The 67133-nt window shown below is 43.6% G+C and overlaps 1 protein-coding gene across 3 annotated transcripts; it reads right to left on the bottom strand.

The window, feature by feature from the left end:
* Positions 1-15670: 15670 nt before the first annotated feature.
* LOC126980505 (multiple epidermal growth factor-like domains protein 6) lies at positions 15671-66624 on the bottom strand. 3 transcript variants are annotated; one of them, XM_050830473.1, is made up of 29 exons: positions 66008-66624; positions 62308-62425; positions 59433-59492; positions 59041-59178; positions 57640-57768; positions 57404-57529; positions 56886-57011; positions 56073-56195; positions 53785-53910; positions 53430-53555; positions 53098-53223; positions 52837-52962; positions 52473-52604; positions 51523-51648; positions 47402-47527; positions 47063-47188; positions 46164-46292; positions 45425-45556; positions 44929-45057; positions 39454-39582; positions 39066-39191; positions 38368-38493; positions 36371-36502; positions 35471-35593; positions 31102-31230; positions 30306-30434; positions 19519-19656; positions 18502-18627; positions 15671-16087 (listed from the first exon to the last, which is right to left on the bottom strand). In XM_050830473.1, exons 1-29 carry the CDS (start codon positions 66176-66178, stop codon positions 16083-16085), a joined length of 3558 nt encoding a protein of 1185 aa, XP_050686430.1. In that variant the 5' UTR covers positions 66179-66624; the 3' UTR covers positions 15671-16082. The 3 variants fall into 3 exon arrangements, with proteins under 3 accessions (XP_050686430.1, XP_050686431.1, XP_050686432.1); XM_050830474.1 differs by having other exon boundaries at positions 62308-62422; positions 66008-66622; XM_050830475.1 differs by lacking the exon at positions 62308-62425 and having other exon boundaries at positions 66008-66616.
* Between the last annotated feature and the right edge of the window lie 509 nt (positions 66625-67133).

Below are 67133 nucleotides of genomic sequence, written 5' to 3'. Positions count from 1 at the left end.
TTCCTCCATCATCCCTGAGGTGAACTGAGTACCTCGATCACTCGGTATTTGTCTGGGTATACCTTCTCGGCAAAATATAGTCATGAGAGCTTCAGCCACAGTTTGCGTTTCAATATTCTTCAGCGGCACTGCTTCTGCCCAACGCGTGGCAAAATCTACAAGCGTAAGAGTATACCGGGAGCCATCGCTGGCTCGGGGCTCTATTGGCCCCATCAAATCTACCGCTACTCTTTCAAAGGGAGAGTCAATAATGGGCAGTGGCTGTAAGGGAGCAGGCTTTACCCTACCCCTATATATAGTCTTTTGACACACATCGCACGACCTCACGAATCTAGCTACCTCCTGGCCTATCTCTGGCCAATAAAAATGTGCTTGTACGCGAGCGAGTGTCTTGGTTCTTCCCATGTGACCGCCTAGAGTAGTACTGTGACCTAACTTGAGAACAGCCCCTCTGTATCTCATAGGCACAACTAACTGCAATTTCCTTTCACCCGAGGGAGAGATAATCTGCCTATATATCAAGCCACGCTGCTTGATAAAACTGACGCGGATGTCGTTCAGCTGAATGACACTGTTTTCCTGCAAACGTTTGCGTACGCCGTGCAGGGTGTCGTCTCTCTACACCTCCTTCCTTACGTCCTCGTTGTTAGTTAGATCTCCAAGAGATGTAACCATGAGAGGCCTAACAGTACTCTTACGCTTAGCAGCTGCTCGGGTCACTACTTGCACCCATCTGAGGCTCACCTTCTCCTTGTACCCTTTCACTTTCCCCAAAAAACTCTGGCTCCAACACCGCGTTAGGTGTTTGAGTGACTGCATTTTTACCTACCCCGTTAGTAGCTCCGGGAATGTTGCCAATCACTAAACCATAGAGCGGAGTTTCGAGTGTCACCGCCATGATCCAACCTGTGTAATAGGGTGATTTGACTTTTATCTTGACTTTAGGAGCTATCATTGGCGCGCTATTCAACAGCCATATTTTTCTACGTTTGCCTGTGAATTCATGGCTCCTAACTAAGCTGTGCCTCAGTGTACAAATGGTAGAACCACTTTCCCTCATCACCGCAACCTCTCGATCTCCTACCCAACCTTTACTCAAATTCAACCGCTCAACGTACTGATTTGTGGCGATTCCGGCCACTAGTCACGGATTCTGCGCCTTATCGCGAGACTGGTTGTTCACGGAAGGCACAGGTGGTGGCGAACCCTGATTTCTACCATAATTACCATGCTGAGTTGCACTTTCTTGTCTTACTGCAGCATTTTTGTGCCACTTATTACCCTGATACGGTCGCGACACATAACTTCCAGTCTTCGGACGCGGTGCATAATGTGCTCAGTGCATAATGTGCATAATGTGCTCAGTGGGACCGACCTGAGGATGTACTTTTCCGATTTCCCGAGATCCTTCTGTGTGTGCCCAGCGCATCACAGAGCTGATTGCCTCTGGAATGGAGGCATACATTCCACGTACTTTCTCTACTCCCCATGCTAAATAGCCTTGCTTTAATTACGCTTGTTCTCGTGCTGTCAAAGATAGAGAGGCAGCTCACAAAAGGTACCTGAGCTTTCGAACTCCCGCTAACCATGATCTTTATATTTACGCACGGAATCGTGCCAAATCTATTCTTCGACTTACCAAAAACTCCTCTATCCATAGCAAATGTCAACACCTTGTTTTCCCTAATTGTTCCAGAGACTTCTGGCACTTAGCCAAAAATATCTCCTCCAATTTCACTTCTTCCTCTTTCACGCCTCTTCTTAACCCTGACAGCAGCACTACCGTCTCATCTATCTCTAAGGCTGAACTCTTCATTCAAACTTTCTGTAACAACTCCACTCTGGACGATTCTGGGCATATTCCTCCTACTCATCCCCCCTCTGACTCCTTCATGCCTGTTATTAAGATTCTTAAGAATGATGTTTTCTATGCCCTCTCTGGCCTCAACTCTCAGAAGGCTTATGGACCTGATGGAGTGCCTCCTATTGTCCTTAAAAACTGTGCTTCCGTGCTGACACCCTGCCTGGTCAAACTCTTTCGTCTCTGCCTGTCAACATCTACCTTTCTTTCCTGCTGGAAGTACGCCTTCGTACAGCCTGTGCCTAAGAAGTGGTTCCCAACCTTCTTTTCAGGCGACCCCAATCATGCACCTCTAAACATGACCGCGACCCTACTAGTTCAGTTGTATATGTGTTATTATAATATAATAACAATGTTTTTTTTTTTTAACGTCGTGGCTTACTGCGCCGGTAGGCTTCTTCCCGGTGGGTCCTGATGGTCGGCCCAATGCTTCTTCCCGGTGGGGCCTGATAGTCGGCCCAGCCCGTTCTGGCGCAGGTGAGTGTTTTTATAGTGGCGCCATCTTGCATTGGCTCATGCTGCCTTCCCGGAGCTCATCTTTAATTCTAGAAGCTAGAGTCCGGAATGATAGGTGGTCTTCTGGACAGCATGTGGGTAGTTTTAAGCCACTCGGCGGCGGCTGAAAAATCCCAGCTTGGTGGGACCGGGCGGGGATTGAACTCGCGTCATCCTGAACGCGGCGCCGTCACGCTGTCGACTCAGCTACCGCCTCCCCAAATATTAATATTATATTAATATTAATATTATATTAATATTAATATAAATATTAATATTAATATTTTGAGGTCTTGGCGACCCCAGGAAAAACGCTTGGCAACCCCACGATACCATGACGGGCTTGGGCCGATCACCAGGCCCCTGAAGAAAGCCTACCGGCGCTATAGGCTAGCCGCTAACACATAAAAATAAAAGTATTATCGTTCTAAGAACGAGGGTTTCAAATGGCGCGACCTTCCTCATTGTAGCCAAGTTTTATCAATAGTATCTGTAGCAGTAACCGCTCAAGTCGCGTGATCCTCCTCCACGGTGACTCATAAGAAAATGGGCGCTGCAGCGCATACTCGTTAAGTGTATTTTCATTGTCTCCCTGTCTGTCTTGTGCGTCTTCAGTGTTTGTCTCTCTTGTTACTCGTTTATCTTCCACTGTCTGTCCTTGTCCTCCTATTATTAACTCATACACATTGTTCCACACACACATCAACACGTAAATGTTATTGACGCCAAACAACATTCACACAGACGCATACACACACAAACACCTTTTCTATGTGCTGTGCTTATCCTAATGACTTGTGTATGTTTTGTCAATAAAGTAACCCTGGCGGATATGAGTTACTCTATCCGTGAACCAGTTAGCACTCAGAACACTCGTTACCACCAACAGAACCTAGGTGTGAAGTACAGGTCTCTCTCTCTCTCTCTCTCTCTCTCTCTCTCTCTCTCTCTCTCTCTCTCTCTCTCTCTCTGCTTATAAGAAAACGTTATACATTGTGTATATCTATTTTCAGAATAAGGGTCAAATTCAGAGATTCTTATTAACAATATAAAAAAAATGAGGAATAAGTGGCTCAGCTGTCACTGTGTAGCACACGAGAGCGCGGGGCGAATGGGAGAGTGACAGCCAAGTCAGCTTCCATCCTGGCCGTGACCTTGAGGGAATTGACCTAGGTCAGGGCATCAACACACTGACAGCATCGCGAAACAACGTTGTCAAGTGTTAGGGTATTTATACAAAATCATTGTTATTATCCTAAAACTACATGGCCTTATTGGATTATCCAATTATTTAATTAAATTCATCAAGAGGTAGTAAATAGCTGACATATGAGAGGAAGCGAGAGGTGTTAGGAATGTGTGGCAGAGCTGCGGGGCGGGGCTGACCCGCACTGGCCGACGCCCCATTGAACTCATTCAAATGGTAGTCTAAGTCTATATATACCAAGTCAAGCCACTCTGCTTCAAAACTGCGACAGGTACGCGCAGGGGGTGGTTTGGGGGCGGAGCAGCGGGATGACGTCACTTGAAGGTAAAAAAAAATACCTGCCAGTTCAGGGGTGACTAAAGTTGCGGCCGTGTGTGCACTTTGGATGTGCATGCTTGCTTGCTTTCACAGCGCGTTCAGGCAAGCCACTGATGAAAAAAATATGCCTTTTTATTGTGCTATTGCGTGACTGTAATTCCAATGCCTACAAACGGTGGTGTGGGGTGTGAGGGAGCCTTTCTTCGTTTTCTCTAAATCCCTGTTTCTGCATTCTCTAGTTTGGCTCCAAGCAACGTCACGCATAAGCCACGCCTCTGCCGTGTCTCCTCCAAGAAACCTGCATATGACTTGACTTGATATATATAGACTTAGATGGTAGTAATATACCTTCCTTCCCGCAAAACACTTCCTCCCTCCTTTCCTTCCTTCCTTTCTTCCATCCACTCCCTTTTTTCCTTCCTTCCTTCCTTTCTTCCACTCCCTTCCCTCCTCTCTCTCCCTTTCTCCCTTCCTCCCTTCCACTCCCTCGAGTCCTTCCCTCCTACTTTCCCACTTCACCTTCCTTGTTGAAAACGTTTCGCTGGCATCTTCAAAGCCTGTGGATGCCACCTCTCGCCACAAGAGACTGTTGTTATCTCGGAGATTATTTTATGGTAAATTTCGTATCGCAGAAGGCTTACACCACCTTAGAATGATTTTGGAAAACGGTTAGCAAAAAGAAACAATGCTTATTACATCCTATAAGCCTCCCTTTTGCTAAATTAAGTAGCTAAAGGCTGGGGACGACCACCCTTTCAATCCTAAGCCATCCAAAGCGCTTGGTGGGAACCTTACGCGTTTGAGCATCGCCCCTCAGTAGTCTGGGGGCCGTTAGCCAGTGTGATGGAACCTTTGGCTTTCGAGCATACGGCCCTAGAGTCGGCATAGTGTGAAGGGGGCTTTAGTGTTGGGACAGTTTCTTTCATGTTGCTAAACGCCCTAAAATGCTTCTTGATACATTTCGTCGAAGGCGAGACTGATACACAAAAAAGCAGGTACTGAGCAAATATTGCAATAAAAATACGATTTTTTAAAGATTCAATTCTGCTTGATTTTGCAGGGCTTTCATACAAGAATTTTTTAATGAAGATAAATTTCCAATAGTCATTTATTTTGTCTCGTTTACCAATAAATAAAACACCGAGAATAATCAACATTTGTATTAACAATACTACCACTCATTGTATTGAAGTCTAATTGTTACAGGTCCTAGAGAAACACAGGTAATTTACGATAATAGGCGCACCAAACATCACCATAGCCGATCCAGGATTCAGGACGTTTCCTAACTTACAGGCGGTAATGTTATAATTGTATTTCGTAAAGAATCCTTATAACCAAAAACTAACTAAATTATGAGTATTCTTTTTTCTTGATCAGAACATTGACTAAACAACAGAACAATAACATGCAAATACGTATAGCGACCGTTGCCAGATTGTCGTCCTCAGAGCATAGTATTTACCGGGTTCTGACGCCTAACTATTGCCAAGACACTTCAGGATCTAACTCTTTTAATAACTATAAATGAGTTTCGTTATTGGAGCCCAGAAGACAGTTTTGGGGTAGGAAGACGGGAAATATAAGCGGCTGAGTACGACAATCTCGCAACAGTCTGTGGCCCGAGGCAGTAGCACACGCCATTTTGCCGGTATCAGATACCTTATATAAGCATATTTTTACTGCGCAAAGCAGGTGATGTCACTTATTGTGACTTCGTGAGGTTTCATATATATATCTATTTGTGTATATTTCATGGAGGCAAAAGTTACATTACTAGTTTCATTTTTACTAGTGACACGAATGACTGTTTATCACAATAGAATTTCACTCAAATAAGTGAATCAGACACCACAGAAACATTACCAGTGTGAGTATGAATGAATACAAAGATAGGCACATACTTTGATTTAACACTAGAATGTCTCGTGGATCATTAATCAGTAACAAAAAAAAAAAAAATATCCGGATAGGCTACTCTTTAGCCCATTACCGCCTACTGGCGGCATTAAATAGTCCCTCCGCCAAGTTAGTACTCCACATAGGTGCACCTATTGATAAAATAGTTCAAGCTTCGTGGGCACATAATCGTAGTCGATGGTGACATCTGATAAGGATGAATATACCCCATTGAAAAGTGGAAAACGTTAGGAAAGGTCTCTCCTACAGTGGACTATCATAAGTAATGTCAGAAAGTGTGTGTGTGTGTGTGTGTGTGTGTGTGTGTGTGTGTATGTGTGTGTGTGTGTGTGTGTGTGTGTGTGTGTGTGTGTGTGTGTGTGTGTGTGTGTGTGTGTGTGTGTGTAATGAGGTAATAAAGACGTTAAGAAACTCAGCATGGCAAGTAAAACTGTCATGATTTCATTATTCAAGGAACAGCCCGTGGAAAAATACCGCGGAAGTGACCGCCATTTTGATTGAGAGAGCGGGAAACCAGGCAGGCGGGAAACAGCACCTATTTCAAATCATATTCGTTATTGCTGCCAAAGCTGAATTATGAGTGGGATGCATGACCCACTATTACCTAGTGCATGTGTTAGGTTATTAATGAATAATAAGCCATAGCCGTAAGGCGTTTAGCGTAAGTGTTACACAGAAAACGAGATGTCAGTATGGCGAGAGCTGGCATCTTGACAGCAGCTGAGGCTTGTGGGTCTCGCCGGGCCGCTCGCAGCCATCTTCCTCCGAGACTCCAACGCGACAAGACGTTCTCACCATCCTTCCGTGCCACGTGTCCATCGTGGTGGTTTACCTGCCTTTTTTAGTATCCACAAGTCCAGAGTGACTGTGTGCTGCAGGCGAGGGAAGCCATTGGAAGGTCGAGAGGCGGCGTGTTGCAGAGAGGAACGAAAGAGAATTGAAGAAGGACTCCAGGGCTTCAGACCACGAGGTAGATCAGGTGTGGCTCCCGCTTCGCCCATCTCCAGTTAAGTAATCTATTTGCATAGGATGTTTTAAGATAGATAACTAGGTTGCAGTGTGCTGGGATTAATTAATTATTTCTTAATTTCCAGCGAGTTTCTTTGTTGCTTTAAATAAACTTAAGAGCAGGCTCATCTGGTCTTTGCTTAACCTATGGAAGTGTGACTGGTCTTATATATATATATATATATATATATATATATATATATATATATATATATATATATATATATATATATATATATATATATATATATATATATATATATATATATATATATATATATATATATATATATATCTATATATATAATAAGTGACTAGAAGGGGCTGTGAGTCTGAGACCTCAATTTTCAGATATTTTTTTTTATTTTTTTTTATTGCTGAAAATTTACGTGATTTTCGGAAGTCCAGACCTTTCAAGAACCCCACAAAAACCATCAACTAGATAAAGGGTATGTTCAATGGGGTCGTGTATGTCTTATTATAGGCAACTTCAAGATATATAAGATGTTCATGTTTTAAGGAACTGCAGTGTAGTTTTATGCGAAAAATCGACCAAAATGATAAACTGAGTTATGCACACCGAAAAATGAAGGTAGGCCGCGGCAACATTTGCACGAAGTTTCAGCGCGTTACAGCCATTTTCTTAAGTTTAAAGAGCAGGGGGGGTGGGGGGAGGTGTTCATGCTAGGTCATTTAAATATCTTCCTGGACACCTCCCAGTCATCTGTCAAATTACAATTTTTTCCCCGAATTTCTTCGAGATTTTTACAGATTATTTTCAAGAGGCGTTAGGCAACCAGCCCATCCCAGAGCGTAGGGAGTTTGTGAAGTTGAGAAGACAGAGTGCATAAACCATGGCGCCAAACGACTTGGCACAGGACTACGACAATTAAAGAAGAAACAAGGTGTTGGAGAAGTAAAGGTCACCACGTGGAAGAAAATAGGTTCACAGACACGGTCATCAATCATTTGAAGTCATACTTTCAAGCTAGTCTGTATAGAAAGGTTGGCACATCTGCCAGTAAGAATCGGGATGAAATTTTGTCATCATACTATCATAGTACTTCTACAGAAAATAAGCCACAACATGATACTTGTCCAACAGGAAGTAATTCATGGCGTTTTTATAACGGGTTTTTAACTCAGGATGGGAAGGGAGCCTGCATGGAGCCTCGCCCAGAGGTACCCCAGGACTAGGCGTCGTAGGGTGGGCGAGGCGATGCGCCCCACGGCGTATGCCCCCATTGATTGACTGATATATGACAGACTAACTACAAATGAAATGATCAACAACTGCCTCCGAGGAATGACTCAGAACCGAAATGAACATTTATAATCGATAGAATTTTTATTTTTTATTTTTTTTTTAATATGCCCAAACCAGCGCAGTACCTTTACGACAATCGCTGATTTCGTCACTTCCACAGGCTGTCGCCTGTGGAAGTGACGATTTTTTTTTTTTCAATGTAAAAGCGCATTCGCGATAAAAATCGAAGTATAAGTTGTTTAGTTATAGTTCACTTAATCACTAATAATTTCCAAATTTATTATCGATCAGCAGTCATTTGAAGTTGGGTTGAAATATTTTTTTACGCAATATATTTTTCTCAATTTTTTTCATATATCGTGTTAGGATTATCTACACGCGAAAGTGGGTGTCCTAGCTGTTAGTCATTAACATTTAATTGAAATTGATGCATAATTTTATGAAACCTCGAAAATATACACAGCCGTTTCTTAAACTCATTTGATAAGAGCAGTTAGATATGAACATTATACTTTAATTCTAAATTAAGAGAAAAGTTTGCTTAAAACAATGGACCTGCACTTTCTTGTCCTCTCTCTCTCTCTCTCTCTCTCTCTCTCTCTCTCTCTCTCTCTCTCTCTCTCCACCAACGTTGTAACACGAGAATGGAATAAGCTTTCACCTACATTGGTACAGTGCAACGCGATTGATTTAAAAGAAATATGACCACCGCTCTTTCACCATAAAATCCGCCAAAGCAGATATTATGTAAAGTCTTGGTGTCCCCCCCCCCCTACACACACACACACACACACACAGACTTTTTTTCATGAAATCTGTCTGCTCATCGAGGGAATTCAGTTTGGCTCTATTTCATTTTCCCCTTGAGGGTCCTCATGGATCTCAATAATCTCAATAATAATAAATAATAACTATAGTAATAATAATAATAATAATAATAATAATAACTAATAGTATAATAATTCTCTCCGAAGTAAAACGATTTATAAATATTTGATTTGAAGACACACACACACACACAGGAAGCTGCATCGTCTGTTCGACGAGAGCGTACACGAGAAAACAATCCGTTGAGACAGGCGAGTACACAACACTGTGGATGAGACATACTCATGGGGGGAGGGAGGGAGCCCTGGGGAAGAACCCTTCTGGACCATCCCTCTCCTCCTTTAGTTTCCTCCCTCCCTGCCTCCTTCCCTCCCTTCAGGCGTATTGAGACAAGGAGAGGCCAGTCTGAGGTGGGAAGGGAGTGGAAGCGGAAGGCCAGTCTATTAATCTCTCCATGAGTCAGATCCAAGTGATGAGTTACGCGGGAAGGGGGAGAGGGGTTAGTGCAGACAGTTAGTTGAGGGCACTGTGGATGTAGGGACGTGGAAGGGACTTGTAGGGGGTTGAACATACTGGGGGAGACAATGGGCCTTAGCGATAGACAGCTGGAAAGGGGGCTCTTCTGACAAGGCAAGGCAGCTAGGGGAAGGGTGTAAAGGAGCAGCTGGGCAGGGAGGCAGCACGCTGCTTGGCGCCCGGTGTCTGCTGGCGTGTTGATGAAATTGGTGTGTTAAGGGAACACATGGATTTGATGGCACAGGTAGAGCAGGGAAAAGAGGAAGAGACGTGGGATCTGGGAAGGCGGGAGGGAGGGTGGCCGCTCCGCTCAGACCGTAGTACCGGCGGCCAACTTGGCGCGGCTGCCACGTCTAGTATTGATTTCCTCCCTGTGGTGCTGGGCGGGCAGGAACACCACTGCACCATGAATATGTGATGACTGTCTGGGCGTAGTGGGCGGGGCGGGCATCAATGGTGGTGGGCGTGAGGGCATGGGCGTGGGAGCCTCACATAGATTGTGTTTCGTCACGTCCTGCCACGGCTGTGTGTATCACCGTCACACCGTGTTGCCGCCTCTATACTCTTCAACACGCAGATCATAACTACGGTATCTCGAGAAAAGTTTCCAGAACCAACAGTAGCATGTCCATCAACATAGTTACGATGCATGAATCCAATACTGGTTGTGGTGGTTCCTTTGTTGGGGGCCCTTCCTCCCCCTCTTGCAAGATACGCCATTAATCCCTCCTTCCACCCCCACCAGCCGCTCAGCAGTTCCGGTGGAGAGCGTCTAGTTGGTTGTGAGGGCTACTTGTTGCACAGCAATGCACTCACTCGCCTGATTGTTATTTTGGCAAATGTAAGGAAGGCGTGAGTGATGGAGCAAAGAGGCACAGTGGCAACACTGCACCAGCCCTCCACCACACAACCGCCAAACTTTTGAAGCTAACGCCATTTTTGTCACAAGCATGTTTTCCACATTCACAACGTCTCTAACTTGGCATTTTCCCGACAAACAAATTAATTGACAGCAACAAACTACATGTGGTGGCATCGAGATTTCCTCTTGCATCATTTGAGTGAAGATAAGCCTCGCGAACATAAGAGCCTGTATCTCGTGCATCCCTAAGGTCGTTTTCACGTAGGGTTTCGCGCTTTCCATCGACCTTGTGTCCACGTCACCCACCTCGCCCCGCCAACGTTATGCTCGGTCAAACTCTCCCCCTCTAGTAAGACGCCTTTATGGCTATGTAATTCCACTATTATATAATCAGTTGACAGAGGTTGGCCTGAAAGGTGAAGGTGATGTCAGAGACCTTATAGTCGTTTAAAACAAAAGCATGTTGGGTCACTCACATTTTTGTAATGTGTCTGTCACTTTTTTTTCAAATGTCTATCGTTTGATGGCCATTGTGGATGCAGCACATGGTTTAGCAGGCATCATTCATGTTCGAGGTAACATCTGTAATAGATGAGCATGTTACCGTGTGTAACAGACAGCCCATGCCGCCCACACCCTGGCTCTCTCTTCTCCCCCCCTTCACCAGAGAGGAGGTACCTCCGGCCAAGGAGCGCTTCCTTGTTTGCCAAACGAGATTGAAAATGTGTGTAAGGTCAGGTGAGGTCACAGTGGTTAATGAAAACGGTGGTGACCTTGATGGATGATTTAGAGAAGTAGTGGTGGTTCTAGGAAGGAAGAAGAGGGATGATAGGGCGTGCAGGCGTGACGTCACAACTCATAAATTATACGGAAAACTAACACCTAACAGCAAAATACTGCTCTAGTCGTGTCAAGAAATGTTTCAACCTCACGCTGAAGTATTGATAAAAATCTACATATACATTCATCGGCTCCATAACTGATTAGAGCTGATGAATAATGAGTTCTGGCAACTCTACTGTTACCATCCACTATATTGGCTTAGAAACACCTATGATTTGGATGTGGAGGCCTATATAAATATGTCAGAAAGCTGAAGCGTTGCACTACCCCGGCAGGGCTAGCTCGGGTGAGCGTTTGGGTACATTGGTTGTGAAAGTTGAGACTTGGAGCATTGTGACCCGTGTGCTCTCTCCCTGCCTCCCTCCCTCACAGCTCTCACTGCAACACCACCGCACCACTACCTCGACAACTCACCCACCCCCCAGCTTAGCTTCATATAATTCTCACATACGCCAGGAAGGACCTGTCGCCTAGTGTTTACTTTTTTGTTTATAACTTTGTTATACTGAATATATATCGTACAGACGGGAAGAATTCCTTGTTTGTACCTCGCCTCAAGTGGTGTTAGGGATGCAAACCTACATTGTACCATCCTCTGACTGTCTGAATTAACTGTTATTTTACGCCATAAAGAATATATATATATATATATATATATATATATATATAGATATATATATATATACATATATATATATATATATATATATATATATATATATATATATATATATATATATATATATAAACACAGACACACACACACACACATATATATATATATATATATATATATATATATATATATATATATATATATATATATATATATATATATCACACACACACACACACACACAGTGGTGAGTGGTCTCAGCCCTACCCAAAGATCGGTACTATGAGCTCTGTGCTCTTCCGTAGGGGAACGGCTGGCTGTCTCAAAAGAGACCCGCAGCAGATCAAGAGGTAAATTACACACACACACACACACACACACACACACACACACACACCGAGATAGTTCAAGTATTCTTCTATGTGATATGCTATTAAAAATTAGTAAATATTGCAACATATTGATCGCGGAGAGCTATCGTTGAAGGGCGGTCATGTCTAGCGAAAAGTCTCTCTCTCTCTCTCTCTCCAACTCAACAAAATAATACACTGAACCTTTCAATAATGACTGGATGATATTGTCAGTAATGTTATTGTATGAGAACATCTACTGATTTCTAATATTACTGGATTGGCTTTCTCTGTACTATATAAATCCATCTTTGGCCATGGGCCTATAGATATTTATATAAAAGTTCGGGCATCAGCGCTCGCTGAGTGGCAGTAGTACATGATAAAAAACACTTCATTACGAATGTATTGAATTTTTCAATGCCCCAGTTAATAGCTTTTCATTCATTTATGTAAGAAAAACGCGCGTTACCTGTCTCCATATGTCGCTCTAAACAGCACTTTTTTTCATTATTTGACCATTTCATCCTAAACATAGCAGATATGATATGTGTTTTGTTTCAAAGAACTATTTCATTGGATTGGGAAAGAACAAATACTACATTTTACTAAAAAGGAAACGAAAATAATCTTCGTGTGATATTTCCTTTCAGTTACCCATTAAAATTATTATCCATATTCTAAATTTAAGATTCAAAACAGAAAATGAATCAGTTTAATAAGTGTCTAAAGCATAGGTAGTTGAGACTGAGTTAAATGAAAAAATCTCTGTTGGCCGCCGCCACATTGAGGTCTTGTGTGTGAATGACAAATGCAGTCCGCCTTGTTTTCATTGGATTGGAGACTTATGAATGTTGTAATTTACAAGAAAACCAATAATAATTTCACTACGTGTAATTATATATAGCTAGTTAGTGTAACATGCTCTTAGTTACCCATTAAACTGATTCGTTTTCTGTTTTGAATCTTAGATTTAGAATATGGATAATCTTTTTAATGGGCAACTAAAAGAAACATCACACGCATATATTATTTTCGTTTTCTGTTTCAGTGCACTGCAGTATTTGTTTCCCAATCTAGTGAAATAGTACTTTGAAATAAATCACATATCATACATGCTATAAAGAGGATGAAACGGTTAAATAATGCTATATAAAGTGTTGTTTTGTGTAACATTTTTTTTCCTTTTTTTACTAAAACGAATGATGAGCTAGTACTTGGGGCATTGAAAATAAAGTTGTAATGAAATTCTTTTTCACATGCTACTGCCACTCATCGAACGCTGATGCCGGAACTTTTACATAGGCTACCTCGGCCGGGCCCATATACATAAACAGCCGTAGCAACCGCCCTCCATATCCCCCATCTGGGGGGGGGCCCGAATGACAGGGGGGCCCCCAACTATAAGAGAGAGAGAGAGAGAGAGAGAGAGAGAGAGAGAGAGAGAGAGAGAGAGAGAGAGAGAGAGAGACGGACTGATGTGACATATGACATAACCACCACCACCACCATCATCATCATCACCACCACCACCACCACCATCATCACCACCACCACCACCATCACCACCTTCACCACCACCATCACCACCAATACCACCACCACCATCACCACCACTATCACCACCACCACCACCACCACCACAGAGTGAGGGAAAGTGGGCTCCCCAAGATGGCTGCCGCGCCAGGGTAGCTTGCCTCACCCGCCGCCAACCCCACAACACGCTCTAGGTATATAACTGTGGTGGCGTCCCCACGCGTCCACTCATGTTTACCGTCGACCATGGCCACGATGCCACACGCTTCGTGCCGTTTTCACTGATCGGGACGGAACGGGGCCGAACGGGACGGCAAGCGGAGCCGAACGGGACGCCAAGCAGGGTTGAACGGGAAGCCAAGTCGGCTATGTGTCAACTCAACTTTAAGCTGGGTTCAAACATAGCCGATTTGGCATCCCGTTCGGCGCCGTTCCGTCCCGATCAGTGAAAACGGCACGAAACATATGGCATCGTGGCCATGGTCGGCGGTAAACGTGGGTGGGCGCGTGGGGTCGCCACCGAACGGCGGGAAATTGGAAGCGGGCCTTTTTTTTCTAGCATGTTCAGAAAATTCGGGCCCGGTCGGGGCCGGACGAGACGGTTGTCACTAATCGGTATAGAACGGAATTAGAACGCCGTCAGGCGGGGTCAGACGCCGCCAGGCGGGAGTGAGCCTCGTCTGGTGGTGTCAGGCGGGATGAAAAGAGCATGAAATTGCGTTTCCCGTGTGGCAACGTCGTATTGGCCATGGTAGAAGGAACACCAGGTAGTCTCGATCCCCCCTTCCCCACCACTCTGTGCGCATTCTAAGTGACGTCACTACCTAGACGAGAGAGAGATAGATAGATAGAGAGAAAGAGTGTGTGAGAATTTAAAGGTATCCTAATGTAATATAGTCCGTTGCACGTCAAAGTAGGTTCTGATCCTGAAATGCATTTTAAGTACTATTTTAGTGCCCTCTGCATTAATTTTCCCTGGAGTGTTAGGACAATTCACTCATATAATAATAATAATAACTATAGGGCATGTGCATTCACATATAATCCAGGGTTCCCATTCCTCATAAAGTATTTGTTCACCAAAGTCTTGGATATAGACCATGGTGCACAGTGCAGCTAAACTCATTGAAGTCCTTCCCTCTACAGCTTGGCAGCTTCCGTTGTGCTATGCAATGAGGCTACAGCCTTATGATTTATATATACAGTATATGCCTGATCAAATTATACACAGTACTATAGTGTTAAATTAGCTTAGGATCCAATAAAAAAACCTAAGCCAAAAAGGGTATTATTTGTAACTTCATCTTTTGGGAGACTATGAAAAAGCAGTGTGGTCCCTTTGGAATGCAGGGATCTGCACACACGAACAATGCAACACGAAGGCATACTATACAAGAGTTTCCCATGTCACAGAAAACGGACCGCTGAGATAGACCTCCAGCAGGTAGCTAGGTCAAGACTTATGTCCCCGGGGCCCCCGCAGCAATCATACCTCTTCCTCGTCTAGATTGTGACGTCACGGTCTGCCTGCGCAGTCCACAGAAATTCTGGTCCAGCACCCCCCCACCGTGGGAATACCTGGCTTGCCTCCCTTTACCTTGGTATTGGCAGCAGTCCCCACCAGGACGGCGTCCTGACGGGCTTCCGCTTGGGTCCTGCCGCCGCTTGGCCCTGTCAAGCGGGACTGTTCGTGCAACGTAGCCGGCGGCGAACCCTCATTTGACCCAGTCGGGATGAGTTGGGAGTCCGGCGCCGTGGGGTTACGTTCAGGCCAAAGACGGCATGAGACGCGATGATGTCGACCACGATTGATACCGTTCTCAAAATTTTCAAACTCGGGACCGAACCAGAAGCTAAGTCGGCTATGTGTGAACCCAGCCTTAAGGTTACACAAAAAAGTCCATAAGCACTGCTCCTGCAAACACTGTATAGTAAAAAAAAAAAAAAAAAAAGTTTCAAAGCTATAATCATATAGGGAGGTGTCTTTCTATTCCTTTCTTGAAAATGTTTAAGTCGTAGCCGGAATAAATTCAAAATACTATGTAACAATTAAATGTTTATTATTATTAAATGTTTATTATCAAACGCAGAGTGCAGCACTCTGTATCTGATAAGAGTGTTTACGGGGTGAGACAAGAAGCGCGGCACACTTCAGTCACCCAGGGGTGCTGTAGATGTGTAGCACTGTCACTGGTAGAATACAGAAACACAAAGCACTATAATCTGTACTATACACCAAACACCACTATGTGCTATAACAATATGGTAGCTCGTTGACTCGACGGTGTAATAGTATGTTACATCGGCAGGGCTGAGTAGACGAAAGTGCTGAGTCGAACGAGCAGGTGTTGCAACTGGGAGTGTGAGCGCCAGGCAAATGACACGATGCAGGCGTTGTGATGGCCGGCCGTGTGGTTCCTTAATTGTTTACGCTTGGCCGTATGAGTGCTGTGTGCTAGTCTGAAGAAGATGGCAGCAGTTGAGTACAATACATGATAAACTAATATTTGGTTTAAAAATCAATACACTGAAAAACAATTTTTCTGTAGATGTCGTGAAGATAAACTTTATTTCTAAGGTGCGTGGTTATATTCATCTGTTTATTTTTTTTTTTTTTTTTATTTTTTAATGTGTGTGTGTGTGTGTGTGTGTGTGTGTGTGTGTGTGTGTGTGTGTGTGTGTGTGTGTGTGTGTGTGTGTGTGTGTGTGTAAAACCCCCTTTACACTGCGCCGACTCTGTGCCACGACAACCCACGACTAGGGTACACGAGGTCTTGGGTGTTGATGTGAAAGGGTCGCGCATGGCCTCAAAAAAGGTCTAGCAACGGTCGCCGAATGCTGAGCGGACGTCGGGAGGGGAGTGTGGGGTCTTAAGGGTTAGCGCACAGACAGACCAACAGATATTTCCGGTTGAGGTCTGAGGGAGGTCGGGAACAGTCGTCAAGACTGTCCTCGACATTCTTGGCTCGTCCTGACAGTCGTGAAGACTATCGGGGTCATTTTTCTTATCGTCTGTCGGAACAGTCGTCGGTGCTGACTACTTAAGAATAATGAGGACCTGTCGTGATGACACTCCTCGTCTAATGAAGGACGTTCGTGACAACTGTCGGCGCAAAAATATTGGCTAACGCGTTGTCGGAATGTTGGCGGGATACTGACTGCCGACCAGTTGGCAGCACGTCCCAAGACTAAATATTTTTCGACGACGACCGTCCGCCGACCACTTGGCAGTGTCGGCCAACTAATTTTTCTCGCTGGATATGGAGTCCTGTTGCTCCAAGCATGTCCCAAGACTAAATTTTTTTAGACGACGACCGTCTGCTGACCACTTGGCAGAGTGTCGGCCAACTAATTTATCTCGCTGAATGAAGAGTCCTCTTGCCCCATTTCGGCCATTAATTCATCAAAATGCTATACTGCGTCATGTGAAGCAGCAGCCAGGGGCGAGCCCACATACTTCGCTTCAGCCTTTTCTTCTTCTTGCTCATTCTCCTGCGGGCCTCGACTACCTTCACTGCGTCCATCAGAAGCTTTATACTTTTATTTTGCAATCGCAAGCACAACAACAAATTTTGGGCATGGTCACGTTTTTATGACAAATTTGGTAGCCATTACAGCACGCACACACTCCTGCTGCTTCTCTGTGAAGTTGAATGACACAATGGAAACTTGCGGACCATTTTATATAACCCAGGACCCATGAAAATGAGTGCTGGGCAGATGTCTGCGACCGAAATATCTTCTTAAATTTTGAGTAGACTAATGCGACAGTTGGCAAGGCTGCCGCCAAGACAGTCGAGAAGACCATAGGGAAGACCGTCGGCCAACTCCTTGGCAACTGTCGGCCAGCTGATCGGCCAACTAGTTCACAGACAGTCTTGCCGAGAGTCGGCGACCGTCTACAAGACTGTCGTCAAGACCGTCTGCGACTGTCAGCCAATCATTCGACAGAGTCGTGGTTGTCATAGACATGGCACCATTTCAGAAAATGACCGTTGAGACTCGTCTTGAGATTAATTGGTAGCATGCAGCCGACATGCTGGCAGCTAGTTGTTCGAATGTCCCAGACAGTCGGCAATCATACTAGCCGACACCAAGACGCAAAAAAAAAAAAAAAAAAAAAAAAAAAAAAAATTCTTGGAACGTGGGAGCCGACTTGCTTGTCAAATCCAAAAGTCGCTGGGTTGTCGTGGCCCAGAGTCGGCACAGTGTGTAGGAAGCCTAATTCACCCACGGCCTGATCAGGAGCTGGACTTGTCCCGACTAGAACAAGACTCATTAGTCGATCTCTTTGTACCGCCGGAACTCTCACATACCACACATCCCATCCCCCTTGCTCGAGGGGGGACAGCAACCGCTCCTTGTTAGAAGAAAAATCTTGGCCTGAGAAGGGCTCGAACCTTCCCCTGCCAGGCCTCGAAGCTTGGCAGCGCAGAGCTTTACTTCTGAGGTACCGGAGCGGTGTGTGTGTGTGTGTGTGTGTGTGTGTGTGTGTTTATAAAATTAGATAAGAATGAAGGTTTTCGTCATTAATAATGTGTATTTAGAGGCGCCCCCGTGGTGTAGGGGTTAGCAGGTACACCTAGCCACGGGTACTGGCTCGGGTTTGATCCCGGACAGGACAGTTGGTGCCTAGTCCACCTAGTTGTTTCTCTTTTTCAAGTTGCTGAATATGTGGTCACCTGGGGAGTTCTGGGGAAGGTAAGCTGTGGTTACCTGGCTGTCATGCCTGCCATGTGTACAAAGTTCTTAGTCCCCCATGGCCAAAGAGACGGCAACGAGCGCAAACGAAAAGTCACATCCTAGACGACCTAGAGTATGCTCACTACTCTACTTACCTTTTAGCATGAAAAAAATAATTCAAACCAACTCACCTGTTTCGAGACAGCAGCAGCTATTGTATCCACTGCACCCGTCCGCTACCTCTATCTCAGTCTCCGAATCGCACTCTTCCTTGATGCCACTGCCCTCGATTGCTAAACAATTGTCGACCGCTTCAGCTGCCCGTGGAGAAATGTTAGTTTTTTTTTTTCTTTTTCTTTTTTTCAGCTAAAAAATATATTTAAAAAAAGCCCGCTACTCACTGCTCTTGAATAGAGGTCAAAGGAGTGTCCAAAAAGAGGGGTCAATTTCGGGAGGAGAGGTGTCCTGATACCCTCCTCTTGAAAGAGTTCAAGTCGTAGGCAGGAGGAAATACAGATGAAGGAAGATTGTTCCAGAGTTTACCAGCGTGAGGGATGAAAGAGTGAAGATGCTGGTTGACTCTTGCATAAGGGGTTTGGACAGTATAGGGATGAGCATGAGTAGAAAGTCGTGTGCAGCGAGGTTGCGGGAGGGGGGAGGCATGCAGTTAGCAAGTTCAGAAGAGCAGTCAGCATGAAAATATCGATAGAAGATAGAAAGAGGGGCAACATGGCGGCGGAATTTGAGAGGTAAAAGACTATCAGTATGAGGAGGAGAGCTGATGAGACGAAGAGCCTTTGACTCCACTCTGTCAAGGAGAGCTGAGTGAGTGGAGTCCCCCCACACATGAGATGCATACTCCATACGAGGGCGGACAAGGCTCCTGTAAATGGGTAGCAACTGTGCGGGGGAGAAGAACTGGCGGAGACGGTACAGAACGCCCAGCCTAGAGGAAGCTGATATAGTAAGAGATGAGATATGAAATTTCCATTTGAGGTGTACAGTGTACTTCAATCTCTCCAGCAAATGTGCAAAATTTCAACTCTCCATCTTGTTCTCAGTCTCCCCTGGACTCTGCATATCTTGGGCTGCTACTCTGTTATTAATTCTATGCCTAACATGGCCTGCTCAAGTATATTTCTTTTTTTTTAATCGTCATTGGAATATCAACAGCTTTTGTTTGTTCCCTAATCTACAATTATACTTACCGTCTACGAAAGGCAAACAACATTTGCAGTGTAAACCACATTTGATAGAGGCTTCTTTCTCCCACGCGTCACATTTACTTTTGCACCTGCCAGTACCGTGTCCGTGGCTGCCACCACAAGTGTCTTCCGCTCTGCAAACTGTTAAAGGAATAAGAGTTATTAATTAACAACCTTACTGGAGGAGTTTACCTCAAGTGTATACTGCTCATGCCTATGACTAATATTTTTTCTCGTGAAACCTTCAACGGGGAGGAAGAAAGAGAAAGAAGGAATTACTACTAAGAGGGAATGTATAAAGATACAGAAGAAAATACTAAAAAGGCGGCAGGGGAGACAAAAATTATGGAAACGTTTAGAAAGAAGGGATGAAAAAAGATGAGAAAATATTTTGAAACAGAGAAGTAAATAAAGATATGAAGGAAGAAGGGAGTGAAAAAAAAAAGTAAATCTGTGTTATTTTGAATTCTACTGATGCGAAAATTCCAACCGGTCATATTACTGAAGTCGAAAAATTATAATACTAAAGCTCTTAATGCGCATACTTTCGCTTACAAGGATTAGGGATGCCATATAATACTCTAAAATCCACTAATCCGCACAGGAGTGGATCAGATTCTATTTGAATAAACGGATGTTATTCTGACTAACGGATTTTTACCTTTTACTTCTCTACCTCTTACAAGAACAGTCCCGCCACATGAATCACCCTTCCTAAACGCTGTTTTATTTGGGGCACTATGGTATACCGTTGTCTATTTCAAATGTACATTACACATACCTTTGAGAGGCCACACAAATGTTATATAGAGTTTGTAATATAGGTTACTACTAACCATTTCAGACCCGATGTGGCATCGTTTTTCGGGAATATCTTCAAGGCTATTAGTCGGACAGTTATGACATTCTAAGACAATGTTTACAACACCCGCCGTAATTTATGGAGTTAGTCAACTTTATATACTTTAGGAGTTTACTCTTATGATTTTAAGTTGTAGTCAATGAGAGCCCAAACACCTGAGCAAAGGTTCGGATAAGTCGACTTACTCCCCTCCCCTACATTAGTTCCCTCCTTCCCCCACCAAACAAGCTTCCCCCATCCCCCTCGCACTCCCATCCTTCTATCCCCTCTACCCCCTCCCATTCCCTCCTCTCTCTCTCTCTCTCTCTCTCTCTCTCTCTCTCTCTCTCTCTCTCTCTCTCTCTCTCTAAATTGCACACAGGGAGATATAAAGTCTTACACATAGTTATTCTATAGTAATTTTGTTTAATAATTTAAGAATAAAAATGTTGGGTGTAGTAATTAATCGATGGTTAATGGACATGACTGTTTTGGCTCGGTTGCCAGTCTCGAATACAGTATTTGAGCAATATATTGTAAATGTTCACTGGCATGCGATCCCAGAAGGTGTTTTTTCGCTGGGTACTGAAGGTGTGCTATAATCTTGCAGGCCATGGCCATTTTGCTTAGATGCCCAAATGGGTGCAAAGGTGTGATTGCACTATGACTTTTTAATATGTTCAACCAAGAGAGGAAAGGTGGCGCACTGAAAATAAGTCTTAAGAGGTAATTATTACCCAAAACTCTTTTTATGTATAGCCTTATGCAACAAATTTCACAGCAATGACAATTTTTGGTGAAATTATAGTGATATTATTAATATCATGATAACTATCATCAAACCCAAGTGTTCCTAAGTAATCAGTCTCTTCCCATAATCTACTTTACATTTTCTGTCTTCCCACACATGCCGTATGAACGTATGGCCCATGAGATGGGTGGGACCACAAACGCAGTGCGAGTGATGCTTCAACGCTACCTGCATTCCAAGCAAGACTCGCCACCTGAGACGGCGAGCACTCTCGCCGTTACACCATCCGACTCCACAACACCCTCCTCTACACCACCTGTCTTTGACGATTTCACGATTGGAGCCATTCGACATTTTGTACATGCAAAGTTTGCTGCAAAAGAAAATTTTACTATTGTTACCCTGACCGAAGAATTAAGGAGGGCTGATATTATTCCTAGTGAGACCTCAGAGACGGCGATATGACGTGTGTTGTACAGCATGGGATTCCGGTATAGAGTATCACAGAGAAACTTGTATGTACGAAAAGAGTCCCTTGATATTGCATGCCGCCGCATTGAAGCTCTTCGATTACTCCAGCATCACTGACAGGAAGGAAGACAGGTGGTGTGCGTGGATGAAACGTGGTTCACCACACGGATGTCACACAACATGGAGTGGGTGGACACAACACAACCTGTAACTAGTGCCACCTATAGCCGTCAGGTGCCACTTGGTGAAGGAGAGCGGTTTGTGGTGGTAGCAGGTGGCACAGTCAAATGTTTTGTGGACGGCTCCTTTCTATGTTTCCCTGCGAAGACAAAATCGGGTGACTACCACGGGGAAATGAATGGCAGCCTTTTCATTCAGTGGCTCACATCTCATCTTTTACCAGTGTTGGATGAGCCATCGGTAATAGTGTTGGAAAATGCGCCCTATCACAGCCAGTTGACGGAGGAGTCTCTCTGGTCTTGTGAAATGGTTGGAGGAAGAAAAATCCCCTTCTCACCTCACGCTATTCCTCCTGAATGGCTGCGAATTTGCAAGGAAAACTGACCAAAGCCACAGTATACAGTTGATAACCTCATCCGAAATGGGGTCACGAAGTGGTCCGACTTCCACCAGCCAACCCTAAACTTAACGCCATAGAGCAGGTGTGGGGATGTATGAAGAGAGATGTGCGCTCCTCATTACAACGCTTCACCTGGCCAGCTTACGGGCCAGGTTAGAAGAAGCAAGGCTATGTGCAACCACGGAGATTTGGGAAGGTTCCGTTCGGCGAGTCATGAAGTTTGAAGAGGATTATTGGTCCTCTGACAATATCCATGACAGTGTGAAACCCGTCATTGTCACCTTTGACTCCGATGATGAGGATGTGCTATTCCTTGACAGTGATGACGAATAAAATGAAATCTATGAATTCTTGTGTGTATCCATTATCCATTAATTCTATAGCTAATATTAATTATTTTACAACTGTACTGACACCTTCTAATTGTATAATAATTATGCCCACTCCCAATCTATCTCATCACATGATACGAACAATCGAACAACAGGTGCAGAAAAACGACCATACACATACTTGTAGCAGTCACCGCTCAAATTCCGTGTTCCTTCCCCTCAGTGACAAGAAAATGGGGTGCTGCAAAGAGAGACTAAGATTCTCAGTGTTTTCATGTAATGTCCATCGTCACTGTGTCTGCCAGTCTGTCTTGTCGCGTCTTCATCGTTAACTTTCCTTGTATTCGTTTACCTTTGACTGTCCGTCCACGTTCTTTTGTTGTCCACCGTTACACATTGTTCCACACATACACCAACACTTAAATGTTAACCTACACAAACAACATTCACACAAAAGCATACACAAACAAACACCTATCCTATGTGTTGTCCTTGTCGTGATGAGGTGTGTAAGTTCTGTCCAATAAAGTAACCCTGGCGGATATGATTTTCTCTATCCGTGAACCGATTAGCACTTAGAACACTCGCTCCCACCAACATACTTACAATCTAAGATCATAAATATAATTTCGCACGACAATTCTTAGGCAACACAGTAGAATGAGGTTGAACATCATAGTGGAGCTCATTAGCAAAAACCACTCAACTCATTGTTGGGATATATACATTTGAGTTATAATGTGGCCAAATCATGCGATATAATACTGTACAATGTATGTATTTATATCCTCCAGTGTGTTGTGTAATATTATTCAGACGAGAGAGAGAGAGAGAGAGAGAGAGAGGAGAATGGGAGGGGGAAGAGGAGGGAACGGGAGGGGATAGAAGGATGGGAGTGCGAGGGGAATGGGGGAAGCTTGTTTGGTGGGGGAAGGAGGGAACTGATGTAGGGGAAGGGGGTAAGTCGACTTATCCGAACCTTTGCTCATGTGTTTGGGTTCTCACTGACTACAACTTAAAATCATAAGAATAAACTCCTAAAGTATATAAATTTGACTAACTCCAATAACCCCATAAATTACGGCGGGGTGTTGTAAACATTGTCTTAGAATGTCATAACTGTCCAACTAATAGCCTTGAAGATATTCCCGAAAACGATGCCCAGACCCTGTGACGTACCGTTTTTCGCAAATATCTTTCAAACGAAGACTCGGATCAGCATGGGGCTTTGGCACAGATTGTTTCACACACTCCGCTAGTTTTTGACGCTATTGTGCAATGCCAGATGCGGTTAATCATGATGTTTACTCTTGACTGTGATGGCAAAACCTGCGTGAGCCACTTACACATTCGATCAGGTGAGGCGTGACGTATTTGTGACGTGTATCCACCACCTACCTCCACCCATGGCTTCCCCTACTACCATCCTTACCTTTCCCTCCCTCCTACCCTCCTCCTTCTCCCTCGCACTCTCCCCCCCCTCTTTCTCCCCCATACTCTCTCTCTCTCTCTCTCTCTCTCTTCCAGTCAGCGCCTTGCCCTCACCCCGAGAGGTCAAACCGCACGCGCTCCCACTTCCGTGACCTCTCGCTTGCGATTCCACCCCCGTGTGCTGTACTGAACTGTACTGTAGATCTTGCTGTGCTGTGTGCCGTGTGCTATTTCGCGTCGTGCTGCGTACTGCTTATTGTCAACCGAGTTAGCTGCCCGCAGAGGTGTGCTGTTTGCTGTGCGACCACGTGCTTCATTGGACAGGATTAAGTGTTGCCCTTATTTTTACTACCTCTCTCCGCCTGTATCTACCCTCTTGCAGTAGCGCCCTGTAAAACATATATACACCTATACACAAAACACAGTGTTACACTCTTTCCGCCACATTCTTTATATATTTCCAGATTCCACTCCGACGTCACTTCCTACGCAGGTGTTCAGACCTACCTGACCTGACTTGACCAGATTATTCCCCAGAGACCAGTAATCCTCCTCCTCCCTCTCGCGTTTCGCTCCTCCTCTTCTCTCGCCTCCCTCCATTGCCCTCCCTCTCTCTCTCTCTCATTACTACCCCCACTTGCCCCTCTCTGTCTCTCCTTCCTCACTCCCTATCTAGTTCCCACCCTCTCTCTCTCCATCGCCCTCTCCCTCCCTCCATCCCTATCTCCTCTCTCTCTCTCTCTCTCTCACTTATTCTCGCTTATTCACGCACGCGTCCCTCTGCCCTACGAAAAGAAAAAGCAAAGCAAATATATAGATACCTCCTCCTTACCAAGATGGCGTTAAAGAAATGTTCGACTTGCACAGGAAACTTCTCTGGTCATTTCTTCTCAGGACGATCGACCGTCTGCAAGATCTGCCTGTTGACTCAGCAGATGGAAACGAGACTCCTTCAACAGGACGAAAGGCTGACGGCTGGCGAGAAGAAGATCACCGAACTAACAAGTACTGTTGATACCTTGCAGGAGTTTATCCAGGCCAACATCGTCGCCCCTCCTGCAATTGACGCCTCATCACCCTCCTCACCTGCACTCGATGCCCAGCCACCTTCCGAAGAAGGCACGTCACAGGAACCGGTAGAGCTGACGCTGAATGCTTCACCCCGTGAGAGGAGGAGCCAGACCCGCCCCTAGAGCCATTTATCCTACTCATTGCTACAACAGATTTGCCATACTGGAGGAGGAGGACGAGGAACAGAGCACCTTCTTGGTCGGTGACTCTATGATTCGCCATCAGGTGGTTGAATTCTGTGGCAGAGTCCCCGTCGTAGGCGTAACTACTTTTATCCTTGAGCTTGTGTTGACGACATCACAGCTGCACTTGACGAGGTCTCCGCTGAGGCATCTAATGAATCACTCTTTGTTCTCCACACAGGTACAAACGACGTCACCACGACCTGAGGAACTGCTGGACAAGTACCGTAGGCTCATCCAGCAGTATAAGACTAAATCCCTAATATTTTGATTTCAGGAATTCTACCACGGACATGGGATGAGGGCGACTTCTACAGTAAGGCCTTCAGCCTCAACAACCGCCTGCAGACTCTCTGCGGAGAGCTTGACGTCGAATTCTTTAACGCCTGGAACGATTTCTACGGCCAGAGTAGACTTTTCCAAAGGGACGGCATACACCTGTCCCCCATCGGGGCAGCCAGATATGGACGGCTCCTCAACAACGCCGTACGTAACGCCCGAACAACAAAAAACGACTCTCAGCCACGTCCTTCCATCCCGCCCGTGTAAATAGACACCTCACACCGCAACAGACTCGTAACATTGAACCCTCCATTACCTCTATTACCAAGCTTCAAGATAACCTAAGAGTCCTTAGTTTCAATGCGCGTAGCCTAAGAAACAAATTTGATGAACTGCGATGTCTTGCTCTGACAGAAAACTTTGACGTAATTGCTATAACCGAAACATTTATCGACACCACTAATATTGATTTAAGTTCCGAATATAACATAGATGGCTACAGATTCTTCAACAATGATCGTGTAAACCGTAGAGGGGGTGGTGTCGCCCTTTTTGTCAAAAGCTACTTGCAACCTACTGACAAATCACCAAGAAACAGTAACGTTGAACATTTGTGCGTGCGAGTAAACATTGCAAAAGTCAATTTAAATATATCTGTCACTTACAGGCCTCCGGGGCAATCACTTGATGGCGATCTTGAAATGTACAGCGTCTTAAGGCAGTCACTTAATAACAGCGACTCACTGATACTAGGAGACTTTAACCTCCCCCATATCGACTGGGCGACACTGTCGGGTACAGAAGGTGAGTCCCATAGAATGATCGAATTTCTAGAGGAAAATTATCTAAGCCAAATGGTTTCTGAACCAACTCGACAAAATAACATACTTGACCTTGTTATAGCGACCCAAGATAACCTAGTCAGTAATGTCACGGTAGGAGAACACCTCGGTTCCTGCGATCATAAACTAGTGCGCGTTGACATTAGAGCTCAAACATCGGTGACTGAAAATAAAGTTAAGGTGCCCAATTTCAAAAGAGCCAACTTCGTAGAAATCCGACGAAAACTAATAGATATGCAACTATCAGATGACGGCAATGCAGAGGACGCCTGGCTAAACTTTAAAAATCACTTACTCACTCAGCAGGACACATTTGTCCCCTTGTGCGAGAAGCGAATTAACACTAATAAAAGTCCACCTTGGTTTAATAGCGAAATTAAACACTCAGTCAAGGAGAGAAAATTGTCTTACAGGTTAAAGAAAGACCAAAGCACGCCCGAAAACATTAGACTTTACAATGATGCAAGGCGACGAGTAAAAAGATTAGTGCATCAGGCAAAGCGTAGATATGAAGAAAATATTGCAGCCAACTGTAAAATAATCCGAAATCCTTCTTCAGTTACATAAACAACAGAAAGGCGATCAGAAGTGGAATTGGACCTTTAATAAACAGCGACGGTGCACTAGTGACTGACAGCCAACACGTTGCAAACCTATTAAATAATTACTTTTCCTCGGTGTTTAATAATAACAGTCCTCCCACCACCACCACCAACACCAGTACTAATGTAAATCCAGAGCATGCATTGTCTAACTTTGAAATAAAACCCGATGAAGTCCTTAAAGCCCTCAAATCACTTAAAACAAATAAAAGTCCTGGACCTGATAAAGTATATCCAACTCTGCTGAAAGAAACAAAGAGCGAAATACTCTCCTCCCTCACAACCGTATTCAATATGTCCTTGCGACAAGGCATTGTCCCTTCAGATTGGAAAAAGGCTAACGTGACACCGATTTTTAAGAAAGGAGACAAAAAGTACCAGGTAATTACAGGCCCATTAGTCTAACTTCGGTTGTAGGTAAGCTACTTGAGGGCATAATTAGAGACAAAATTGTGAGTTACCTTGAAAGCCACTCATTAATTGGGGACTCACAACATGGCTTCCGAAACAAAAGATCCTGCCTATCAAATCTATTAACCTTTTATAACGACCTCTTCACTGTTTATGACGTAACCAAATCACTGGACGTAGTCTATCTTGATTTGAAAGCGTTTGATAAAGTCCCGCATCATAAATTACTTTACAAATTAAAACAAATAGGTATTGACGGTCAGGTAAACCAATGGATCGCGAATTGGTTGAGCAACAGACAACAAAGAGTAGTGATTGACGGATTTAACTCAGAGTGGGCGCCTGTCACTAGTGGCGTCCCTCAGGGCTCGGTTCTTGGCCCAGTGCTCTTCATTATTTACATCAACGACGTGGATGTTGGACTCAATAACCGCATTAGTAAATTTGCAGACGACACAAAGATTGGCAACTCGGTTCTCACTGACGAAGACAGGCAAAGCCTCCAAGAGGATTTGCACAAAATTTCAGCTTGGTCGGATAGATGGGAGATGCCCTTTAACGTAGACAAGTGCCAGGTCCTTCAAGTTGGAACGAGGAATAAAAAGTTTGATTACGAAATGCGCGGCGTTAAACTCAAAAGCGTTCAATGCGTCAAGGACTTGGGGGTCAAAATCGCGTCAAACCTCAAATTCTCACAGCAATGCATCGATGCAGCAAATAAAGCGAACAGAATGTTGGGCTTCATTAAAAGAAACTTTTTATTTAAGAATAAAGATGTAATACTCCCGCTCTACAACAGTTTAGTCAGACCCCACTTGGAATATGCGGTACAGTTTTGGTCTCCCCACCATGCAAAGGATATTGCTAAATTAGAAGGTGTTCAGCGTCGGGCAACGAAAATTATCCCTTCCTTGCGCAACAAATCCTACGAAGAAAGGCTTTCACCCTTAACATGTTCTCTTGAGAAACGTCGCCTCCGAGGAAAACTGATCGAATGTTTTAAAATACTTAATGGTTTCACGAATGTAGACAGATCAACATTGTTTATGATCGATGACACTTTGCGCACGAGGAACAATGGCGTAAAACTCAGATGTAGACAAGTAAATTCAGACTGCACCAAATTTTTCTTCACCAACGTTGTAGTGCGAGAATGGAATAAGCTCCCACCGTCAGTGGTCCAGTGTAACACGATTGACTCCTTCAAAAATAAGCTCGACCGTCACTTCCTTCAACTTAATATCAACTAGAGTAGAAATGCAACGTTTTGGAGTCTTCTGATTAATGTAAAATCACTTAGGTTTAAGGACAGACCACCAAGTCTGGACCATGGGGTCTGTGTGGTCTGATTTTCTATGTAAATCTATGTAAATCTCTCTCTCTCTCTCTCTCTCTCTCTCTCTCTCTCTCTCTCTCTCTCGGTATACATGCGATGTGAAGCGTTTCACACATATGACTTGTCTATAATGGCGGATAACTCAAAGTATATGCTAGGTATGGTCTGGTGTTTTATGCACACGACTCTGATTCCTGTTCCAGCGTAACTGGATGTTGCTTAAGTGCTGTATGAGGTTAGTTTGGCAATTATACAACCATTGAAAGTTGTACGAGTGTATGACCCTCCTTCCCACAGGTTACGTTGAGCATATGATGGGATGAAGCACGTAGCTGACGCTTTATCATTTACAGGAAATCGCGTAAGAGACGGAAAGGAATAAGGGTGGAATTGAAGGGGGAATTCATTGCAGAGTAAAAACTTGAAACGAAATTGGAGAAATATATGAATATTTTATTCTGATATAAGAAAAGACTGCCATACAATATGGGTTCATGTAGATATGTTAAAAGTCATAGCACACAAAAATAGACAGCGAGTATACGATGGGTGGATTAATAATGTAAATAACTGACCACAAGTTACGTTAATATTCATCACCATCAAACAGGTTATCCTCGTCATCACTATTGATGCTGATGCAGACGGCATATAATTTCTATTTATCTGCCATTAATTCAAGTCATACGTGTGCATGTATTCATATCTCGTGTACAGTACATCGCAAGTGAGAGAGAGAGAGAGAGAGAGGGGGGGGGTAGGGGGGAGAAAGAGGGGGGGGGAGTGCGGGGGAGAAGGAGGAGGGTAGGATGGAGGGAAAGGGAGGGATAGGAGTAGGGGAAGCCATGGGTGGAGGTAGGTGGTGGATACACGTCACAAATACGTCATGCCTCACCTGATCGAATGTGTAAGTGGCTAACGCAGGTTTTGCCATCACAGTCAAGAGTAAACATCATGATTAACCACATCTGGCATTGCACAATAGCGTCAAAAATTAGCGGAGTGTGTGAAACAATCTGTGCCAAAGTCCCATGCTGATCCGAGTCTTCGTTTGAAAGATATTTGCGAAAAACGGCATGTCATAGGGTCTGATATGGATAGTAGGTGCGGTGTGAGTGTGTTGTCATGGGCTTCCGGCTGCCTGGCTGAGCCGTGAGGCATTCATTGTTGTGGTGTGGAGGCGAGACAAAGTGGCAGCTTGGGTATACGCGTGTTGGTTTTAGGTATTCGCCTTTTTTTTTTAGTCACCAAAGTTGTTATTTCTTATAGTTTTATGTACCGTTAGGGGGGACACGGCCTTATTGTTATTGTTCGATGTTATGAACTGTTTGAACTTTAATTAATCTAAAGCTATATTATTCAGTTGCTGCATTTGGAATATCTCAATAACATTGATGCTTGACAATTTCTCACTGTATAAATATTGCACTATAATTATATTAATGAAAATTATATTTTATCTTGATCCTTAGCTTTTGTAAATGTATGGATTCCTCACATACTGAAGTTGTTGACTCAACTATTGGGCTTCAGGCAAGGTAACAAGTAAGTCTTGTTTGTTACGAAATGAGGAAGAAGCCGAGCCGTAACACTTAGCACGAACACTACGCTACCGCTCACTAGAATACCCCCTCCCCCCCTCTCCCCGCCACACTCACCGTCCTTCAGGGCACAGCAGCATAACATGGAGCCCTGGATGCAGCCACCAGCCACCTCCTCTTCTTCCGTGTCGTCACACTCACCCTTGAATGCGCCCCCTTCCTTGATGCACCAAAGGACGTCACTCGCTGGCAGGAAAGGAACATAAGTTAAGATCTGTGCAGAGATACATGGGAATGGTTTTGCTTATGAGTTTTGGTTTAATCTAAGTTCAGTGTTCGTGTCATGAACCCTATTAAAAGGCATTGGTGTTAGAGGTTGACCGTGGTGTTCGCTGTTCTCTTAATTTATTTGTTGTTACTCACTGAGCAGCTTTGGACTTGCAGTTGGCGTTGGAACTAATTTTCATGTCTTTTTTTTTTTTTTTTTTGGGGGGGGGGGGAAGTGAATAATGTTTTGATGTCGTCAATAAAACTAACAACCCTCTGTATCTGCCAAAAAACACTTTGCAAATTGAAGAATAGAGAATAACTGATGGCTAACTCCAAATGTATGCCGCTGTAGGCATATTGTTTTCTTCCTTTTCTTTTGATCGGCGTAGTTCAAATTGAAGTGCATGCTCTGAATTCTTAAACAATTGTTTTTTTCTCAAAGAAACTAAATTAGTAAGCATCTTAATCATCGTAGTGATAGTCTCCTGGATGATATATCATTAAAATTTGGTGTGCAAATGATAAGATAACTTTTTCAAATGTAGCTTTCGGATATAATGACTTGATTTTTTCTAATAAATTTTCCTCTTTCCTAAAGCCACAAGTGTTGTGCCAGGCTGCTGTGGTCAGCAGTGGTGCTCACCGCTAGGTTTGGGTACACAACACTTGCAGCCGGTGCCGCAGCTTCCATAGGTCTCCTCGTCCTCTGTGTCCTCACACGTCTGCCGGCAGAAGCCGCGCCCATGGTCACATATCGGCTTTGCTTGACATTCTAGAACAAACGCGACATAGTCCAGTTAGCTGTAGGAAAACATCTGGGAATGGTTTGTAATGGACCGCGCATATCCGCAAAACCTCGAAAATACCACTTGGTTGATTAGTAGAGTGCCTATTTGGCTGATTGGTTGAGAAGATGTCTTACGGTTCTAGTACTTAGTCCCTACTTTTTTTTTTTCTTTTTTTTTTACAATAAGAGAGTCGGCACAAGGGCAACAAAAAGAGTGTAGAAAAAAAGCCCGCTACTTGCTGCTTCCAGAACAGAAGATAGTATAGAGTAGCCAAAAGAAAGATCAATTTCGGGTGGAGAGGTGTCTTGATACAGTCTTCTTGAAAGAGGTCAAGTTATAGGCAGGAGGAAATACAGACGAAGGAAGGCTGTTCCAGAGTTTGCCAGTGTAAGGGATGAAAGAGTGAAGATGCTGGTTATCTCTTGCATAAGGGGTTTGGACAGTATAGGGATGAGCAAGAGTGGACAGTCGAGTGCAGCGGGGCCGCAGGAGGGGGAAGGCATGCAGTTAGCAAGTTCAGAAGAGCAGTCAGCGTGAAAATATCGATAGAAGATAGAAAGAGAGGCAACATGGCGGCGGAATTTAAGAGGTAGAAGACTGTCAATAAGAGGAGGAGAGCTGATGAGACGAAGAGCCCTAGACTCCACTCTGTCCAGTAGAGCTGTGTGAGTGGAGCCCCCCCACACTTGAGATGCATACTCCATACGAGGGCGGACAAGGCCCCTATGAATGGAAAGCATCTGTGCGGGGGAGAAGAACTGGCGGAGATGATACAGAACGCCAACCTCGAGGAAAATGATTTAGTGAGAGAGATGTGAAGTTTCCAGTTGAGACCGAGGATATTTAATGGTAAAGAAGGTGACAGCTGAGTGTTATCGAAGAATAGGGGATAGGTGTTTGGAAGATTGTGTCCAGTTGATAGGTGGAGAAATTGGGTTTTTGAGGCATTGAAGGACACAAGGTTCCTTTTACCCCAATCGGAAATGATAGCAAGGTTTGAGGTTAAGCGTTCTGCAGCCTCCAGTCTAGTCTTGTAATTCTTGTTGAGAGGGTCTTCTGCTGAAAGAAGTTGAACAATGCAGAGTGGAGTCGTCAGCGTATGCATGGATAGGACAGTTTGTTGAAGAAAGAAGATCATTGATGGATAACAGGAAGAGAGTGGGTGATAGGACAGAGCCCTGTGGAACACCACTGTTGATAGGTTTAGGGGAAGAACAGTGACCGTCTACCACAGCGGAGATAGAACGGCCGGAAAAGAAGCTGGAGATAAAGGAACAGAGAGAATGATAGAAACCGTAAGAGGACAGTTTAGAAAGCAAAGACTTGTGCCAGACTCTATCGAAGGCTTTCGATATGTCGAGCGCAACTGCGAAAGTCACCGAAACGACTAAGAGATGATGACCAAGAGTCAGTTAAGAGAGCAAGAAGATCGCCAGTAGAACGCCCCTTACGGAACCCATACTGGCGATCAGATAGAAGGTCAGAAGTGGAAAGGTGCTTTTGAATCTTCCGGTTAAGGATTGATTCAAAAGCTTTAGATAGACAGGAAAGTAAAGCTATAGGGCGGTAGTTAGAAGGATTGGAGCGGTCACTCTTCTTAGGCACAGGCTGTATCAAGGCATACTTCCATCAGGAAGGAAAGGTAGATGTTGACAGGCAGAGACGAAAGAGTTTGACCAGGCAGGGTGTCAACACAGAGGCACAGTTTTTAAGGACAATAGGATGCACTCCATCAGGTCTATAAGCCTTCTGGGAGTTGAGGCCAGAGGGCATAGAAAACATCATTCTTAAGAATTTTAATAACAGGCCTAAAGGAGTCAGAGTGGGGGATGAGTAGGAGGAATATGCCCAGAATCGTCCAGAGTGGAGTTTTTACAGAAAGTTTGAGAGAACTCTCAGAGTTCAGTCTTAGAGATAGATGAGCCGGCGGTGCTGCCGTCAGGGTTAAGGAGAGGAGGGAAAGATGAATAAGTGAAATTGGAGGAGATATTTTTGGCTAGGTGCCACAAGTCCCGGGAAGAATTAGAAAAAGCAAGGTTTTGACATTTCATATTTATGAAAGAGGTTTTGGTGAGTCGAAGAATAGATCTGGCACGATTCCGGGCAGAAATATAAAGATCATAGTTAGCAGGAGTGCGAAGGCTCTGGTACTTTTTGTGAGCTGAATCTTGCGTTGGATTGCACGAGAACAAGCGTGATTAAACCAAGAGTTTTTAGCATGAGGAGTAGAGAAAGAACGTGGAATGTGTGCCTCCATTCCAGAGACAATTTACCTCTGTGATGCGTTGGGCACGCTCAGTGGGGTCTCTTTCCTGGAATCAATAAATCAAACAATTGGGGCGGCGCGTTGCCTCACCCACCCTTCGATGCCAAGTCCGGTATCCCTCCGGGCGAGTCTCCATGCAGGCCCCTTCCTATTTTGAGTACCTCCTGGCAGTAACTATCGACTTGATTAATACACCAACTTCGTGGGCGTCCCCTTGGCCTCCTCCACTCAGGACTGTTTCTTACAGAGACAATCCGATGAGCAGGATCAGCTTCTGAGTAACGTGATACATGCCCGTATAGCCGGAGTTGGTGTTGACGAACTATGCAGGTAATAAATGTCGAGTCAGTCTCACGGAGTAGTTGTCGGTTTGACACAAAGTCATTCCAGCGATATCCCATGATTATGCGTAGACACTTATTACCAAAAGTACCAATCCGCTTCTCCAAGTCCCATTTAGTGTCCATGTCTCACAGCCATAGAGTAAGACAGGGAACACAAGGGACTAGAAGATTCGGATATTTGTCCTTCTGCACAGGTATTGACAACGCGATATACTCGTGCTGAGCAAGCCCATAACACCGTGGGCCAAGCCGATCCGCCGTAAGACTTCCTGGCGGGACTCACCGTTGTTATGAATTACGTTACCAAGGTATGTGAGATTTCCCAGGAAGCAATAATCATTCCACGTGAAATCGGAAGAGTACATCTTTAGGTCGTCCCACCGAGCTAAAGCGAAATGCCAGAAGCACCGCCTCTTCGGTGGGTCCAGGGGTTGTACAGGAGCGATAGGACAGAACACAGGAAAAAAGGTTATGATCGGAGGAGCCCAAAGGAGAGAACAGTATAACAGAGTAAGCCGAAGGATTAGAGGTTAGGAAGAGGTCTAGTATGTTAGGCGCACCTCCAAGGCAGTCGAGAATATGTGTTGGGTACTGAACCAACTGCTATAGATCACTGAGGAGAACAAAGTTATAGGCTTGTTCACCAGGCTGGTCAGAGAAAGAGGATGAAAGCCAAAGCTGGTGGTGAACATTGAAATCTCCTAGGATGAAGATTTCAGCGAAGGGAGAGTGGATCAAGATGTGCTCCACTTTGGAGTTCAAATAGTCAAAGAATTTTACATAGTTGGTAGATTTAGATGAGAGATAAACAGCACAGATGTATTTAGTAACGGAATGACAATGGAGTCTTTGCCAGATGGTAGAAAATTCTGAAGAGTCAAGGTCGAGGGCACGAGAGCAAGTGATGTCGTTGCAGACATACACGCAACATCCAGCGTTGAACTGAAAAGGATAGAGATAGTAGGAGGAAACAGAGTAGAGATCACTGTCAGTAGACCCCGAGACCTATGTTTCGGTGAGGAAAAGAAGGTGAGGTTTAGAGGAGGAGAGATGGTGTTCCACAGAATGGAAGGTAGAGCAAAGACCGTGAATGTTGCAGAAATTGATGAATAAAAAGTTTTAAAAAGTTACCAAGACACCTCTTGTGGTCGGTGCCGAAAAAGGAGTCCGATCTGGGGGCATTTATGCCCCCCCCCCCCCCCCACTCCCAGATGGGGACTCGAGGCTGTCATTGAATCATGAATTTTTAATTTGGGAAAAAAAAATGAGGAAGTGTAGAATGTAGCGTCTATGTAGTGTCGTGTGGAAAGTAAAAGAAATTGTCTTTAGAGAGCATGCTGCACTACTCTCTGGTGTTGATGAGATTAGGGAAACGGAAAGTGAGGATACGGGAAGGGTCTTGGTTGGGCTTTCTGCACCCCGTAGCCTCCCAAATATACCTCACCCGGAGTAGCTTGCGCCCGATTCGGCAGCTGTCCGACTGCCTACTCCTTCTTGAGAGAGAAACTTGAATACCATTGGTTATTCTTGATATATATACTTATGTTTGAGTAGTCAATTTGTGTTTTGGCAGCGAGCAATGCAAGCAGTGGCCTAGGAACAAGCATCACCCACCGTCCTTAAAGCCGCAGCAACAGAAATGGGAGCTGGCACAGCCGTCGCCGACAGTGATTTCATTGGACGAGCATTCGGTCTTGATGGCGCCTCCTCCATTCAGGCAGTTCTTGATTGATTGAGCTGCGTGAATAAGTATGATAAACATAATGGTAGTTTTAAACTTATACAAGTTATTTAAGATTGCTCCCCCCTTGGGGCAGAATATGGAACTTTGCTTACACATGAACCTAGAGTATGTAAAACAAAATATAAAATATAAATGATACCTGTTAACTGTCAAATGTGTGTGTGTGTGTGTGTGTGTGTGTGTGTGTGTGTGTAATTCACCCCGGCCTGATCAAGAGTTGGACTCGCTTTCGCCAGCAGGTACCCTCCCGACTAGAGAAGTGCTCATTTCGTCGATCTCTGGATACTGCCAGGACCTAACACACCACACACCCCATCCCCCTTGCTCAAGGGGGGACAGTAAACACTCCTAGTCAACCGAAAGAATCCGGCCTGAGCGGGGCTCGAACCGCCGCCTGTTTGGCCGTTAAGCCTCGCAGCGAAGCGCTCTACCGATTGAGCCACCGGAGTGTGTGTGTGTGTGTGTGTGTGTGTGTGTGTGTGTGTGTAGATAGATAGATAAATAGAAACGGAGAGAGAGAGAGAGAGAGAGAGAGAGAGAGAGAGAGAGAGAGAGAGAGAGAGAGAGAGAGAGAGAGAGAGAGAGAGAGAGAGAGAGAGAGAGAGAGAGAGAGAGAGAGATTGGATAGGAGCTAGACCAAGGGCATAACAATACAAAAGAAATATGCCTGTTACTTGTTGCGTCACTAAACCACTTGGCAGAGGAAGAGGCCGTAAGGCAAAGATCAGCACTGGTTCGGTAGGAGTGAACATACGGGCGTGGCTCCGTACCTTTCTCAGAGGGAACACAACACTGGCACCCGGTCTGGCAGCTGTCGTGCTCCTGGAATTCATGTTCCGAGGCACCACAGCGGCCGCGGCATACTCCAGTACCCGAAGCACACTCCTTCTGCTCTAGACACTCTGCAAGGAAAGAAGGGAAAACTATATATATATATATATATATATCTATATATATATATATATATATATATATATATATATATATATATATATATATATATATTTGTCGCCACCTCAGAGGTGGGGACACAGGCTATATGGAGTCTGTCAGGGTCAAACTCATACGTCCCTATGAGGAGAGACCACAGGCTCATGAAAGGGAGGGGAAGGTGCCGACAGACCGACTCTTTCCGCTGACGTCAGCCTAGCCGACCAAGTCGGTCTGTAGACGAGGACCGGCGGGTGTCTCAGTGCATGTGGTATCAAAGATAGAGAGGCAGCTCACAAAAGGTACCAGAGCCTTCGAACTCCCGCTAACTACATTTCTGCCCGGAATCGTGCAAAATCTATTCTCCGACTTACCAAAAACTCCTTCATTAATATAAAATGCCAAAACCTTGCTTTTTCTAAAAAAAATTCGAGACTTCTGGCATCTAGCCAAAAGCATCTCCTCCAACTTCACTTCTTCAACTTTCCCTCCTCTCCTTAGTCCTGACGCCGCCGTCTCATCTATCTCTAAGGCTGAACTCTTCTCTCAAACTCTTTCTAAAAACTCCACTCTGGACGATTCTGGCCATATTTTTCCTACTCATCCCCCCTCTGACTTCTTTATGCCTGTTATTAAGGTTCTTAAGAATGATGTTTTCTATGCCCTCTCTGGCCTCAATCCTCAGAAGGCCTATGGAAGTGATTAAGTGCCTCCTATTGTCCTTAAAAACTGTGTTTCCGTGCTGACACCCTGCCTGGTCAAACTCTTTCGCCTCTGCCTGTCAACATCTACCTTTCCTTCCTGCTGGAAGTATGCTTTCATACAGCCTGTACCTAAGGGTGACCGTTCCAATCGCTCAAACTACCGACCTATAGCTTTACTTTCCTGTCTATCTAAAGATTTTGAATCAGTCCTTAACAGGAAGATTCAAAAGCACCTTTCCGCTTTTGACCTTCTACTTGATCGCCAGTATGGGTTCCGCAAGGGGGTTCTACTGCTGATCTCCTTGCCATCCTATCTGACTCTTGGTCATCCTCTCTTAGCCGTTTCGGTGAAACCTTTGCTATTGCGCAGGGCATATCAAAAGCCTTTGATATTGTCTGGCACAAATCTTTGCTTTCCAAACTACCCTCCTTTTTTTTTTACAAAAAAGGAGACAGCTCAAGGGCACACAAAAAAAGGAAACAATAATAAAAAAAAAGCCCGCTACTCGCTGCTCCTAAAAAGAATCCAAAGAGGTGACCGAAAAAGGGGTCAACTTCGGGAGGAGAGGTGTCTTGATATCCTCCTCGTGAAAGACTTCAAGTCGTAGGCAGGAGGAAATACAGATGAAGGAATATTGTTCGAATCCTGGCCGGTACACAGCTGGGATTTTTCAGTCAACGCCAAGTGGCCTAAGACTACCCACATGCTGCCCTGAAGACCACCTATCAACCCGGACTCTAGATAACCTCTCCAAGGAGAGGCTCAAAGATGAGCTCCGGGGGGGCAGTATGAGCCAATGCAAGATGGCGCCACTAGAAAAACACTCGCCTGCGCTACAACGGGCTGGGCCGACCATCAGGACCCACCAGTGAGGAAGCCTAACGGTGCAAAAGGCTGCGATGAAAAAAAAAAAAAAAACTCGTACTCTGAATCATAATGCTCTCTCGCCTTAGGGCCAGCTGATGTAGGTAAATTTCCATAATAATCCCTTAGAAGTCTCTAAGGTGACCGTACGGAAGACACTGCTGTTCGTTGTGCATCGGCCGGAGCAGCCCCCGTATGGTTATCACAGCCTGCTCGCGCGAGGTCACCTTCATGCATTCAGCACTGGAGAGCCCAGTCAGTAACTTACGATCGGTTGGTGCGCAGCAGCAGAACTTGCCAGAGCATCCGCCCGCCACGATTCTGTCCGAGGAGGCACACTTGGACTTGAGGGAGCCGCCTTCCTCCAAACACCATTTGGCCTCGTCCACCGTTACTGAGAAAAAAAAAAAAACATATATATATATATATATATATATATATATAGTATATATATATATATATATATATATATATATATATATATATATATATATATATATATATATATATATATATATATATATATATATATATATATATATATATATATATATATATATATATATATATATATATATATATATATATATATATATATATATATATATATATATATATATATATATATATATATATATATATATATATATATATATATATATATATATATATATATATATATATATATATATATATATATATATATATATATATATATATATATATATATATATATATATATATATATATATATATATATATATATATATATATATATATATATATATATATATATATATATATATATATATATATATATATATATATATATATATATATATATATATATATATATATATATATATATATATATATATATATATATTAACTCTCCCTCTAGAAAGATTTTCACCAGTAAGGGATAAAGAATGCGTTGCAAGCATACAGACTATAAACATGCATTACCATCAGCAGCGGGCGTGCAGCACTTGCAGTTGAAACCACAACCGGCGAGGTCCACCTTCTCCAGCTTGGAACAGTACAAGCGGCACAGTCCACGGCCGCCCGCACACGTCGACTGGCTCAAACACACTGAAACGAAAGGCGATGGCAAAAAAGCGAGAATATAGTCGTGTCTTGTGGCATATGGCTGTACTGAATATTGTCTTTCCTAGTTTTTTTAAACTTTTTAAATCATTTTTAACAGGATAATTATCTTTCATCAGCGGGTGCTCCTTTCCGGTACCTCGTAGAGTGAGAGAAGCAAAAATACAGTGCAGTGACAACTATAATAGGAATGGGTATAACAACGTTATATTTGATCACGCGAATCAGTGTTGCATTAAGGTCTTACCATCCTTTGGGGCGCAGCAACAGTAGTGGCTTGACGACGAGCAGCCCCACGCAACGGGGTTCTCCACCTCGTTGCAATGGGACTTAAACGCTCCACCAGACTTGACGCACTCCTCCAGCTCAGTGATCACTGCAATGCAAAATTAGCACCGCATCATTTACGAAAGGACTCATTGAGGTGTGTCTTTTGGAAATTTTGTCCTGGCATGTACTGTGTAGTTTCATGGGAGGGAGGGAGTGGTGAACGCTTATTACATACAGGCAACTCCACCTTCGCCCTTGCCTTGTCTGACTATTTTTCTGACACAATAGGGAGAAGGCAGGAAGACACCTACCGAAAGGCCGCAAGTCACTCCAGGTGAGGTATATACGGGAGGCGAGCAAGGCTATCAAAGACCCTCCCCGTGTCCTCACTTTTCGTTTCCCTATTGTCTCATCAACCCTAAACAGTAGTTCAACATGCTCTCTAAAGACAAACTATCTCACTTTCCACACTACACTAATTATATGACACACACACACACACACACACACACCACTTTTCAGAAAAATATCAAAATTCATTATGGATAGTATAAAACGCATGGCCTCGGAGTCCCCGCATGAGGAGTGGGGGACCACAAATGACCCCAGAGCGGACTCCACTTTTGATTTTAGACATGAGAGGTGTCTTGATGGTTATTCGAACTTTTTCTGTATTAACTTTGAAACATTCGCGGTCTTCGCTCAAATTTCCATTCTGTGGAACACCATCTCTCCGCAAAACCTCACCTTCTCTTATTACTCAAAAACCCAGGTTCCGGAGGCTACTGACAGTAATATTTACTTTGTTCCCTCTTACTATCTCTCTTTTAACTTTCAAACCAAAGCTGGATGTTGCGTCTACGTACGCAACAATATCACTTGCTCTCGTACCTATACGACCCTGATTCTTCAGAATTTTCCATCATCTGGCTAAGACTTCATTTTCATTCTATTTCTAAACATAACTGTGTTGTTTATCTCTCACCTGACTCTATCAACTATGTAAAATTCTTTGACAATTAGAACTCACTCTCCCTTCGCAGCAGTTAGTTCAGCACCCTACAGTCCTACACGTATCCCCGACCACTTTGGAGGCACGCCCAACATTCTAGACTTCTTCCTAACCTCTAATCCTTCGGTTTATTCCATCAAACTGTTCTCTCCGTTGGGCTCCTCCGATCACAACCTTTTTTTCCGCATTCTGTCAAATTGCTCTATCCAGCCTCTGGACCCACCGAAGAGGCAGAGGTTTTAGCATTTCACTTCAGCTCGGTGGGTCGACTTTAGGATGTACTTTTCCGATTTCCCGTGTAATGATTACTGCTTCCAGGAGAGAGACCCCTCTGAACATGCCCAGCGCATCACTGATGTGATTGTCTCTGGAATGAAGGCACACATTCCACATTGTTTCTCTCCTCCTCATGCTTAAAAGCCTTGGTTCAATACGCTTGTTCTGGTGCTATCAAAGATAGAGAGGCGGCTCAAAAAGGATACCAGAGGTCAAAGTTAGCGGGTGTTCGAAGGCTCTGGAACTTTTTAACTTTGACCTTTACATTTCAGTCCGGAATCGTGCCAAATCTATTCTCCGACTTACCAAAACTTCTTTTATCAATAGAAAATGTCAACATTTTGCTTCTTCTAATTCTTCCCGTGACTTCTGGCATCTAGCCAAAAATATCTCCTCCAATTTCACTTCTTCCTCTTTAACTCCTCTCCTTAACCCTGACGGCAGCACTGCCGTCTCATCTGTCTCTAAGGCTGAACTCTTAGCTCAAACTTTCTGTAAGAACTCCACCATGGACGATTCTGGGCATATTCCTCCTACTCATCCCCCCTCTGACTCCTTTATGCCTGTTATTAAAATTCTTCCAATTGATGTTTTCTATGCCCTCTCTGGCCTCAACTCTCAGAAGGCTTATGGACCTGATGGAGTGCCTCCTATTGTCCTTAAAAACTGTGCTTCCGTGCTGACACCCTGCCTGGTCAAACTTTTTCGTCTCTGCCTATCAACATCTACCTTTCCCTCCTGCTGGAAGTACGCCTTCGTACAGCCTGTGCCTAAGAAGGGTGACCGTTCCAATCCCTCAAACTACCGCCCTAAAGCTTTACTTTCCAGTCTATCTAAAGCTTTTGAATCAATCCTTAACCGGAAGATTCAAAAGCACCTTTCCACTTCTAACCTTCTATCTGATCGCCAGTATGGGTTCCGCAAGGGGCGTTCTACTGGCGATCTTCTTGCCTTCCTAACTTTCTCTTGGTCATCCTCTCTTAGCTGTTTCGGTGAAACTTTTGCTATTGCGCTGGACATATCAAAAGATTTTGATAGGGTCTGGCACAAATCTTTACTTTCCAAACTACCCTCCTACGGTTTCTATCCTTGTCTCTGTACCTTTATCTCCAGTTTCCTTTCTGACCGTTCTATTTCTGCTGTGGTGGACGGTCACTGTTCTTCCCCTAAACCTATTAACAGTGGTGTCCCACAGGGTTCTGTCCTATCTCCCACTCTCTTTCTGTTGTTCATTGATGATCTTCTTTCCAAAACGAACTGTAATATCTATTCTTACGCCGATGACTCCACTCTGCATTACTCAACTTCTTTTAATAGAAGACCCACTCCACAGGAACTTAACGATTCAAGACTGGAGGCAACAGAACGCTTAGCCTCAGACAATACTATTATTTCCGATTGGGGCAAGAGGAACCTGGTGTCCTTCAACGCCTCAAAAACACAGTTTCTCAACCTATCCACTCGACACAATCTTCCAAACAACTATCCCCTATTCTTTGACAACACCCAGCTATCACCTTCTTCAACACTAAACATTTTCGGCCTATCCTTAACTCAAAATCTCAACTGGAAACTTCATATCTCATCTCTTACTAAATCAGCTTCCTCTAGGCTGGGCTTTCTGTACCGTCTCCGCCAGTTCTTCTCCCCCGCACAACTGCTATCCATTTACAGGAGCCTTGTCCGCCCTCGTATGGAGTATGCATCTCATGTGTGTGTGTGTGTGTGTGGGGGGGGGGGGGGGGGTCCACTCACACAGCTCTCCTTGACAGAGTGGAGTCAAAGGCTTTTCGTCTCATCAGCTCTCCTCCTCATACTGATAGTCTTCTACCTCTCAAATTCCGCCGCCATGTTGCCTCTCTTTCTATCTTCTATCGATATTTTCATGCTGACTGCTCTTCTGAACTTGCTAACTGCATGCCTCCCCCCTTCCCGCGGTACCGCTGCACACGACTTTCTACTCATGCTCATCCCTATACTGTCCAAACCCCTTATGCAAGAGTCAACCAGCATCTTCACTCTTTCATCCCTCACGCTGGTAAACTCTGGAACAATCTTCCTTCATCTGTATTTCCTCCTGCCTACGACTTGAACTCTTTCAAGAGGAGGGTATCAGGACACCTCTCCTCCCGAAATTGACCTCTCGGTTTGGACACTCCTTTGACCTTTACTCAGGAGCAGTGAGTAGCGGGCTTTTTTTTTATATTTTTCTTTACGCCCTTGAACTGTCTCCTTAGATGTAAAAAAAAAATATATATATATATCTTAAGTATATGCTCCGCAAGAGGCGTTCTACTGGTGATCTTGCAGACTTAACTCCTGATTATCTTCTCTCGGCCGTTTTCGGTGAAACTTTTGCTGTTGCCTTAGATATCTCGAAAGCTTTTGACAGAGTCTAGCACAAACCTTTGCTTTCAAAACTACCCTCCTACGGACTCCATCCCTCTCTCTGTACTTTCATCTCCAGTTGCCTTTCCGGACGATTTATCCCTGCTGCGGCAGATTATCACTGCTCTTCCCCTAAACCTATCAACAATGGTGTTCCACAGGCCTCTATCCTATTTTCCACTTTCTTTCTATTGTTAATCAATGTTCTTTCCAAAACAAACCGCCCTATCCACTCGTACGCCGATGACACTACATTCAACTTTTTTTTCAACAGAAGACCCTTCCAGCAAGTATTTACAAGACTCTAGAGTGGAGGCTGCAGAACGCTCAACCTCAGACATTGCTCTCATTTCTGAATGGGGTAGCAGGAACTTGGTGTCCTTCAACGCCTCAAAACCTCCATTTCTCCATCTGTCAACTCGACACAATCTTTCTAACACCTATCCCCTATTTTTCAATAACATTCAGCTAACACCTTCTACAATAAACATTCTCGGTGTATCTTGAACGCAGTATCTCGACTGGAAACCCTATATCTCCTCTCTTACTAAATCAGCTTCCTCGAGGCTATATAGGCGTTCTGTATCGTCTCCACCAGTTCTTTTTCCCCTCCCAGATGCTATCCATATACAGGTCGTGGGTTGTCATGGCCCTGAGTCGGCACAGTGTGAAAGGGGCTTAAGAGGCTGACTCATGCTTTTATGGGAAAGGGGGTGTTATATATTGTTATATCTCTGCGCCACTTCCCCATAATATATTAATACAAGTTAATTTATGTTAGTGTTAAGGACTATGTGTAAGAGAGAAAATTAGTTAAAGTCACGGTGATGTATGGAAGAAGGGAGGGAGAGAAAATTAACGCAAGTCACAGCAACAAGCGGAAGAGCAGGAAGAGAATTTTCTGTCAAGTCATTGAGGAGCGATGGGCAACTTGACCGCCCGTGATATTTTGTCTTCACGGCGATGGGAGGCGTCAAGTCATTGAGGAGCGATGGGCAACTTGGCCGCCCGTGATATTTTGTCTTCACGGCGATGGGAGGCGTCATGTCATTGAGGACCGATGGGCAACTTGGCCGCCCGTGATATTTTGTCGTGTCACGGTGATGGGAGGCGTGGAGTAACCCAGGTTTGACCCAGAGTGATCCCTGAGCGTCACTTTTTGGTCAGAGCGGTGAGGAGGTAAGGTTGTCTGCCGGAGGCACGGGGTGTGGTGTTGGGGCGAAGAGTAAGGAGTGGAGGTTGTGGTGATGGGATAGTGTATGTTGGAGAGTTTTGGGAGGATTTGTGTGCTGTTTCTGTGTGGTGAGAGGGTGTGTGTTGAAGGATTTTGGAGATATGTGTGTTGTGTCTGTGTGGTGATGGGATAGTGTATCTTGGGAGATTTGTGGAGAAATGTATGTTGTTCTTGTGAGGCGAAATATTTTGTAATTTCTTTTAACTCTAAATATTAATGTTATTTTAGTAATTGTGGTTTGGTTATCCCTCCTCAGAGCACAAGGTGAGAGAAAGTCTACCTAGGTTTGCCAAGAGTAGCACGTAATGTCTACCTTGGCTATTAACTGGCTACGTTACTTACAGTTAATCCTATCTAACGTAATCCCATCCTAAGTCATGACAGTAGATATCGTTAACATGGTTAATTATTAATGTTTTTTGGCAATAGATATGGCTCAGAAACCGTTAAATACAAGGCTCTGAGTACGATAATTTGGCAACGGTGAACACATGTCATCAAAACAGAGGACGTTTCAAGCACAGGAGAAGGCTTGCTCTTACCATCTGTAGGCACAACACAACATTTGCATGTCGCGCCGCAGCTACTCTCCTTGTCCTCCTCCTCCCAGACGTTGCACAAGGTCCTGCATTGTCCTCGTCCGCTGGAGCAAGTTGGCTGGGCTTGACACGCTGCCATGACAGACATGTGAAGGGTTAACCTTACGAGAATTCTTAAAACTAAGCATCGTGAATAGGAAAGGAGCTTCACCAATGTCTCCACTTGCCAGTTTATCCTTAAATCATCGCCCCTCCCTCATATTTCATTCAGGGTAAAGTAGACTTCAAATACATCCCCATTCTACACGTGCCATCTTTTTCATGTTTTGAGTCATCTTTTCTATCAAAACCAATGAAGAGAAATTCAGCCAATGAACACCGAAGCTAGAGAAGATGCAGGACTTAGGGGACACAGTGAAGAAAAAGCAGTTGTTTCCATAATAGATCGAAAAAGTAAGAAAAATGTTTGTATATAGAAATAATAAAATTTAATACTAACTGTCTTTGGGCACGCAGCAGCAGAAGTGTGAGGACGAGCAGCTCCCCGGAACCACCTCTTCTTCAGCGGTGCACTCGTGCTTGAAGGACCCGCCGCCACTCGCGCACTCCTCCACCTCCTTCAAGGCGACCACTGGGGTCAAACACAAGCACTCAGCACATACAGCACACACTGAAGAAAGTCTCTCACTAGTCAGCCAAGGTCGCTGTTTGCCAGCCTGAATGGGCTATATCTGAAGAGCTTCCGTAAGAAATGTTATAAGGCTTAGGGTTGTAGGTTTTATAGTACAGCCACTTTTTTTCCTTTAATCCAACACTGTGTACCATATCACACTAGGCTAGATATTAACTATTTTGCAACTGTATACCAACTTGGTGTCTATATCACAGTGAGGAAAGCCCTAATGTATTGCAAATATTCTCGGCAGAGGTCTCGATATATCATGAATACCAAGATGCATCACCCTATGAATGATATCCATATTCAGGCCAAGGAGTGTATAGGTACCAGAAACAGTAAGGCACAGGCGGACGAAATGACTATGTACCCAAACTTAATTTTCTTTAGCCCACTCATCTTAATATCGATCGTGTTTGCATTAACTACATTATTATCTGCTTCACAGTATATCCAATTCATGAACCAGTTTCTGCCCATCTCCCTCCTGCTGCTCTAACACTTACTTTTTTTTCTGCATAAACTAACGATAACCTATGCAAACCACGAAACCTTGACAAACCTCCAGTAACAGCAACGCAGCATTTGCAGCTCCCACCGCCACAGCTGCCGGACACTTCTTCCTCCCAAATGTTGCATCTGACCCGGCAGTTGCCACGACCCCCTTCGCAGGTCGGCTGGGCGCTGCACGCTGCGGGTGGAGTCAAGATCGAAGTAAGAAAGGTCGACCGAGGCGCATCCCGTTAATGACGTCACGAGAAGGGAACTCTCATCCTCTCACGCGCGATTCCTCTCCCATTCTCTTTCACAATTCAGCGGTAACTAGGTTATTTTCAAAAGAGGACTCTCTCTCTCTCTCTCTCTCTCTCTCTCTCTGTGTGTGTGTGTGTGTGTGTGTGTGTGTACACACACACACACACACACACAGAGAGAGAGAGAGAGAGAATGTGGCGGGAGCGAGAGTAGTTAAAAGACTAGCGTGCGGATAACATCGTGGTATGAGTGTGACTGATGGAGTTGCCGCCTCGCTCTGCTGTTTTTATACCCTGTGTTACGTCACGAGGAGGACGGGGAGGATGCGCGGAAAGGAACGAATTTTGGGCCGCCCGTCGGTCGACCTTCCTTCCTTTGATTTTGGGTGGTGTGAAAGATGGTGAGAAAAAAAAACCAATAGCGTATCTTCGTGCAAAAGTCGGATTTCTACCCTTTTTTCATTACTTTAGGATATAAGAATGCTCATTTTTGGGGGGAAACTATGCATATTCAAAACAATAGGAAAATAGCGTGTTCTCGTGTAAAATTCGAATTTCTAACTTTTTTTGGGGGGGTTAATATCGAATATGTTAATGATCCTTTTCTAATAAACTCTAATAAACTTCTAATAAATTCAATAAACTGCGGAATCACCACGATTTTAGACTGACATGGATTGAAACTTTTTTCGCATCCGCCACCACTCACTGTCATCGGGGCCGCAGCAACAGTAATCGGAACCATGGCAACCCCCAGAGACCTCCTTCTCGTCCTTGGAACACGCCGCCTTGAACAGTCCACCAGCCTTCACGCACTTCTCCAGATGCGCCACAGCTGTTGCAAAGATAATGAAAAAAGTTCCCACGTTTACCAGAGAAAACTTAAAAAGGAGCTCCCAGGTTGGGGAGTGATAATTTAAAAAAAATTCCCACATTGCACAAAGATAACTAAAAAAGGATCTACCATGATTGACATAAAGGAGAAAGAACCAATGAACCTGCTATGTTGGACACAGGTTAGTTTTATAAAAAGCCCTTATCCTGGTACCTTCGTTCTTGGCAACACAACACCTGCAGTGGCCGCTACAACCCCCGTGTTCCTCGTCTTCCCACGCCTCACACCACTCACGGCACTGCCCGCGACCGCTGTCACAGCTCGGGTTGGCTTGGCATACTGAAACAGCGGAACAGCACACATTAGAATGGTTTTTTTTTTTTTTTATTTTTTACGTGCCAGCTTATGGCGCCGGTAGGCTCTCTTGAGGGGCTTGGGTGGTGGTCGGCCCCAGCCCGTCATGGCACAGGCAAGTGTTTTTATAGTGGCGCCATCTTGTCTTGGTCCATGCTGCCCCCCGGAGCTCATTCTTGATTCACTTGGACGGTTTCCTCTAAAGTCTGGGTTGATGAGTGGTCTTCAGGACAGCATGTGGGTAGTTTTAGGCCACTCGGCGGTGACTGAAAAATCCCAGGTGGTAGCAGCAGATTCGAACCCACGTCATCCAGTACGCGGTGAATGTGAGTCCCGCACGCTAACCACTCAGCCACCGCCTTAAGGTAGACAGATCCTTTAGTCCGCTAAGAACTCCTAACGCCAGTGGTCAATGGTTTTCAAACGAACTGCAGGAACTAAAGTGTATTGATTTGGAAACTATGATATAAGCAAACAGTCTCGCATAAAAATGAAAATAAAACTATTAATAGGCATAGGTAGGAACAGTCACGGACTTTGCTACCCCCTATACACTACTAAAACTAATAATAGATACAAATAAAAGTCCACCTTGGTTTAATAGCGAAGTCAAATTTTATTTTTAGGAAAGAAATTTGTTACAGGCTAAAAAAAAAAAAAAAAGAAGAGAAATCACGGCAGTTATACAAACAACAGAAAGGCGATCAAAAGTAGAATCGAACCCTAACCTTTCAGTGATGACGAATTAGTGACTGAAAGCCAACGTGTTGCAAACTTGTTGAACAACTATTTTTCCTCGGTCTTACCGCAACTACCTCCAATACCAGCGACGACAACAGTACTAACATAAATCTCGATCATGCATTGCCTAACTTCGTAATAACTGCCGATGAAGTCCTAAATGCTCTCCAATCCTTAAACAAATAAAAGCCCAATATATAGGGTAAGGTGGGGTAAGATGCCCCCCTGAGGTGAAAGGCCCCCCCTTGGTTTTGTCTTTCTTTCCTTTCTCAACCAGTCACATGATCAAATAGGCAACGCCAACTCTCTGTGCTCATAGGAACTATTGGAATAAACAATGGACAGTTGCTCTGGCCACAAGGGGACATTTCTTCTTTTTGACAAATTTCTTGTAAGTTTTCAGTGATTTTAATGATACCTAATTAACGACAAAGAATTGTAGAGTTAGCCTGATGGCTATGGATAGTTGCTCTAAGATGTCTAGACCATATTTCATGTGATTATACTCTGCCTACTTACTTGTAGGAAAGATGGTGACATTTTGTGTATATATGCGTTGCCAGGGTAAGAGGCCCCCTGTGCCTTTGGGGTAAGTTGCCCACAGGGAGGCCTTTTACCCCACATGTGGGCCTTTTACCCCATTATCAGCAAATTGGCAAATGACCTTGTTTGATGTGTGGGGAACCATTTGCTAATAGCAGCAGACCTTCAGAAAAATGGGTCCAATGTCGGGGTTGTAAAAATTGGTCACATGCAGAATGCACAACTGGAGTAGGCCTAGATCTGTACGTATGTCAAAACTGCGAGTCTAATTAGGCATTACAGTATTGCTATAAATAGAATTTGTTTAAGTTTTTGAAAGGCATCCATAAGTGAACACTTTTGAGTTTGAGACTATAAGGAAGTTGATGTTTTTAACTGTTTCAGATATCAATATTCAACAGAAAGGACATTTTATCAAATTTATTGAATATTTAGTTCCATATATTTTTCATGAAAGTATATGTTCCTTTTGTTACAAAAATTCAGAAGAAAGGGAAGCTAGTGTAATATTCGTATTACCAGTCTAAAAGAAGGGGATACCTTTTAGAAAATTAATTAATTGTTTAGTTTTACATTACTCACTAGGAGACACAAATTTGACTGTGTTCCAATATTTCACATAAAGAGAGATTTATAGGGTATAGTTTTCAAAAAGGGAATACATTTTATATTCTTATAATGTGAAAAACTATTTTCCTTATGTTTCTGTGAGTTTTATTATTGTAAGCCGGAGTGGGGTAAAAGGCCTACCCAGTGGGCGTTTTACCCCACATGCGGGGTAAGAAGCCCCCTTTATTATTTTTTTTTAAATTCTCATTATAATAAGGTGTAAATCATAATGAGTGGATATAATATATACCATAGATAGGCCTTAGCCTAAGATTTCAACACAACCTTTTTTCATAATTCTATTGCAAAAAATGTGGCTATAACAGGCAATCTCCCTTAAGGAGGGCAACTTACCCCACCTTACCCTACCTTATACTTCTTAAAGAAACAAAGAGAGAAATACTCTCCTCTCACAACAGTATTCAATATGTCCTTGGGACAAGGCATCGTCCCTTCGGATTGGAAAAACCTAACGTAACACCAATTTTAAAAAAAGGATACAAAAAAAAAATACCGGATGATTACAGGCTCATTAGTCTAACTTCAGTAGTAGGTAAGCTACTTGAGAGCATAATCAGAGACCAAATTGTGAGTCACTTTGAGAACCACTCATTAATTAATGATTCACAACATGACTTCTGCAATAAGTGATCTTGCCTATCAAACCTACTGAACTTTTATAGCGGCCTCTTCTCAGTTTATGACGTAACCAAATCACTGGACATAGTATATCTTGATTTCCAGAAAGCGTTTGATAAAGTTCCACACCATAAATTACTTTATAAATTAACGGTCAAGTACACCAATGGATCGCAAATTGGTTGAGCAAAAGACAGCAAAGAGTGGTGATGACGGATTTGACTTAGAGTGGGCGCCGGTCACTAGTGGTGTCCTTCAGGGCTCGGTTCTTGGCCCAGTGCTCTTTATTATTTACATCCACGATGTGGACGTTGGACTCAATAATCTCATTAGTAAATTTACAGACGACACAAAGATTGCTAACTAGGTCCTCACTGACGGAGACAGACAAAGCCTCCAAGAAGATTTGGATAAAATTTCAGCTTTGTCTGATAAATGGGAGATGCCCTTTAGCATCGATAAGTACCAGATTCTTCAAACTGGAACAAGAAATAAGAGGTTCGATTACGAAATGCGTGGCGTTAAACTCAAAAGCGTTCAATGCGTCAAGGACCTGGGTGTCAAAATTGCGTCAGACCTCAATTCTTACAGCAATGCATTGATGTAATGGCCCCAAATGCTATCAACCACACCCACCCACTCCACCTATGGTCAAAAGGGGAGTGGGGTGGGGTAGAGGGGTTGAGTAGCGGCAGCTACGAGACAACACACCCTCTGCGCCGTAAACCACACACACACACACTCCCCCTATAAAGATAGGGCAGAGTGGGGCGGGGAAGGGCCAGGCCACCCGACGATGACCAGCGTGGGGCAGAAGACGAAGTCGATACCACGATGGGCAGCGAGAAAATGAGTCGGCGGGGTGTGTGAGAGAGGTCCGTGAGTTGTCGCGGAGCTGCCAGACGTATTCTTCATGCTTCATTGGGTTCATGTGGTTCTAGCGCAGCCTGGATTCTTTTCGATCCAGATGTGGGATTAGGTTGCCGTTTTTGTTCAGGGTTACCCCTGGGGCGCGATCGAGTCCTTCTATCACTAGCAAGTGCACTGGCTCGGAGGGGACCTAAAGATTAAATTTAAGTCTTTCACTTAAATTTAAGGACAGACCACCAATTTGGACTGGTCTAAATATCTATGTAAATCTCCTGGGATATGCAGGTGTGTGTAGGAAGGGAAGGATGGCAAGGGGTGGGGTCGCGGTGGTAGACTATGAGTGGACTTTTAGGGAAAGGCTGAGGAAGTGGGAAATCTCCCTCCTGCCCAGCCCCACGCGAAAAAGTGTCTCTGCATGTTACTACAAGTAAAAATTCAAGCTAGCTGAAAGATCCCTGTCTACATAGGTAGCCTACTAGACACGTGCTAAAGACAATAAGTGTCTGCCATTACTTGTTAGGTGTTTACAAAAATATATAAAAAAAAATACGGGAAAAAGAAGGTATCCGTCGTCTTACCGTCCTCCTGGGCACAGCAGCAGTAGTCTTTGGACGAGCAGCCGCGGCCTACCTCCTTCTCTGACTTGGTGCACGACGCCTTGAACGATCCTCCCGCATCCTTGCACTTTTCCAAGTCAAGAAGAACTGTGCAGTGAGGAACGAGTTTGTTTGTTGTTAATTCCTCTATCACGGAACGCCAATTTAAACAAAAACCAGAGCCATTGCATAGGAGAGTTTGGCCAACTCATCGATGGCGCCATGTTGTTACCAAAAGAGTCGCGCTCAAGTCAAATTGATGCAAAATTAAAAGTGTTTCTTATTATGTACTCAGGCATCGTCAGTATCTCAAAGAAGTATCTGGAGCATAAAAAAAACAGTTTCATCAGCATCAATATGAATTTCGAGCTACTTTTTTGGTAACAACACGGCGCCTGTGATCAAGTTTCCAAACTCTCCTATTTCACGGCTTTGGCAAAAACTGGCGACTTTCCAGGCAGACGGTTTTTATTTGTTGATTAGCGTATAAGGTTTATTTTTTCCTATTGTTTAATCCCGTTCCTGTCCATTATCTCTTACAAAAAATATGACTGATAGGAAATATACCGAGTCCAATATGTGATACTTCACTTTCAGGGATTCCTACCCAGGGGCCACTCGCTCCGCGGGGAAGTGTTTCAGATTTAAGGGAGGGAATGTTTGCCATGGGAAGATTTGTTAAAGCATCTACAACTACTTAAAAAAACGTATCGGTATGCCCCTCTTTATAAAGACAATCACAAATTAGTATGTCACTTATGATTATACCTTTTATAGCTAATAGTTTCTACAGCAACCATTCTACACAAAGCTTGAAAAATTATTGGATGATGATTCAGCATTGGGAAGGCTTTAGGGCTGCTGGGATCGCAAAGTTAGGAACGCGACCCGGCACGATGAGGGCCCCTCTAGTAACGATCGTCGGTGCTCACCGTCCACCGTGGCCACACAACACCTGCAGAAGGAGCCGCACTTCCCGGTCACTTCCTCCTCCCAGCTGTTGCACTTGCCCCTACAGTGCCCGCGGCCGCTGTCACAAGCCAGCTCGGCGTGACACTTAGACTCTGATTGACAAAGAAAGATCGTAATTAGCACGTACAAATATCTGAATCGGAAGTTCCAGAGCAAAACCTGTTGCTGCCCTACTCTATTTAGTCCAGTGAAACGATTGCTGCTTTCTCATTCTAGAGAACTCATATTATGTTCAGAACAACCTCTGTTTAGGAGGCGAAGGCACTTGCGACCCTCTCATTCTAGAACACTAACATATGATCAGAATAAAGCGAGGTTGATCACCTAGTTTGGTGGAGATGCAGCACTTGCACTCGTTGCCTTTACAGCCGCTGATCGTCTTGGTGCCGGAGGGACAGTGTGTTCTGCAGGTGCCGCCCGCCGCCGCACATTCCGTCTCCAGGTGACACACTGGGAAGAAAATCAATAAAGCCTGATGCATTCCTTGCCTTCAATACTGTTAAACTCAAATATACCTTGTCTCCAGTAATGAATAGGCTACAGCGTGTATTCAGTAATTGCCAGAACCCGTCAGCAGGCACTTACCGTCCAGAGTAACAACGCAACATTTGCAGTGGTCGCCGCAGGTCCCGGAGGTCTCGTGCTCATGGGACTTGCACGTGCTCCTGCAGGCGCCGTGGCCGCTGCTGCAGTCCGACTTGGCGTCACACACTGCAAAGGCAATAGCGACTTGTAGACAGTTACTCCCATAATAGGGGCACCGCCAGAGATCTGTGGGTCTGGGCTACAAAAGGGAACCCTCCAAGTTTCTCTAGAGGAGAGTATCAAGCCAGCTATTCAAGCAACTTCGATCATTTGATAATAAAGCAGGTGTACAATATAGCTGTGCAATCTTATCTCCAGCCCGTCCCACGCACCGTCTATCAGGGCGCAGCAGCAGAAATGGCTCCCCGAGCAGCCGCCAGCCACTTCCTGTTCCCTGGAGGTACACTTAGTCTTGATGGAGCCCCCGGCCTTGATGCAGTGCTTCACCTCGGCGAATTCTATTTGAAAAAGCAAAGCCCCACTCTAAAAAAAAGCATAATCCTTATGTGTGTTATTTATGAGATTAACCGTCTACTGCATCCGGAATCCCTTTCTTTTCGCTAACTACTATAGTAGATGCTACATTAAAATAGCCAATTCAAGTTTAAAGGGCTACCAAGCCACGCTGATATTTCATTAGTAAATCTGAACAGAAATGGCAATGAAAACTGTATGCCATGGCCTCACCGTCGAGTGAGGCGACGCAACACTTGCAGTGGTTGCCGCAGAGGCCATGCTTCTCCTTCTCCATGACGAGGCAGGTGGCGCGGCAGTGGCCTCGGCCCCTGTCACAGGCCGGCAGCGCCTGGCACACTGGGGGGAGGGGGGTCCGGAAACACGTCATAAGGAGTGACATCATACATACAGCGGGAAGGGCAAAACTTTTTGTTATCCCTTCATATAAAAAAGTCATCCCCAGCCCTGTCTCGATATACAAATGCAGTGATTATAAAAAAAATGCAACACAGTCCACGCTAACTGGATGACTCAGTTCTGTCAGCCGTGAGAAAGACAGACGTATAGCAGTACAAAACTTGTAGGTAAAGCAAGCCAAGGCAATAGACCAGAAGGTTTAAGGCACTTAAGTAATATACTAGTATACTAGCTGTAGTACCCTGAACTCTGCCTCTCCTTCTGCCCCCCGCCGGGCCCCCCATGAAATCGCTGCTGATTGGCTGAGTTTCCGTGTTATTTTTAATAGGAAAGTTGATCTGAACCTGTGAGAAGAGGATGAAGTTGAGGCCAACGCTGCCTGGAGAGAGGGTGAGGAGAGGGATGAAACCTAACAGATTATGATAATGATGATGATAGTGATGATGATGAAAATTATGTTGATATTGATGATGATGACAGTGATAATGATGATGATGATGTTAATATTGATGATGATGACAGTGATAATGATATTGATGGAAATGACGGTGATACTGATGATGATAGTGATAATAGTGATGGTGATGATGTTGATATTGATGATGATGACAGTGATAATGATGATGATGATGTTAATATTGATGATGATGACAGTGATAATGATGATGATGATGATGTTAATATTGATGATGATGACAGTGATAATGATGATGATGATGTTAATATTGATGATGATGACAGTGATAATGATGATGATGATGTTAATGTTGATGATGATGACAGTGATAATGATGATGATGATGTTAATATTGATGATGATGACAGTGAAAATGATATTGATGGAAATGATGGTGATACTGATGATGATAGTGATAATAGTGATGGTGATGATATTGATATTGATGATGATGACAGTGATAATGATGATGATGATGTTAATATTGATGGTGATGACTGATAATGATGATGATGTTAATATTGATGATGATGATGACAGTGATAATGATGATGATGATGTTGATATTGATGATGATGACAGTGATAATGATGATGATGATGTTAATATTGATGATGATGACAGTGATAATAATGATGATGATGTTAATATTGATGATGATGACAGTGATAATGATATTGATGGAAATGATGGTGATACTGATGATGATAGTGATAATAGTGATGGTGATGATATTGATATTGATGATGATGACAGTGATAATGATGATGATGATGTTAATATTGATGATGATGACAGTGATAATGATGATGATGATGTTAATATTGATGATGATGATGACAGTGATAATGATGATGATGATGTTGATATTGATGATGATGACAGTGATAATGATGATGATGTTAATATTGATGATGATGACAGTGATAATGATGATGATGATGTTAATATTGATGATGATGACAGTGATAATGATGATGATGATGTTAATATTGATGATGATGACAGAGATAATGATATTGATGGAAATGATGGTGATGGTGATGATGATGATGATAGTGATGATAGTGATGGTGATGATGATGATAGTAATATTGATAATGATGATAGTGATGGTGATGATGATAATATTGATGATGATGATAATGGATGATAATGGTGACTGAAATTATGATGATGATGATGGTGATGTTAATATTGATGATGATGACGATAATGATGATGATAGTGATTGATGATAATGATAATGGGAAAAATGATGGTGAGTGGTGATGATGATTATGATGATGGTAATGACAATGATGATGAAAATGATGATGATGGATATGATGATGATGACGATGATAATGATGATTAAGATGGTAATGATAATAGTAGTGATGATGATGATGATGATGATAGTAATATTGGTAATGATGGTGATGATGATGGCAATGAAAATGATGATGATGGTAATAATGGTTATGATGATGATGATAATGATGATGGTAATGATGATGATGATGATGATAGTAATATTGGTAATGATGGTGATGATGATGATGATGAAAATGATGATGGTAATGATGGTTATGATGATGATGGTAATGATGACGATGGTAATGATAGCGATGATGATGGTGATGGATCAACACAATGAACCCACTTTCAACAGGGGCACAGCAGCAGTACTTGTGTGAACAGCCTCCAGCGACGGGCTTCTCCCCCTCGGAACAGCGGGCCTTCAGTGAGCCTCCTGCCTGTACACAATTCTCCACGTCCTTGCATTCTGCGCCGAAGAGACAACACTCGTAAAGCTGGATATGGCCAAGTGTATCGGTGTGCCTCAACCCTTCCCCTGCCTGTCTTGCCTCTCCATGGCTGTATCTATGCAAGTTTCTAAAGTTTTTATTTATCCATCTGTCTGTCAGCCTATTCGTTTACCTATTCATTAAAGAACATACATCTTTTGCTTGTCTCCCTATTTATCTTTATTTAATATCTATCTATCTATCTATCTATCTATCTATCTACATATATATATATATATATATATATATATATATATATATATATATATATATATATATATATATATCGAAAGTTTCTATCTATCTCTCTATTTGTCTACCTGTTCATTTTATCTATGTTTGTATAAGTACATGTATTTTTTTGTTTACCTACCTATTAATCTGTATATATTCATGTCTATATGTATGATCTGTTTACCGTTTCATTTATCTATATTCATTCAAGTACATATATTTTGTCTGTCTACCTATATATCTAGATTTACTTATATGTGCATGTGTCAATCTATTTGTTTGTTACGGTCGGGATTAAATTTAGCTTAAGACGTTTAAAGAACCTAGTGACATGTCATTTCAAAACCACTAGACTATCCAGCGTCCAATGGCCTCAAACATGATCCCGCTAAGGACCCGGGCATGAGTGCAGGGCCTGGCCGCTCGACCCTCACCGTCAGCCACAGACACGCAGCAGCGGCAGCTGTGGCCGCAGCCCCCGGGTTTCTCTGTCTCCCCGACGAAGCATGAGTAGCGGCACTGCCCCCACCCGTCGTCACACGCCGGCTGGACCTTGCACACTGTGGCGGGGAAACAGTAATGTAATAATGATGACGAATGACGCAGCACTACAGAGCCCAAAGGTCAAGCACTCTGTAGCTGTGTGTCAGATCCTGTAGAATTATAATAATTCCTGCTGAGATTGTCGTCGGGCATAGGATGTTGGAAAATGCGGAGTGGGGTCATTGCTAAAGGAATGGATGGGAGAGTCATCTTGGGAACGATCATTGATGAAATATGCAAATAGTAAGGGGTAGAACACTCTGTTTAAAAGTCTACTATATATCAAAAAGATCTGCTAGACTAGAGAGAAAACGCGAAGTGAAAATAAAGAGGGACGAAATCTAACTAACTAACTAACTTATTATATAATTAGTTAAGTAACGAAAGGAACAGCTTAGTCATTCGTTACCTTCAGACACGGGAACACAACACTTGCACTGCGCACCACAGCGGGCGCCAGTCTCTGCCTCGCCATTCTCACACGCGTGTCGGCAGTGGCCGCGGCCCTGTTCACACTGCGACTGACCTTTACAGACTGAAAAATAACGGAAGCACCTAGGTATTACCTTTTGTTTGTGTATCGAACACACACACTCTCTCTCTCTCTCTCTCTCTCATCAGAAGCATGTAAGGGCGCCTCCTTACCATTGCTAGAATCAACGCAACACTTGCAGTCGTCGCCCACACAGCCGCCCTTCACCTCGATGTCCCAGTCGCCGCACTTATTCTTGCACTTGCCGTGGGCGGCTGTGCACTCTGGCTTGGCGTTACAGTCTGGAAAGGGGTTGGTTGGCCTATTTTAGATGCAAACGATACATACAACTATTTGGAGCCCGTGTATTAGTTGGGGCTTACAAACAAAGCCATAGAATAGGAACGTTTGTCCAACTTTATCTTAGGGGCCATGTTGTTAGCTACCAAAAGAGCCGTGCGAAATTCAAACTGATACTGATACAATAGTGTGTTTTTGTGTGCTCTAGGTATTGCCAGGATCTTGAATAAGTACCTAGAGCACGAAAAACACTGTTCTATCATCATCAATTTGAATTTCACGCGGCTCATTTGGTAACAACACGGCGCCGGTAATGAAGTTAGTAAAATCTCTCATTCCGTGGCTCTGATACATACTGACAAAGCCCGCCCGAACCAGGAATCGATGTTTGGATTTTTTTTACCAACTCTTTTCTAACTCTTTGGAAAGTGTTTCCAAACAGTTTGTGAACTGTTTCCAAACGGTCAGTCCAGCAGAACAGGCTATCCCTGCCACACCACCTTTTCTCAGCTGTGAGAGAGCACGCTGAGGTTTGTAATATTATTGTTAAGAAACAACATTTCGAAATAATAGAGAATTGTGATAGACGCGATATCCGCATACTTGAATCTTTATATATAAAATTACTTAGTCTCTCACTTAATAAGACTCTGTCCTCAGTTTCCCTAAATGTTGGTTAATATGTTCTCAATTTTCTTCCTTATTATAGCGTTCCTCTCATATGTCAGCTATTTACTACCTTTAAATGAATTTGATTAAATAACTGGATAATCCAATAAAGTCATATAGTGTTAAGGTTGTTCCGTTTTTAGGATAATAACAAAGATTTTGTGTAAATACCAGGACACTTGACAACGTTCTATTCCAACGGTGTCAAGTGTCGTGGTATTTACACAAAATCTTTGTTATTATCCGCCATGACAGTTAACAATGTTTCCTCTTTGAAGACGTAACAAGGGTCGTTCTTTTCAGACAAACCTTTGTTTTGGTTTCCGTTTAAAGTTCCCACCTCGTTTCTTATAGTTTATATCAGAGCCATAGAATAGGAGAGTTTGGATAACTTTTGCAAAATCTATCTTGTCCCAAATCCATGATGCTCGCTCTTCCGATCTCTCCATGCTAGGAAGCGGTGAAGAATCAGGAAGCGTGGAAGAATCATGGAAATATACCAAGATTGAAGACGTGCTAATGACGACTAAGAAGGATACGTGTACAAGGGAAGCGTCTTTCTAAGAAGAGGCTGCACATGCGTAGGTCCTTGGCGATACACTTACTTTGCTTAAAAGGGGCGCAGCAGTAGCAATTCTGTCCCTGGCAGCCCTTGGGTATCGCCTTCTCATTGGGAGAACATGTCGCCTTGCACTTCCCTCCCTTCTTCCAGCATTTCTCCAGGACAATGCACACGGATGAAGCTGCAAGGGAATACAAAACTCGAACATACCTGTCATACAGAAATCAATAACTACTAGAGTATATGCTGTAGGTGTATTATGTTCTATTGTTAGGAAGACGTGGCTTTGGCTAGGCTAGACTACTCATCCGTAATTCAAGCTCACGACTCCTACACTTTGGCAATATAGGTAATCATGTAAAACAAAATATGGATTAACGCAAACTAAACCGACATTCACACCTCGCATGCAGCACTCCAAAGGAAAAAACTCACCCAGTCGATGTTCCAGAATCTCACCCATGTCCGTCCCATTCTTGTCAAATCTCGCCAGTGCTGAGGAGATTACAACATCGTTTATTTACGTTGGTATTCTGAAACGCTTCCGCCTTTTACATCACTTATTTCTATGGACCAATATGGAGATTAATCGGGTTCTCATGAGTTTTTTTCACGTTCATGGTACAGAAGCTTTGTCAAAATACGAACGGGGTCACAAATCTAATCATGTAAATGCCCACAGCGCCTACGAAAGCCTGGCTATATGTGTGTGATTGGCAGTTGCGGGTTTACAATGAAGCTAATGAGGCTGTAGCCTCAGGCCCTGGGCTTTCTGGGGACACCCGATGATTAAAAAATTAATCAATATATAAAAGTAAATTAATAAAAATAATGATATAAAATGCATCATTGAAAAGATCTAAGAACGTTGATATACTGAAGGCAACCATGACTCAACACTAAAGTCAGAAGATTTTGATGATTTTTTACATTAGATTTTTCATACGTGTGCCTACTCTTTAGGCATTTTTTTTTATTTCAAGCAAATACTTGTAAGACATTTGATTACACGGAGAAACTAATCAGACGGACTCTGTTGACGAGACGATGACATAATGAAGACGGGTCCGTGACGCGTCAAGTTCACATACTGGGGGTCAGTCTCGGTTATGTGTGTTAAAGTGATAACCCAGGGAGCTGCAGCTTACTGAACCTGATGTGAACTTTCATAGGTAAGTGTACGGTCTCCTTAACTATAACATTATACGGTCTCCTTAACTCCAATAACATTATACGGTCTCCTTAACTATAACATTATACGGTCTCCTTAACTCCAATAACATTATACGGTCTCCTTAACTCCAATAACATTACAAGTGTGAGCCCAGTGAAACTCTGTGCTGAAGCTACGAATGCGGCGCGAAAAGGTGTAAAGAGGATTCAGTATGTTCTAGAACATATCAAAGGTGACATAGAAGAGAAAACAAAATACTAGACAAGAGGCAAAGGGATTATCAAGTGATCTTCACAAACTAGAAACTGGCATCCTCATTACACTGTGGGTGGGACACTTTTCTGCAAAGGTTTAACAAAAGAAGCAAAGCATTTCAGTGTGCTACGCAGCTGGTCTCTTGAATTCTGTAAAGGATTTTGTGCTTTGGTTTCGCTCAGAATTTTATGGTTTTGAAGAACAAGGAAAAGAGCTTAGTGAAACTGACACTTATAATGAGGACTCCACCATCAGAAAAAAATAAAAAACAGTTTGCCGAGAGCTCAAGCGTTAAATTTTGAGTCGAGGTCTTTCTAAAAATTATTGCTCAGTTGAACACTGGACTAAATTATAACATGCCGTGCTCCAGTTCATCATGATGGCAGCTCAAAATTTGTTTACCTGTCTAAAGTGATGACAATGGATAGGAGTTCACTTAAACATAACTGTGATTTGTTAGTTCAGCATTATTCTTCAGAGGCTTGTTAGTGCCACAACTCGCAGATGAAAGGAAATACTCCACTTCCAAAGCCCCAATACAATGATTTCCGTAGTCGAACTGAAAACCAAGTCTGTAGCAATGAGTTATTTTTATACCGAATGCTCTTGCAACACATTGAAAGAAGTCTTTCCGAAGGTTGAACTAATATATCGGTTGTAGGCTAACTGTCTCTCATGGTGTCAAACTGTAATGGAGACCGTGGCTTTTCAACACTTAGATTGATAAAGAATGAAGCACGGGCAAAAATTAAAGAAAAGCGTCTAAACATGGTGCCACTCAAGTACATAGAGAATAGTATTTTGCGGAAGTTAAACTTTGAAGACATAGTAAGTGATTTCGCGTTAACTTGCATTTGGAGCACTGACTTTAGTTTCCTTAGATAATAGTTCATATAATCTTTTTTTTTTATTTAAGGAAAACTTAACAGCAACAAACCAGTAATATTTTCAAAATATTGAGTTTGTTATGGAAATATAGACAATTATTATCGATATTTTTATTCAGACATGAGTCAGTTTATAAAATGCAATTGGGGCCATTTTAAATAACAGCTGATTAGGTCACTTGTACACTTGGGATGAATATGTGAATCATACAATATAATATTTTCATTGTCTTCTATTGGTCAAGTTTGTAATCAAATTTACCTATGTATGTATACGATAAGATACAGTATAACAACAAATCAATCCTTTCAGTATAAATTAAACAAAACTTGCCTACCTACACATGACGCTAATTACTATTATTCACTTCGAAACAAGTACTAAAACAAAATATATGAAATATGTATAAATGTATATGAAAATGACCCCGGACCTGAAGTAGCCTCGGACCCCAAGAACTAACAGTCCGCATCTGGTGAGTGGGTCCGGACTATGGTCCGTAATATTTACATTTTCCTTGCTACCTCCTCCGTTTGAAAGTTGAAATTTTCATCTTTTTTGACGAAAACAACCACTATGTCTCAATAGAAACCGATAAAATGTCGATGATGTATGCGAAGTTATTGTTTGAAATTGTAAGAAAAGTTACCCTAAAATTTCGATGAATTTTCAATTATGTGAAGGGTGTCCATTTTCCAACCTTTGACCTGGGTTCTATTAAGTCAGGAAGCGGGCCCGAGAGTGTGAGCAAAGCGTGAAAGGGAAAGGGAGAAGTGAAAGCTGAGGAAGAGAACGTAGCGGAAGATGAAGGCAACAGACGTTATAAAGAGAGCGGGACCTGGGGGTAGAAAGTCCTTCATCTCGTTACTGGTGCCAGAACTAAAGAAACTCAACATGTAATATATATGAACACACGTAAGGCGTGTGAAGATTTCCCCCATTTAGCGAAGGGCAACACTTGTTAAATGATGTGTGACCAATCGTGTCACTTACTTCCGAAGCAGCACCACCCCTCCGGACAGTCTGCTGACTCGGCCAGGTTCTCAGGGCACTTTGCAGCCTTCGCCACACACTTGCCACCAATAAAGTCACAGGACCACTCCTCCTGCTGCTTCACCGTCCAAGAGTGGATGGCATGGGGATCACCGCCAGGGAGAGACAGAGACAGGTTTTGATCAAGGGTAATTGTATTCATTTGTTTCCAGTGAGTATTGTTTTCTTGCGTATAATTAAAGAGCAGTTCTGACTGAGCATTTACAGCATATACTAATGTAAAGGTCGATTTTTTTTAACGAATTTATACTAGAGTAAGTTTAGGAAACCAGTTTTGGATATGGCTACTGGGGAGGTTTACACTTAATCCTCAATGATACTGTTACGCCACACCAAGCCCACCAATACCAGGATAACCACACACCCCCAGGCAGGCAGGCTGCGTACAATAACACGGGGTAGTGAAACAAAACAGGCCCGAGAAAAATCGAAGTAAGGTCGACCCGACGGGCGGCCCAAAATTCGTTCCATTCCGCGCATCCTCCCCGTCCTTTACGTGACGTAACACAGGGTATACAAACAGCAGAGCTAGCCGGCAACTCCATCCGTCACACTCACACCGCGATGCTCTCTCTCTCTCTCTCTCTCTCTCTCTCTCTCTCTATATATATATATATATATATATATATATATATATATATATATATATATATATATATATATATATATATATATATATATATATATATATATATATATATATATATATGGCTGAACTCTTCGCTCAAATTTTCTGTAACAACTCCACCCTGGACGATTCTGGGCATATTCCTCCTACTCATCCCCCCTCTGACTCTTTTATGCCTGTTATAAAGATTCTTCAAAATGATGTTTTCTATGCCCTCTCTGGCCTCAATCATCAGAAGGCTTATGGACCTGATGGAGTGCCTCCTATTGTCCTTAAAAACTGTGCCTTCGTGCTGTCACCTTGCCTGGTCAAACTCTTTCGCCTCTGCCTGTCAACATCTACCTTTCATTCCTGCTGGAAGTATGCCTTCATACAGCCTGTGCCTAAGAAGGGTGACCGTTCTAATCCCTCAAACTACCGTCCTATAGTTTTACTTTCTTGTCTGTCTAAAGCTTTTGAATCAATCCTTAACCGGAAGATTCAAAAGCACCTTTCCACTTCTGACCTTCTATCTGATCGCCAGTTTGGGTTCCGCAAGGGGCGTTCTACTGGTGATCTCCTTGCCTTCCTAACTGACTCTTGGTCATCCTCTCTTAGCCGTTTCGGTGAAACCTTTGCTATTGCGTTGGACATATCAAAAGCTTTTGATAGGTCTGGCACAAATCTTTGCTTTCCAAACTACCCTCCTACGGTTTTTGTCCTTCTCTCTGTACCTTTATCTCCAGTTTCCTTTCTGACCGTTCTATTTCTGCTGTGGTAGACGGTCACTGTTCTTCCCCTAAACCTATTAACAGTGGTGTCCCACAGGGTTCTGTCCTATCTTCCACTCTCTTTCTGTTGTTCATTGATGATCTTTCCAAAATGAGCTGTCCTATCCATTCTTACGCCGATGACTCCAATCTGCATTACTCAACTTCTTTTAATAGAAGACCCACCCTACAGGAACTTAACGATTCAAGGCTGGAGGCAACAGAACGCTTAGCCTCAGACCTTCCTATTATTTCCGATTGGGGCAAGAGGAATCTGGTGTCCTTCAACGCCTCAAAAACACAGTTTCTCCACCTATCCACTCGACACAATCCTCTAAACAATTATCCCCTATTCTTTGACAGCACTCAGCTATCACCTTCTTCAGCACTAAACATCCTCGGTCTATCCTTAACTCAAAATCTCAACTGGAAACTTCATATCTCATCTCTTACTAAATCAGCTTCCTCGAGGCTGGGCGTTCTGTACCGTCTCCGCCAGTTCTTCTCCCCTGCACAGTTGCTGTCCATTTACAGGGGCCTTGTCCGCCCACGTATGGAGTATGCATCTCATGTGTGTGGGGATTCCACTCACACAGCTCTCCTTGACAGAGTCAAAGGCTCTTCGTCTCATCAGCTCTCCTCCTCATACTGATAGTCTTCTACCTCTTAAATTCCGCCGCCATGTTGCCTCTCTTTCTATCTTCTATCGATATTTTCATGCTGACTGCCGTTCTGAACTTGCTAACTGCATGCCTCGCCCCCTCCCGCGGCCCCGCTGCACACGACTTTCTACTCATGCTCATCCCTATACTGTCCAAACCCCTTATGCAAGAGTCAACCAGCATCTTCACTCTTTCATCCCTCACGCTGGTAAACTCTGGAACAATCTTCTTTCATCTGTATTTCCTCCTGCCTACGACTTGAACTCTTTCATGAGGAGGGTATCAGGACACCTCTCCTCCCGAAATTGACCTCTCTTTTTGGACACTCCTTTTACCTCTATTCAGGAGCAGTAAGTAGCGGGCTTTTTTTATATTTTTCTTTACGCCCTTGAACTGTCTCCTTAGCTGTTTAAAAAAAAAAAAAAATATATATATATATATATATATATATATATATATATATATATATATATATATATATATATATATATATAGATATATATATATATATATATATATATATATATATATATATATATATATATATATATATATATATCTCTGTGTGTGTGTGTGTGTGTGTGTGTACACACACAGAGAGAGAGAGAGAGAGAGAGAGAGAGAGAGAGAGAGAGAGAGAGAGAGAGAGAGAGAGAGAGAGAGAGAGACTTCCTCCTTTGAAAGTAGCCTAGCTCCCGTTGAATTGTGAAAGAGAATGGGAGAGGAACCGCATCTGAGAGAGAATGAGAGATCCCTTCTCGTGACGTCATCGACGGGCTGCGCGTTGGTCGACCTTACTTACTTCGATCTTGGGCCCGAGCAGACGCTTCACAGGAAGCCAGACGAACCGCGGCGCGGATAGACACAGAGGGGAGGAAGGCAAGGGATAACACTAAAAGCACAATAATAGCGGTTTCCCACTTTGATGGCAAGCTAAGTACACCGTAAACAGTTCCGTAGGCAAAAGTACAGAAACTTCAGGGACAAAGGCACACAGGGGCGGACTCGGACAGCTGTACCGGGTGCGTGTTCCTTCTCTGGCGGCTCCAAGCAGACTCTGCACGTCCCCGCGCACGGCTCTGCCGTCCCAAAGCTCACACAGCAATTCCCGCCCAACACCTCGCGCGCCAAACTCAAACACACACATACACAAACACAAATACAGACCTACATACGTAATAATACATATCACCGGAAGGGGCAACTCTGACATGAAATCGACTTTAATTAACACAAGTATAAATAGTAATGCACCTAGCTTGAAACACGAGTATTTACGGTGCATCAAACAGCAAAGCAGTCAGATTTCAACCTCTACGAAGTCAAGAGGTAATATAAAGGAGTAAATGTCCAGGAGATCAATCAGTCAGGAGAGTAATGTCCTGGAAGGACCTTCCGGGTGTGGAGGACGTCCAAATGGAAGTTTACTTTGGGAGGGATTGTTTAGGAAGGAATAGGTCTAAGGGGAAAGTCAGTCGAGTTGAAAACCTCCAGGAACGACAGTCGGAGGGGCAAACGTCGGTGTGGAGTAGGTCCCAGCTGGGTGAAAATATCCCCCGAACACTCCCTCTGGCATGTAGCAGAGTGGAAGCAAGCCGTACCTTCTCGTCACCTGAGGCCAAGTCGTCTGTCAGCACCACTGTCGCCAAGGAGACAACCAGCCACCACCTAGCAGTCATCTTGACAGAGCAACGTTTGACGTAGCTGAGTCGTGGCACAGACTGCTCTGAGGGACACACACGAGGTCTATTTTTTTTATATACTCCTCTCATCCTTACCTGTGCCACTTATTACCATAGTACACACTTGCTGTACACACGCTAGGGTCCCATCCTTACCTGTGCCACCTGTTACCAAAGCCCACACTTGCTATACACACGCGAGGGTCCCATCTAGGGTTTGTTTCCCGGGATCCCGGGATCCCGGACAATTTTCAAGGTTTAATAATCCCGGGATATTTTTGCACATCCCAGGAAATCCCGGGATGAAATTAAGTACAAAAATAGGGGCAAATTTGACTGCAGGATGGTTGTGGACTTGTGGTTCTACTTATATTTATATACAGGTTGTCCCGTGAGGAATGTTTTGTGTGTGTGTGAAGGAAGGAGTTACTGTTTAAGTAAGAGATGAGAGAGTCTTACGATTAATATGAAGGCTACTATATATCGTTATATTAAAAAAAAAATCATCTATTTTCCAGCACTTTTATTTTTCCTATATCCTTTCTTGCCGGTCTCCTCTCTCTTTTCTCCCTTCTTTTCTCTCCCTGAAAAAGCTAGCCACAGTCTCCTATTCTATGGCTCTAATATATAATCTAAGGGACGCGATGGGAACTTTAAGGGAAACTGAAACCAGGTTTCTCTGAAAAGAACGACCCTTGTCAAGTCTTTAAAGAAACATTGTTAACTGTCATGGCAGACACCTTTCTGTTCCATTTGCCGTTAATTCAAAATAATATATTTTACGTTGTACTTGGAAGAAGAGCCATAGAATAGGAGACTTTGGCCAACTTCATCTCAGGCGCCATGTTGCTACCTAAAGAGCCGCGCGAAATTAAAATGGATGCCAATACAATACTTTGTTTGTGTGTTCTAGGTACTTCTTCGAAATCCTGACCATACCTACAGTCCCCTCAAACACTATTCTATCAGCTTTAATTTGTATTTCGCGCGGCTTTCTGGGTAACAGATGGCGCCTAAGATAGCTAAAGTTGGACAAACTCGCCTA

Source organism: Eriocheir sinensis, chromosome 44 (assembly GCF_024679095.1).
Source record: "Eriocheir sinensis breed Jianghai 21 chromosome 44, ASM2467909v1, whole genome shotgun sequence".
NCBI classification, from domain to species: Eukaryota; Metazoa; Arthropoda; class Malacostraca; order Decapoda; family Varunidae; genus Eriocheir; species Eriocheir sinensis.
This window is presented reverse-complemented; position numbering and strand designations above follow the sequence as displayed.

Coding starts and splice junctions, on each gene's coding strand:
- LOC126980505 (XM_050830473.1), bottom strand. CDS start 66,178: ATGAGAGGAGTATATAAAAAAAATAGACCTCGTGTGTGTCCCTCAGAG. Junction 57,012..57,403: donor TTGTGTTCCCGTGTCTGAAG/GTAACGAATGAC, acceptor TCCCCGCCACAG/TGTGCAAGGTCCAGCCGGCG. Junction 56,196..56,885: donor CTGCGTGTCTGTGGCTGACG/GTGAGGGTCGAG, acceptor TCTTCGGCGCAG/AATGCAAGGACGTGGAGAAT.